This window comes from Agelaius phoeniceus, chromosome 3 (genome assembly GCF_051311805.1).
Source record: "Agelaius phoeniceus isolate bAgePho1 chromosome 3, bAgePho1.hap1, whole genome shotgun sequence".
Classification (NCBI taxonomy): domain Eukaryota; kingdom Metazoa; phylum Chordata; class Aves; order Passeriformes; family Icteridae; genus Agelaius; species Agelaius phoeniceus.
The window spans coordinates 37,956,753-38,028,841 of NC_135267.1; the positions used below are offsets into that span (position 1 = coordinate 37,956,753).

At 40.6% G+C, this 72,089-nt stretch overlaps 1 protein-coding gene across 1 annotated transcript; it reads left to right on the top strand.

Annotated features, from left to right (window-relative positions):
* The first annotated feature begins 25,226 nt into the window (after positions 1 to 25,226).
* On the top strand, positions 25,227 to 46,092 carry TRIB2 (tribbles pseudokinase 2). Its single transcript, XM_054629256.2, has 4 exons — positions 25,227 to 25,364; positions 26,201 to 26,621; positions 30,594 to 30,886; positions 43,745 to 46,092. The coding sequence occupies exons 2-4, from the start codon at positions 26,352 to 26,354 to the stop codon at positions 44,211 to 44,213; spliced, it is 1,032 nt and encodes a 343-aa protein (XP_054485231.1). The 5' UTR covers positions 25,227 to 25,364; positions 26,201 to 26,351; the 3' UTR covers positions 44,214 to 46,092.
* Positions 46,093 to 72,089: the final 25,997 nt, after the last annotated feature.

Here is a 72,089-nt window from a genome sequence, read left to right on the forward strand (position 1 = left end):
TTTCTAGTTTCACTTTATCCTTCTTTTCATGCTTAATGAGACATAAAAATACCTTCACAGAACATCTTTCATCCAAGCAGCTCAAAGAATACCACATTAAGGCTCACAACACCTCTGTGAGGAAGGCAAGAAGTACCCAGAGGTTTTTTTTTCATGTACTAGAAGATGTATGAATCTCTGAAGCAGAAGGTAGCAACTTCTGAGAAGCAATGCACCTCCAGATTATTCTGAAGCAGCATAACACATTGATCTGGAAAGGTGCTGCACAAAAGGTCAAGAAAAATACTCAATATTTGTGCTTAAATTAGATGTGTAAATTTATTGAAGTTACATGTTCTGAAAATGACAGGTGATTAAAAGTTTCACTTCTATACCTTGAAGAACCAAATATTTTAGGAAATCAGGATCAATGGATTCTTCACTTCCAGTGATATCTGAAGAAAATACCAGACAACATGGATGGGTTTTCAGCTCCAGACGAATTTTAAGAACACTTTGCAATTTTGCAATGAATTTCATCAGAGTCCAAAATGCATTATCAAAGTTATGAAGCACATTAGTTCTGTGTTACAAGGCAGAATGTTATGCAAAAACAGATGATGTGATTTCCAAAGGTTGACAAAAAAAAAAAAAAAAAGCCTGACACAAACAGAAACACATTGCTGGCTTCTGGCCCCCACTTCTACCACTGGGTTATACTTTCTTTCAGAAACATTTTAGAGAGAATTATGCACCCCCTTTTGAATCTAGGCAGACATGCATTAATCTTAATGCTGGACACTCTGATCTGGGATTTATTTTTTATTTTTTAAAAAGTCATCAGGCATGGGAAAAAGGATTTTGAAAATTGTAAACATGAAGATTGAAACATATTTTGGTTATTCAGGAGTGATTTTTTTGGAGTGTTTATGTTTCTGTGCTTTTGAAGTGGAAGACTTTCAGACAACCCACACCTTTGGTGGGAAGTTGGCAAACTTTTCCAGATCCTCCCAAAACATCCCTGTGCAAATGGAATGATGAAACTTTCCTATGATATGTTTGAGTGATATATCATACTATCTTTGGAGATTTATGTTATTTTAGAGCATGGAAAAAGAAGTGGTTTGACAATAAATGACATGCAGATATTCTAATACTAAAGCTACTTGTGCTGAGTGACATTCACTATCTGAATGTCAGATCAAATGCACTTTGTTCTGTATGTGGCATATATATACCCTTAGTCATGCAGTCATGGAACTTCACCCTTGCTATAACACCATATGAAAGAAAAACAGGCTGAGAAAGCAATTCCAACTTTTATAATGAGGCTAGGTTGGATTTAGTTTTACTGAATCAGAAGTGCACTGTGGTCACTGGGAGGAGAGATTGAGAACAGGCATTCTTGGAACCTGTGAAAAACAGCAAAACAAGTGTGGTTTGACTAAATGACAGATTTAGGGAAGGGGGCTTGATTTCCCCATACAGCCTTTCTGCTCTTCCTTGTACTTAAGCATTATGATTGAGTATTTAATTATATTGATCATGTACAATTTTTTTTTTTTAATTCTCAGAATTGCTGCCTCATTTAGTGGGTGGTACTCAGTAAACAAGGCAGCTGTTCAATATTCCTTTTTATCCACTTCATTCACTGTGTGTGGTCTCATGCCTTATTTACTTCACACAATCCCAAATCAGCCCTGGGTCTGGAATTATTCACCAAATAGTATGTGATTATGCAATTAAAGACTGTATCAAAACACACAAAAGGGTAGAATTAGGATTGCGCACAGTTGAATTTAAGTTACTTGAATTCACTAAATTTTGTGTGCTTGATTTTTTTTCCACCTTAGTAATCTTCTCTATGCAGTTTTTTTTTTTTTTACTTTTGCTAATCTTCTGAGAAAATATCTGTGGTGGACTTTTGTAAACTTCAGTTACTAGAACTGCAAAATTGTGGCTTAACTTGTGAATGGTTTCTGTGTGGAGCTAAAAAGTCTTAATTCTCAGCATATCCCCATAAGAGTCTCAGGATTTTCTCTGCTGGGTCATTGCTTGATGCAGCAGCATCATTCTTTCCTACGCCATTCTCCTAAAGGAGCCTTCTGAGAAACAGCCCCACCTTTGCTGAAGGAGTGAAAAAGGCTCATTGTAGATCTTACCTAATATAACACTGTGCCTTACACAAGGAAAGCCACACAGGTCTGGAGAGGGATGACACATCCTGTTCAACAGCCCCTGGCCAGATGGGGGTATCTCAGGAATGAGGGCAGCCCTGAGCACAAACCATGGCCTGTGCTCGTGGCTTACCAGGCTCACTCTTTCTTCCTCACTCAGCAAACAAAGGGTATAAACTGATCCTCTATAATACTGGAGATAAAAGAACTATTCTGTCACCTACTTAATTTCCACTGTGGTTTTCACACATTTTCACCCTATTTCCATGTAGAAGGGATTTTACTGTTAGCAAGGCTGTTTTTGCATGCTGCTTTTTTTTTCCCTTTTATTTAATCCAAGTCTAATTATACCCAAGTATGTCTAATTATATCTCCTAATAGCAGGCTAAATAATTTCCAACCCTTCTTGGCTTTTACCCTGTTCAAATATTTAAAACCAGGGCCAGAGTCTCCTCTCATTTCTAGTGAGCTATGTTAGTGAGTAAAATTTAGCTTACACCAATGGACCCACAGACTCACAGTAGGTGCAGTGTGGTGTGACAAGAGTGGAGCAGCTCATACTCTAGTATAATCCTAGGATACAATCACTTTGGTAATTGAGACCTAAATGGGTTCAATTTGGCAATTTTCCATAACCCAGATTTCTGAGGCTTTGTGGGGTCTGGGAGAGAGGATGTGAGAGGGAGCGGGAGGATTAACTTATCAAAGGGTAAACTGATTATTTTGAATTTCAAGTGCAGAGGCTTTGGTAAATGAATGCAGAGGGCTCCAAGCCCATACTTAAGAAGCACTGTGTTGTGGCTGCTACAAAGGGCTAACTGTTAATTAATTATTGTCACATATGTTGTGTGGATTGTTAAACCACAATTATTTTACATTAGGGTATTGCTGGAAATGTTACCCTTGCTCTTGCTTTACATGACCTGGTGCAAGACACAGATCAACATTCATCTAACTTGAGTAAAGTAGCCTGTGTGTTGGCTGCTGCTCACATTTTTTTCCTCTTTATGTTGGCTGTCTTCCTAAACCTATTGCAAAATTCAGTGTCCTGCACTTACCACCACTGCCTCCTCTTCCTCCACTTCCACCTCAAGCCATGAATAAAGAAAGGCAGCTGGATTTTCTGCCACTTTACATATTTAACAACTATGTAAATTTACTCTAAAACCACCCTCCCAAGGCCAGATCTCGTCAGTGGCCTGGAATTGATCACATAGAAGGAATCCTAAGTGATCTCATTGTCCAGTATCCAAAATCAAATATCCCATATCGAAATGGAAAAAATAAAGTAGCATCAGAAGTGCCTTTCTGTTTAATAGAAGCTGAAGTCCTCATTTTGAAGTAAACACAGCAGAATACTTGCAGTTCTTGTTTCTTACCATTGTGGGGAACAGTTATCACTTAGTCTTATTAGGAAATAGCATTTTGGAACAGGATGTTGAAGAAAAAAATCTATAAAAATAATTTTGGTCAACATTCAAAGATTTCTAGATCTATTATAGGAGCTCCTTCAGAGATTTCATAAAGATTGGTCTTAAAGCATGAATATAACAGATTTTTGAACAACACACTATGAAAATATATGGAAAGTACAGCATTTCCACTTTTGTCTTTGACTCAGACTGAAATGCCTGAGAATATATAGGCAAATCAGTATATGTGTAAGTTTAAATTAATTTTCAAACACAGCTTTTTAAGAACTTCAGACCTTATATCTTTCTTTTTTAAGTACTTTTGTAAGAGGGTTTGTGAGAGGAATATCAAACCCAAGCCTGAGAGTTGGGTCCAGTTTGCCAAAGCAATACACCAAACACATCCCATTCCCTGATTTTCCCTTTCCAATCTGTCCTTAGTCAGGGTCTTAACAAACACCAAACTGTCACCTTTAGCTGAAACTGAACCTGAAATAGAAATGCAGAAAACAGGACAAAATATCACAATATTTTTCTTCAGCTTCTCTCCTCTTTGCCTAGACCAATCTCTGGTGTCATGAGAAGAACTAGTATTCTTTTACATTAAATTCATTGACTGGCAAATTCATTTCTAGTCTCCAGATGTAGGCAGGTGGATTGCACCGACCAGAATTGTGGACATCCAAATGCTCTGAATCACTAAGACAGCCAAAACTCACTCTCAAATGCCAACAAGGGATTGCTGCAAACAAGGGATGTGGAAGAACTTGGAGCCAAATTACTTTTCCCTGAAATTAATAATTATTTTAGTCTTCATAATGTAATATAATATGATTACTATTACATTAATGTCTTTTATATATATATATATATATATATATATATATATATATATATACACAAATATATAGATAGATAGATAGATATATATTTACACATTTGTCTTCCTCAATAACACTTGGAGTTGATTGTGCTTTCACTGAGAATTCCACAAATTCTCTTCTTTTTTTCAATTATTTATTCAAAGCTCACTGTTTTCCAGGGGAATGAAGCTGCATATCTGCCATTAGCAAACATTATTTGAAACTGGTTCTTTTTCACCCTTCTATCCCAAATTTCTGAAAACAGTTCATCTGGAAAATATGGTAGCCCAATGTTTTGGGTTTGGGTGGCAAGTTTTTGTAGCAGTGAGGCTACAGGTTGACTTCTGAGAAGCTGCCAGAAGCCTCCCTTGTCTCCAATAGAGCCAATGCCAGATGGCTCCAGGACAGACCCACTACTGAGCAAGGTCAAGCTCACCAGTGGCAGTGGTAGCACCTCTGGGATAGCATAGATAGGAAAAGTAAGAAAAGCCAACCAGACATCAGCCACAGTGAGAAATGAGAATATGTGAAAGCAACAACCCTGCAGACCCCAAGGTCAATTCAGAAAGAGGGCAGGAGGTGCTCCAGGCACTGGGGCAGAGATTCTCCTGCAGCCCTGGTGCAGCCCATGGTGAGGCAGCTGTGCCCCTGCAGCCCACGGGGGTCCATGTGGGACCAGATATCCACCTGCAGCTCCTGGAGGACCCCAAGCTGGAGCAGGAAAAGGGCTTGAGGAGCCCTCCTCCTCCCAGGAAGGGAAGAAGTGGCAGAGACAACATGTGATGAGCTGTCTGCAGCCCTTGCTCTCTGTCCCATGGTGCCTTTTGAGGAAAGGAGGGAAATAAGATCAGGAGTAACATTGAAACTGTGAAAAAGGAAGGGGTAGGGGAAGGTGTTTTAAGGTTTGGTTTTATTTCTCATGATCCCTCTCTGATTTCACTGGCAATAAATTACATTAATTTCCTCAAGTGGAGTCTGTTTTGTCCATGAATGTAACTGGTGAATGACCTCCCCCTGTCCTTACAGCTTGCATTTGTGCTTCTCTGTGCATACTAACTCTCATCCAGCATAATGGAGATCTTATCTAGGAATTTCAATGGAACCCCGTGATTCCCATGCACTACTTAACATGCATCTAAACATACAGTTTTCAAGTTTGGAGTGATTCTTTGCTTGAAGGTTTGCTCATGCTTCTGCAGTAATTCCAAACTCTGCAAAGGCTAAAACAGATGTTTTATTCTTTGAGTGAAAGCTCTGCAGGTCTGCAGACTAAGTTAGCAACAGTTGATGAGCTCCTGATACAACCAGTGGGTTTATATATGGATCATGATAAATCTTCCAACAATATAATATCATGTTCCAAAACTTTGGGTTCTGCATTAACTTTGCACTATTTTATTTTCAAAAAGACTTCTTGTATTCATTCTGCTCATAATTTTTACGGTTGGCATGGAAACTGCCTAAAAATGTGCTAGAGGCATTACAGCTCCAAGCTTTTCTTGTAGCCTATGATGCTTAATCAAAAAGTTTGCAATACATCCCAGTACTGTAAGTGGTAAAGCTAAAAATATTGCTCTCTTCAGAGCATAAACAACTGCAACACGCCTTCAGAAGGAGTTTGTACTTACAATGAAATGGAAAAACACCACCACCCCTTTATCCACTTCCACACTTCAGCAGCATGCAGCAGTCCTGGAAGTCTTGTATTGAGTAACATTTTCCCTTGCAGCACTCTATTCTTGTAAAATCGAGGTAAGAAAAAAGGTTGAAAGGTGACAAAGATCCCATTTAAAGCCATGATAGTGCAAATGCTGCACACAGAGGGATTATTCACAAAAGTGAATAGTAGCACTGAACTCGGGAATTACTTACAACAGTGGTAACCTCCAAGTTCAGCTGGCTACAGAATTTATATATCATTCTTAACTCACTGAACTGAGTGGTATTGTAAATATTCAATATTTATTAGAAGACACAGATGCAAACTCAAAGGAAGATGGGGACAGTGAAACCATCACAACATGATGCAGGAACATGTAATGCCAGTGGCAAGCCTAGCTGCACACAGATATCCTGTTGCCTTGGAGAGGCTACCTAGAAGAGGGGATAGACTGAGTTAGAAAAAGACTAATAATATTCATAATATAATGATATTCAAAAATATTGAAAGGCCTTCAAAGGGTACACCTTGGGCAGTGCAAAAGCCTTGTAGAGACTACACCCAAAATGGACAATGGTGACAAGTTTTTCATACAGATATAAGTTTGTTCTATTTGCATATCAGAGGTTAATTGTCCAATTACAGCTTCAGGTAATGAAGTAATTTACTCCAAGTTTTCTCACAATCCACTGTTGTTTACATTTTTCAGAGCCTGAGACAGTAAGGTGTCCTTGAGTTTCAGGCCTGGAGGGAAATGGTTTTGTCTAAATAAAATAGGAGATCAGTAGCTAACAAGCTATGGAGTCTTAGAGTTATACACTAAAGCACTACTGATCTGAAAAATATAAAAGCTAAAACTTAAGGCATCAATCTTACAGCTAAATCTGCACCCATCTAAAGGATGGAACTGAAACTAGGGTTGTCATAATCACCACTTGTGTCAACATGGAATATTCCTTGCTCGAGTGAGATTCTTCTATTAACAAGATGCACAAAGCAGTTCTAGACTTTGCCTCAACACACAGGGCAAACATCTCCTTGTAGGGGCAGATGATGGCCCTCAGATGGCTTGTTTATGCTGGTGATGTGAGAATGTAGCCTATATGGAATAAGTCCTTTTTGGTACAATTATATCTGGGTCTGCAAAACCAGGGGTCGCACCACAGATTCTTTCTAGAATATTATGAATCAAGCCAATGGACCCTGAACTGGCACTCATGCACTCAGTGTGAGGCCAGATGGACTCTGACACTTAAACAAACATGGGCTTTTAGAAGGTGTGTGTGTGTGTGAATTTTAGGGCAGTGTCCCAGCTGTGCATCCTCCAGCACACAGCAAAGGGGTACAGCTATTTGCAGGGCCTATTATCTCTCACAAGATGCTGATCCTTTTGTTCTTGCTTCTTTTTCTGAAGATTTTCAAACAAAGATATTATGTGTACTCCGGTGTAAGAGGCTTGATTAGCAGTGCACTGATGACAGCAGTGGTAATGGTAGTGCAACTAATGCTGACTCTGAAATTGCTTAGATTTGCTGGAAAACCCTGTGCTGCAAAGCTCTACAATCTTAATATCTGGCAGTTTCAATGTTTTGATGAAAGTCAGAGGTGCTTAGAGCTTCTGAGGATCAGGTTTCTCAACGACTTGGGTAATTTGCATTTGAAAACCTTGCTTTGAAAGGTCTGGCCACAGCACTCTCTGTTGTACTCTAATGAGACTAGGAAAGGCTTGTTGACTGTCATGCACCACTCTAATGAGTGTATGTGTAAGCCAGTAATTTATTTTTTTTCTGGTCTCAAGCGACAAACTAATTGGAACATAGGAAGGTAATTTTTATGGCCCCAACTTTTTGGATGCAGTTACAATTTACTTCTCTGTACATCACCAACTTTTTTCAATCCCCTGGATAGGACAAGTGTAGAAGATCCATCTTCCACAAGCGGAATTAAAGGTACCTCCATAAGAGTGATGGTCTCATGGAATATAAACACATAAGCATTCAAATTCCCAAAGCATTCAAATCACAAAGAAATTTTGGATCTCTTGAAAAATTTCAGAGAAATAGAAATTTCACAGTTATCATATTGCTAGAAGTGTTTTGAAAATATGGAACTGCATAGGGCAGAGCTATGATGTTAGCTGTCCCCAGTAGGAGTAAGGATGAAATATGAACTCCCTCCTGATTACACAACAGAGCATCCACAAAACAAAACAGAAGTGTCACAATCATTGCAAAAATTTCACTAGGAGATTGTGTCTTAGTTGATGCTAGAAAATCTGTTTATCAGTTCACTGGTGTGGTTTCACTGAGCTCTAGCAAGGGCTGAAATTTTAGTGGAATTCATTTAAAAATTCTTCCTCTATTTCCTGGTTATTGTTAGAAAATATTTCCATAATTTTGTAAATATGCTAGTTTTAGGTCCATTTGGATTGTGTACAACTCTTTCTGTTGCAGATTTCTGTCCCATGAATGTGACAGACCATGTTTAAGGAATTTAGGGTCTCTTGCATCAGTGTGTGTTAGGAAAACCTCAACTTTTTTCAGTGCTCAGGTAGGTTGTCACCCAGTCCTAAGGAAACAGGCACCACTCCAGCTTTGAGCTCCATCCAGGCCAAAGGTATGGCTGAAGTGGCACTCTGGGATTTCTGTTGATGATCCTGTGATTACCAGGCCTTGTAACATCATTCAGCAGAAATTGTAAAAAAAAAAAAAACATTTAAAAACCCCTTTAAATGAGGTCTTCTGAGATACAAGACAATATCTGTGGAGACATTTTCATAATGTTGAGCTTCTGCTCCCATTGGGAGAGACAACCTTTCTCAGTTTGGAGAAAAGAGGGGACTAGATGGGAGTTCTGTTTTTTTGGATCTTGTCCAATTCACTTCAAAACCCCAAGTGTACAATTAGGTACTTTTAACTCTTAAGATAGAGGAAGTATCACCTTAATTACTGGTCAAATCTTGCCAGGAAACTATAACAATTATTTCAAGCCAATTTTAGAAATACTAATTAGAGAAAATGAAGGATAAACCTAGAGGAAGTGGCAATTTAGTGTTTTTATATATTAGAGTGTTTTTAAATATTTTACCATTCCTTACTCTGTGTGACTACCGTTTCACAAAAATGAGACATGCTTTACTGTTTAACTGGTCTTAAAGCAGAGAAATTTCCCAGAAGCTGCAAGTTCAACACAAAAGTTGAATTCAAATTGGTCATTCCTCTGACTCAAATGAAACCCAATGGTAGCTCCCATGACAAGAAGGAAGGTAGTGATCCTACTTCCCTAGGGGACTCTGAGTGACCACCTAATCCTGAATAATTACAGTCTTGGGATGACAGTGCTTTGAAATCACTGCCTTTCAGTTGCATACACTTACAGTAAAATAAAAAAGGCAGGTTTTTCTAAAGATTAAACTATTAGGATTTGAATACATATTTTCAATTTAAACTGTAACTTTACATATATAATATTTAGGATACTTCATCAAGGAGATTGCAGGGGTTATTGCAACTTCCTCTTTACTTTGTAACGCTTTGGGGCAATATTCAACTTAATTTGATTAAACAGTTAAGATTTTCTGTTAAAGGCTACCTGTGCTGCATTAGCCAAGAAAGTCTCTCTTCCTTCGATGGCTCTGATTCCCGCAAGAGAACCTGAGATACAAACAGCCTCAGACCTTGAAGACACATAACCATGTCTGTCCTTATCAACATTAATGTGAAGTTACATATGTTACCAAAATATGTGGATACAGGCCAGGGTAACATCGAGGGACGTTTGCCAGGTCCTGATTGAGCAATAAGGCAGGGTGTAGACTCTGATCCTATGCTTTGGTATGTTGCTAGGCAAAGGGCAAAAGCTCTGTACTATCACTCAAGAAGGTGTGCTGTCATTGCACAATAACTCCATCCTGTGTCCTGGGATGATTATAGATTGCTATTTTCAGTGTGTAGAAGATACTTTATTTATGTAAATTTTATTCTGCTGACAGGCAGAGGAAATAGCTGCTTTGTAAATGCTGTGTTATAGTAAGTGTATGGCCTATTTTTAGCTAGACAATAATGTGAAATGTGCTGTTCTTTACAGGCCACTGTGGGAGTGCATGGTCTTGCATACAAAGGCTGGATGGGAGACTTTAAAATGCCAATGCCTTGTTCCTGCTGTGAGCCATGGGCACGCAGAATTCTACCTGTGCTTGAGAGTGAGGAAAGAGGAGTGCCTTGCTACCTGAGACTGAAGGGTATACCTATAGCAAAAAATTCACAACACATTTTGTGAGGAAATCCAGATTATGTAAAAAAATAACACTGCTCCTTGGAAACAATTTCTCATAGGAAGTGGCACGAAATTGTTTTCAGCTTCACAGTTATCTTGTTTGTTTTGCTAATCCTCACAAAGATTAATAAAGGAATGATGAGACAACAGCAAACTGTAAGCACAGGAAGCGACAACTGCCTAAAGCATCTGGATATGATTATGTAAACATGATGTAATAAGAAAGCTGAGAGATTTAACTTTCAAAATCTCCTTTATTCCCTTCTAAAAAAAAAAGTCTGTTCAGAAGATTTGCCTTATTCCCCGAGTAGCCTTTCAGTTGTTAAAGCACTGCAATTTTCATTCAAGCTCCTTGCTACTCATGAGCAATCTACTCTAGATTTGATCTTTTATCCAAACTTTTCCTGGCATATAGTCTGCTATGTGACCCTTTCATTTGAGAGATGTGTGTCATTAAATTTGAGGGCGACATTTTGTGTCTAACCGCTATATGTACTATTTTCCTCCAACCCACTGGTAAATACAATAAATATTTCAAACTTTTAGTACATGGTATAGTTTCTCTGTCACTGACACAGTGACCTCTTCTTTAATGGCATGAAGCTGAACACTCTCCACAGTGAGACAGGCTAGTCACACCTACAGATAAATTTGCTACACACTAAAATTCCCAAGAGATAAATCTTTTAAGAATACTGTTATATCATATATAAGTGTTAGCAATTTTAACATTAATTCTACTACTTTTTAGCTTTTTTTTTCCCCTTGGTAATTCCTTTTTGTAACAGATGCTAGCTGTGCAGGTTTACTTTTTTAGCCCTTTTGTTCAAAGTAAGGACTTCAGTTTTATTAACAAATTACCTTAAATCTGTTCTTTGTATAGAATTTATACTAAATTCATTTTGACCTCTTTGTGATTATCTCTTCATAGATAATCATGCAAGAGACATTGAGAAAGATGCAGAGGAAGATCAATGCTTCAGTAACTTGAACACTTTATTAAAGCAAGAGAAATATGCACCTTTACTGTCATTTTATGCCTATCTGATAATATAGAATGACAGGAGAGTCCAGAAGGGAGAAATGGAAATGGTTCCTGTTTGACATTTCTAAAACATCCCATGTAATGTGCAGAAAATCCTGCTTAGCTTCAGTAGCTCTTGGCAGAACATGGCCACTGCAGAGGCCTCTTAAGTGAGTTTAGGTCTCATATTTTGGTAGTCCTAGGGTAGGCTAGGTGGGTTTGTTTCATGGGGCCACCAAAAATATTTCTCCAGTGGTAGAAAAAAAAAGATTTCTCTCCTTTGCTTCTTTTTTTTTTTTTTTTTTGCTGTTTAAGCACAGGGCCCAAAGAGCTATGAATGACACATGAGGCCAAACACAGACTCTGTTGTCTGTTTTTAATTTTTTTTCCTTTTTTCTTCCAAAGCACCATTTAAGGTGAATTTTTTCCAAAAGGAAACACATAAAATGAGTCCGAGACAGATGTCTGGCACGAGCATTTTCAATTCAGTTTGTTGGAGTCTGATAAGGTTATAAACAACAAAAACAGTGTTTCCCTTGACCAACAACATCTTAACATCAGAAAGTCAACTAACTTTGCTTATAATTGTTATAAGGAACTACTGACTGCCAGACTATTACATTTTTGCCCATAATATTAAGTTATAATAGATAATTACAAGTATCAAGGTGGGCAGCTGTTTCTTTGAATGAATATTACCCTTTCATTTTTTTAATTTAGGTAAGATACCAAAAATGTTAAAAATGAGTAGTCATTCATTATATAAAGCAGCAGCTGAGTGGTAGGTGGAGGAATCATTGCTTTTTCCTACTCCTAAGTAAACACATACAGCTTCATTTTTTAAATTCATTTTATTTTGATGGCAAAAAAGGGGATCTCTAATGACATAGAGTTTCAACTGGCAAATCTTCTTTGCAGTTTTTCTCTTTAATCTTGAAAGCTGATGTAGTTCATTCCAATTGCCCACAGCATCAGCTTTATTCTCTTGAAAGAACTTGCTCTCTTTTTAGTTTTCCTTTAATGTTTTGAGCCCTTACCAGAAATGGTAATCTTCTTAAGGTGTTGGCAGGAGCCACAGAATGCACCAAAACTAAAGCTCATATCTAATGAAGTATCCCATTATCAGGATCACCCAAATGACTCAGGTTTGTCACAGACACACTATACTCCTTTATATGATTTTGTAGAATTAGAAAGAAAACTTGGGGGGTTGATTAGTCAGGTTAGAAAAAGGTTATGAAGATCACTCTACCTAAATAACAACAGTCATTTAGTTGTTTGGAAATACATTCAGGTCTATTTATTATCACAGCTAGCCGGTATATCTGGGTTATTTGATTACATGCAGACATTCTGGTTCTGGTTCCCACACCTTATGTTGAGGAACCCATAATTTATAACCAACCTTTTTCCAAACTCCCCTCTTTCTGCAAGCTGGAACTGGATCCTATAGAGATAAATACCCTAGGGGAGTTATGAGATACTACTGCACATCTTGGTTATAAACTTTCCCTCTCACCATGGCTTTGCAAGCTGAAGCCTTCACATGGTGCAACACACCATCCAGGCTAACCCATGGAAACCTGCAGCTGTTACTCTACAATGGGATGGATGAAGCAGAGCATCCCCCAGGAACTGGTCTGGGGATGGCTACTCTGTCCTGCAGTAAGAGCCCAAAAATCAGGTGTGACTGTCAGCCTCCCTGCTGACTTCTCTCTGTGAAAGCCCAGAATGGGGATGCTCTGGAAACTCGGAAGCATTTTGATTGTTTCAGCACAGGCTGGGAGTTGCCACTGTAGCACCTATTGAAAAAACAGTGGTTTGCATCACAAGAGTGGGATGAGACATAGTGATACTTGAGCTAAGTCACCACCACTTCCCAGCACAGTTCAAGGTGTTGACTGGTCCTGGAGTAGCTGGCATCCCCCTTAGGGAAAGATCACTTCTTTCACCATCTTGTACAGTACTGATTATAATCTGCCAGATGAATCTTTCCTTTCCTGGAGCTGAAATCTCTGTGACTGACAGAAGATCGTATTTGGAGGCTCCACTCTTCTGAAATTGGCTTACTCTGGAAGTCTGCCAGTGTCACAGCCTGGCCAAGTAAAAGGGATCAGAATTACACTTGGCTATTCACTCAGTCTTGTGAACTGTTGCATCACCACCACAGGATGTTACAAGCTTTTGAATTTAGGGGACAGCTCTTTAGTCTTAGTATTGTTTTCAATAATTTCTACATACCTAAGATTGGGAAAAAATATTTACTTCTCAGGTCTACTGCACTTAGAAAATGTTAAACTTGTTGCTCAATGACCATTTGTCCATCTTAGCTGAAGAAGCCAGGGGAAAAAAAAACGAACATGAAATCCCAGGAAGTAACACACTGAAGACACACATTAAAGGTTAGATGGCAACAGTTATTCATTCATGTCTTGTGAGACAAAACAACTTTACATTCATTTCCTCCCCACACCTCCACCCTTTTCTAAGGGTTCTAAGGTTAACAGAAAGGATTCCTTTCATACATAAGTTATTTTAAGATCTTGAACAACTTAGAGATCTAACATCTTTTTCCATGTGTATAAATAACCCCACCTGTTGCAGTATCATATATATGCGATCATTAAAATAGATACAAGTAAAAAACAGTAGTATATATTTCAATCTAAAAGTGATTCTAGGAACAAAGCAGACATGACTAGCAGGCTTTTCTTCTCTCAAAAAGATAAAGGTGATTCTCCAGTCTGAGGTGGATTTTCCTGAGTCAAAAACCTATCATATGCTCATCAAGATTGTAAAAGCTACTGGAAATTGAAAAAAAAAAAAGAAATTTTCCTTGACCAAGCTGTTTAAACTCACAGACAATGTTGTGTCACTGCACATAGTAAGGGTTGCCAAAGTGGTGCCAGGGATGCATCAAATTTGTTTCAGCTTCACAAATTCATGTGTCCCCTTTTTACTGTTGCATCTGGAACAATCACAGTTCTCCAGGAGTTAACAAAGTGCTTCTCCCTCATTTTCCAATAGGGATCTGAGACACAAACTGAGAAAGCTTCAAGTTATTTTGCGATAAAGTCAGCACAAAACATGAGAAGACACAGCATCTGTGTCAAACTTTGCAGGCTGTTTCTAACTACAGATGAACAGCCATACTGCAGATAAGAAAGAGAAGTGAGACTGAGCTTCGGGCAAATTGTTCTCAGTGAACTACAAATCCATGGTGAAAAGGTGGTTATTTTTACAGTTATATTTTGGCTTCATTGTTTTGTGATCATATGACATTTTCAGCACCTAGAAATCCTTTGCTTATGACAGTGTCTGAATGAAATGTTGTTACTGACGTAACAATTATCTCCTCATCCCATAGCTTTCAAGCTATGACTTAATGTTGAGAAAACTGTGGGCTAAGTGAGTGAAATAACTTCAGTACCTTCAAAGGATGTGGTTAGAATAGTCTGCAGGGGTGGGAAGAGAGTTTTCCTTTGCAGTTGGTAGAGCAGCAACAACAGAGTGTCTTTCAATTGCTTCTGTATTGCAGCTCAGGGCTTTTAGCCCCTGTCGGCTGCACCCACACACGATCTGGTACAGACACTTAAAAAGCATATAGCAACCTCCCAGCTCAAGGAGCCCTTTCAAAGCAGGCTTCAGTCACCCAGGGGGCCAGCAATCTGTAGAGGCTGCTTTTTCTATCCCTGAGATGGAGTATCACATTGGCTCTGCTGCATTGGGACCACCCTATGCCCATGGTGGAGAAATAGGATTTGCTTTTCATTAATTCTGTTACTATAAAAAATTCCTGTAGGATATTCTGTAGTTAGAGCACTGAATCATTTCTGAAACTTCCTATTCAAATATTTGTTTTATATGGCAATGGTATTAGTAATGTGCAAGTTTTATGCACTGCTATTTCCTCCCACACCCATTGAAAACTAACAAGAGCCAGCCTGTCAAAATAAGCATGTGAATTATAGATCAGCTATAACATGCTTCAAATAGCCAGTGTTCCAGTCTAGGTGATACTATATAACTCTGCTTTCCCTCTGCTTGCAAAACTGCACAGTCTACAATTCACAAAAAAAAAAAGCCTACAAACCGAATTCTGGAATTATCTGATCTCATTGGAGATACTCAAAACAGGTGCTTAATAACAGAGAATTTTCACATACTGTTGATGCAGAGACAGAAAACTCCCTTTTAGCTCATCTAGTATTTAAGTTATCCATAAAGAGGGCCATTGTTGACTACTGACAGAGCCCAAGGTGACTGATTTCTGCTTAGGTTCTTCAGGTACATACTTAATTTTCAAGAAGAAAAGGTGACAAAGCTACTTCTGACCCCCCCAAAAGTTTGCAGGAAGGCTGAGTTCACTCTTTCTAGTCTGGCCTTTTTTCCATAGACTGCATCCCCTTGGAGGTGGGCTCTGGCATTAGTCTGTGGTGCCAGCTGCTTCCAATACTGAACACCTAATACATACATTGTCCTGTAGGTAATACTCAAAGTGATCAGGAACTGGGAGTAAATAATGTGCCTGCAATGTTTGCTCATGTGGGGTAATAAAAAGGAAAAAAAAAGTGAGGAGCTACACAGGGGCCTTATGCTACAGAGCAACTGTAATAAAACAGCAGTGGAAATCCAACACTGATAAATGCAAAACAGTTCACAACAGAGAAAATAACCTGAACTGCATGACCCGACAATGGACTCTGATCATGGAGGGTTTACAGAAACATTGGAGTCATTAATACAGCCATAGGCACAGACTGTCACATTCAGCATAGCAATTAGTAGTGATCAGAAATGCAATTCAGTATCAACAACTATTATAGAGAAATACCGAACAAACAGCGTGTCACTATAAATCCATATAGTTGCTATATCCTGAATATTGAGTAGGTTTCCAGTTTCCCATCCCAAAGGGTATAGCAGAAGCAGAAAAGTGAAATGAGATCTTTTATAAAAGGAATTATTAAATAGATGGAGATTTTTCAGCTGGGAAAAGTGATGGGATATAATGCAGAGCCTAAAAAATTACGAACAACAGGGAGAAAGAAAGTGCAGAATTACTGTTTGCTGCTTCTTCTAACACAGTAACAAGGGGGTATCAAATGAAATTAGGAGGTTTGAATGACACAAGTTGAAACAAAGAGTTACTTTTTCATGTGTACAATTAAGTTATGGAATGCCCGGCCACAGGATGCTGCAGTTGTTATGAGCACATGAGGGCTCAAAAGCAAATCAGAAGGATTTGCTGTAGAGAAATCCAGTGATGGCCAACAAATAGAAAGGAACTGCTACTGGTTCAGCAAGCAAATGGACTGCAAATCACTGGGAGAGGAGTCAGAGAGACCACTCTGAGGCTGTGCCATTAGGTGCTTGCACTGTTCTTGTCCTCTGCCATGGACATTCACTGTTGCCCTGTGTGTGAGAGAAGACACTGAGCAAGATGGACAACAGTTCTGACATTGTTAAGTCATTTTATGGTTTTAGTGTCCCTGCAAAACTCCTATGCTTGAAGAGAAGAAAAGCTCATTTTAAGTAAGATCATATACCTTTTTGTCTGGTCAATGTCATCACTTAAGTAAATGGAGGGTAAAAAAATGCTCATGGAAATCCAAACAGGAAGCACTTTGCAAACAAAGAGGTACAGGCTGGTGCCTGCAGAGCTGCTACTCTTCATGCTCCATGGGACCTGAAAGGGACCTCTGCTACATTCAGCCAGAAGGACAATGACATGATTTTTTTTTTCCCCCTCTCCAGATAGGGGCAGATCTGATGCTTATCATTTGAAGACTGTGACACACCTGGGCAGCAGCAGCACAGAACTGCCAGAATCATGACAGTAACTCTTTGTGGCTAATGTTCTGATGATAGCCAGGCCAGCACTCCAGGAAAACTCTCAGATTTTCGTGCTCTCACGAACTTCAGTCTTCAGTGCCAGCAGCATGGTTACACTGAAAGTGTAGCATGAAGCAAGGCTTTGTTCCAAACAGCACAGAACTGGCTCATCCAACCAGCCCTACCTCTGGGTGTAGGGTGACCTTCACGATTAGCCTTTTAAAAGCCTTTCACTATATATGGCACTTTCAGTCTTGGCAAGATAAATCTGAAGGGGGAGCAAAGGGATGTCTCATGATGCAAGTACTAAGGCATTCTTGGATTTTCAAGAAAAAATACACAAAACAACTTCCTGACTCAAAGAGAGCTGTATCTGGCATGGGAAACTTCTACATTAGACCTCATCCTGACAGGGAAGTATTAATCACAAAATTTAGAGTTTGTTTAGGTGGAAGTCATAATGACTTTGTTGCAACAACTTTGCTTTCTGTGTTTTTAAAATGCATTTTATGTTTGACATGCAAGCAGGATAGAGTCCTAACCAGTAAAATTTATATCATTGTCCCGAAAGATCCTGTTCTACAAAGCTCAAAAAAATTAAAAGATGTATCAGCCAGCCTGGAGGAGAAAATTTAAACCAACAAAAATGTGAATAATAATTTACAGCAGCTCAGAAAAATTTAATTAGATCTTCAAAAAGCCACAATTGAGAAAGATGCACACATTGGCTAAAACCAGTCATCTGAGGAAGGACTGGAAGAAAGTTAATATTTTGCCAATACTTCTGTAGACAAAATAGGGCAACCAGGTAATTATAGGCCTGTCAGTTTGACGTCTATTCCAGGCAGAGTGATGGAGTTGCTGATAGGAAAGTCAATTAATAAAGTATTAAAACATGCAATTTAATTAATGGCAATCAACACAGATTAATGGAAGAAAGATCTTATCAAATTAATGTGCTATTTTTATAAGACTACAAATTTGGTGGATAAAAGGAATTGTGGCAATATTTTATACTTTGACTTTGGATGCATTTTCCATACAGTACTATGAGCGATTCTGATGGGAATCAGAACTAACATGATGAACTCTCCAAAATAACTAACCTGTTTTAAAGCTGGCTAGCATGGGATCCAACACCTGACCCTAAAGTGGGGCTCAGAGAGAGGGTTCTGCAGGCACTGATTATCAGCCCTGTGTTAATGGTGACTCCAGCAGTACAGATGGAAGCAGTGACAGCAGTAGTAATAGCAGTAGTAGCCTTTGCTATTACTACTTTTCAAAGAAACAAAATTTGGAAGTAGGCAGAAGTGGATAATGACCTTTTGGCATTGTTTGAGGAGCAGGTGCAAAAGAAGTACCAGGTGTTTCTATGCTGTCCAGCATAAAGAACCTATTTAAGAACAAGTACCTCAGGCCTTACTTCACATAAGAATTCTTTGGGAAGCTGAGACTGAAGAATGAATTGTGGTCTTGATAGACTCCCAGCCCCAGAGCCCTCTGAAATCATGTTGCCAAGAAGGCCTGTGCAATCTTTTTTGGTGTGCAGAGATGCTATCCATCAAAGGGCAGTAAAGGGTTTCTGTTACTTCTGCATTTGACATTGTAGCACCTTAACCCTTGCATCGAGTATTGGAATAATGTTGGTCCTGATATCAGCAGCTCATGGGGGATGCTGCCAAACTGGAGGTAGTTCAGAGAAGGACCACAAGAATATGAATTAAAAAATTGGCAGTAAAATTGAATGACTCCACAGGGTAAGTCTATTTAGATTTAGTATATCAAAGCAAAGGCTAAGGAGTAACTTGATTATGGTTTGTAAGTGCTTTCATGTGGAACAGACACTGCCTAATAGGGGAGTTTTTGCTCTGGTATAAAAATATACAAGTAAGTCCAATGGAAAGTTGAAGACACATCATTTCTGTTACATTAAGGATAGGCAACTACTGCAAACATTTACCATTTTCTGTGCTAGAGCTGAATGTTTTTTCTATCTAGTCCTTCTCTTGTTCAACTGGAATCAATTCCAGGTAAGATAATTACTCATGCTGAAGAGTCAGAAACAGTCTTAAGGTGGTTTACACCTTTTACATCTGTGAATGCAGCTGCAACATACATTTTTAAGTAAAAAAAAAAAGAAGTTTCTGAGTGAAGAATGGGATACAAATTTAGCTGATGGGAATGTCTTGTGCACATCAAGAAGGACTTTGTGAATGATGGGGATGATGTTTCTTTCTAGCTCTGCTTTGGGTGCCTGCTTATTTTTCAGTGCTACCCAAAAAGCTGGCAAGACAAAGGATTAGAGTGAGGTTTTGGAGAACAGCTCCTAGAAGCACATCCAGTTGTCATGTTTCCATCTCACATTCGCCTCCACCAGCATCATGCTGATGGGTGCAACTGAGGAAGCAAAACCTGCTTAAGAGGGATTTGGTTCAGGTCATGCACTTGTCTGTAAAACAACTCCCCAAGGAAACCTCAAGTGAAAAATGCATGTTATACATCCCTAAAAGAAAAGAGACCTTAATGGCAACTGGTTGGATTGTGTTCAATCTTAAAAGGTTAGGAATAACTAGTCACAGCATTTCATATCTTCGCTCATCTGTAAGGGTTTCCCTGGGATGTGCAAGCACAGCACTTTTCTCCTGATCTTACACCCATGGCTTTGCTCTACTCACCTGGCCCATTACAAAAGAAATAAAAATAAATAAGCCCCACCCCCCCTTCTTCTTCTCTTAGCAATACCAGTGTAACTTCAAATGTGGAAAATAGAAAAGAAATGGTACTTATATCTGAGCAATGAGGGAGTGTTTTTCCTCAGGTTATTTCACAAAGCTAAAAGAGAGGGATGTTCAAAAGAGAATTCCACTATGTAAGATTGATTTAAATTAGCAAGGGATAGGATTGATATGGATATACATAACACAACCACTTTTTAATTTCTGGGAATGGTGCCATCTGTGAATAATGAGAGTTAGTGGTAACAGAGAAATGTAAGGTCTAGCTGTGGGAGCCAACATCCCACAGCCTTGACAGTCAGATTTGGAGGGCAGTGCTGTGATTTAGAAGGTCAATTTGCTTTTGCTAATGCTGAAACCCATCAGCATTGCATTCAACATATGGAGACTTTTAAACTACTGGGGATGATTAGGCTGGGAACAGGCTGTGGTCACAGCCATAGCTAGGACCTGGGGATGTAATACTACTGCTTGGAAATACCTAAGTGAATCCAGAACCAGAGAGAAATATCACTGACTCTTGAGCTGAGGACTTCTTTGCTTCCTGAGCAGACTAATCTTTCATACACTGAATTTTTTTTCCTGAGGACAACAAAGACACTTTTTGGGTCCCATATTAGCAAACATATAATGGCAAACCTCAAAGAACTTTCATTAATTGCTTTTTTTTCTTTGCAATTAATGTATAATACAACAAGAAGGCAGCTTGCAGAAATGTTGGACTCACTTCTCTCTACTTCATTTAACTGGCTTCTGTACATAAATTATATTTTAGAGGGGTTTTTTTATTTTTTTATTGCACTGTAGTTAGTTGTAAATCTTGCACTGAGTTATTCAACAACACCTTTTCTTTTTGTTGTCTGAGTGAAGAATGAAGCCTAAGGCTTGATTCTGATTGCAGATATGGCACACAGGTATTTATCCTTACATACTTTATTGTATCCTTATTTCACACACACGTAAGCCCCACACACGCCGTTCATGCAAATGGGTACATTTCTTGTCAAGTTACCTCTTGACAGAAGCTCATTAAAAAAAAAAAAAAGGATGCACATACCAAAAGTCAAAATCATAAGATTTTTTAAAGAAGAGATGCTTGTCTCCATGTCTTTGAATTGCTTTTGTATGTGAATGATATATGGTGAAAAGATTTGTCCCTTTGCTGTCCCGTGATTTATCACTTTCCTTAGCTTTCCTTACTAAGATACTAGAGTTATAGCATAAACGATAAGTAAAAATAATTACAAAAAATAGAAAAAACAAATTCAAATTGGCACAGGGATCTAGCCTTGACAACTGATGGGGAGGTACTTTCAAGCATATTTTGAGCTAGCTACTTGGATTAATTTTGCTGAAATAAAACTGTCTTCTCACTATGACAGTTCTCGGCACTTAATAGTTGTTTAATGTTCCCAGTAGGCTCAGCTCTGCACTTTGTAAATCAGCAAAAAAGTAAAATTAGGGTCTTTCTTTTACCACTTCAAAAATTATTATCCTTTTTGTTCTAGCTTGTGTTTGTACACTGATAATATATTTTCTGTAAAGGGACAAGGAGCAGATTGACCTGGAAAAGGAAGTCTTTTAAATGTAGGGCTGTCTTTGATCACTCACAAGACTTGTACTCTGATCTAAGCTCATTGACATCAATGGAAGAAAGACTGCTATTGGCTTGGAGGGGAGGGTTGGCTCCTGTCCACACAGAGTCCATATTTGCAAAAGCAGATGTTAAAAGATCAAATAGACTGAAAATCAGAGTTACAGAAAAAGATATTTTCTTTTAATATTAAAAAATTATTAAATTAAAAGTGTGACATAAATCTGACAAGGTCAGATTTGTGTCACACTTTTAATTTAATATTTTTTTCTCAGTCCCTGAAACAAGAAACTCCAATTTCTACACCTATTTTTGCTGTTTACCTGCTGATAAACCTTGGATACAGAATAGGGGAGAGTTTTGGTGGATGATTTCCATAGCATGAAATGTAAGGCCTTCTCCATAGACTCTTCTGGGATACTTAAGAATAGGAAAAATGCTCCAGGGAGAACATCACACACACACCCTCACCTCCCCCTTTCCCCCCTTTCCACTCCTGCAGCTGCACTTCCTGCAGAAAGAGCAATTCCAGAGCAAGAACTCAGCACTATACTACTGGACAATATCATCACAGAAGTAGATAATTGTAGGGTCTGTTTAAAAGATAAAGAAACTTCTAATTGCATTGTCTCTTTTGGTGACAGTTTCCAGGCAAGGTAGATCAGCACAATGAAGTCCAAAGAGCAAAAGTTAGTCAGTAAGCAGTCCTAAAAGGAATCCTTCCTAACTAACTTCATTCTATGTGTCTTCAGAAAGATCATGGGGAGATATGATAGCTTTCTCATATGCCAATCTGCTGGCTACTTCTTTGGTAGTACCACTGATTCACTAACTGTTTTAGTTATCATACATATGCAGAAAATTTCTCTCATTCAATTGGATGAGAAAATACAATGAAACAATATTTGCCACTACCAACACAGTTTACTTCAAACAGGAGTTTCTAAGTGTTGTGAACATGACATTTAAACTTGGACCAGCCAATGGCATCCCTTTAGCCCTGACATTCTGACTGATGTGTTCCAAGTCACATCTCTCCCATTTGGTTAAGCACGACAGCTACGGGAGATGCAGTTAGGCAAAGCTTCAATGCTGACTTAGTTTTCAGACTTTGATCTGACTTTTATGATCTCATTCATCTTCCCATCTCACATGTTATATGTTGATCTTCTTCTACAACTTCAGCTGACTGACACAGACTAAAACAATGGGCATAGAATTATGTACACCTCATGTCTCTATGAGGCAGATAAAGGGGTTTGCTCATTTACAGCTTATTACTTTAACATTGGACTGAAATGGCAGTATCTTCATTGACATAATTGAGAGCAAAAGCAAAATTTACAAAGTATGAGGTCTGGGGAGGGATTCCATAGCAAAGGGGGTGAAATAATTAAAATATTCTGAAAGATTAAAACTCATTTGATGGATAGGTAACTGTGTCATTACACACTGTATGTATCCTTCTGTGCTACAGTGTAGATTTAATTCAGAACTCAAAATTTATAATCTCTTCATTCCAAACTTGAATATGGAATCCCTTCTTCAGATGTAAATCCCAATTCTGATAAAAATCAGGAATTTCCAACCAGAGGCTTAGGATGAATTAGACTTTCCATCCCTTTTTCCTTTCACCCCTTTCTCCTGTTGGCCTTGGAGGCTCTGGATAGCCTTTCCAGAGTTGCTAGGGACTGTGGCTCCGGCTGATGCTGGGTAACTAAGAAAGTTAAACAGAAAACATTTATTTACAGAACAAAGGTTGATGAAAGAGCCTAGGTCTTTGTCACAGTCAGAAGGAGTATGCAGGGTGAGAGGAAGGGAGAAATTGTGTAAAAAGCCATCTACTAAGAAAAGAATGTTTGATTTGGATCACAGGATGTGATACTGGAGAATGTATTGCATAACTTTATGGCTTGTCCTTATTTGCAATGATTCAGTATCCGGCACTGCTCATCTCATTTCTAAAAATGGTACTGAAAAGTTACAAACTATTCAGAGGTGATGGGAATAAGTGAGGAAAGGCAGGAAAAGCACCTTTTCATTTCACAGCAAATAGCAAACACTGAGTCTGCAGGTCGTCCTAGGGGTTGCTGCAGATCACTGCATCTGTGCCCTTCCTCACTACCCAAGTGACATTCACCAGGTTAAATCTCTGCTGCCAGAAGCTCATCTTCTCCATGCCAAATTTAAAATCATGACAACCCTTTTCTCATGGTATTTATCTTATAACTGTAAAACAGGGCACTTACAGCTCCTAGTGACAAGACATGAGGCAGGTGCAATGCTCTGGAGAGGCATTTCCAAAGCCTCCCCTGTCAAGACTGGAGCCTGACTGCAGCATCCCTAGCCTCTTTGGAGCCCTATTCAGAGGTTGTTTCTCTGCCTCAAAGCAGGCACCTCTGGGACTGACTCCTCCATTGGTTATTTCATTATTGTCATACTCACTTCTTTCTACTCCTTGAAAACAGGTATCACCCAAATTCACAGGCGTTCAAAACAACCCTTCTCCCATTTCTGATCCTCCCCTGTGCTGATGGGGGGAAAGGACACACAAGACACAGACAGTCCCTTGGCATTGCCCTGCAAAGGCTGCAGCTCCAGGACAGAGCCGTGCTCTCCTCACAGACCTCTTCTCTTCTTACTGTTAGCTTGTATACTTTTTTCCCCCTTTTTTGGGGCAGGAGGGGATTGGGGGAAGAGGTTTGAGTATTTGGTTCGGTGTGGACTTTTTTTGGTCGTTGTTTCAAAGAAAATCACCACCAACATCCAGACAAAAACTACGTAGTACATATCAGGCTCATTAGGAGTTCAGAGAACTGCTCATCAAATTTCAATATATATATAAACTCCTGTTATTTAAACAAAGGGGAACGGATTTTAAAAAAAGACAAAAAACTGAAAAACCAAACCAAACCAAAACAACAACAAAAATCCAAACAAAAATAACAAAAGAAACCCCCAAAACAAAACAAAAAACACCAAACCGACAGCCCGCAGTGGTGCTGGGCGGAGACAGACCGACCTCATTCATGGCTTTCTCTGCGAAAAGGTTTACGTTTTCCCCCTGTCTTCCCTTCCCCCGCACTCCCTCCTCCCCTCCGTTTTAATTTTGGGACGGATTAAGACAAGTCTGGAGTCGGTAGAACTCCTCCCACCCGGCAGCACCAGGGTACAAGCGCCAGTGCTCCCCTAAGTATGCGGGGCCCCGAGCTGCCCGGAAAAAACCGATTGCTTCATTGAGAAAAAAATCGGCCAGCACATGAGATACTGCATCAGCCCCCGCGCCCGACAGAGGAGCGGACTCTGCTTTTAGGGCAGCTTAAGCCACTACCATTATTATTGTTATTATTTTTGATATTAAAATTAATACCAACATCTCGACCCCAGCCGCAAGGGCAATCCCCGGAAAGGCTGGACCTGCCGGAGCTCTGTCAGCGGGGGAGCCGCGGTCAGCATCCCACCGCTGCACAGCGCTGCTCACACTGGTGGACACACCGGGATACACCGGGATACACCGGCACAGCCCCGGGGCCCCGAGCCGGCGGGCCGCCCCCGAGCCCTCGGCAGGGCTGCGGAAGGACGTCTCACCTTGTTTACCCCGAGCGCGGCGGGCGCGGGGGGGCTGCGGGGCGGGCCGGGGCGGGGCGGCCGGGGCGGGGCGCGGCGGGGCCGGGCCGGGGCGGGGCGCGGCGGGGCCGGGCCGGGCCGGGCCGGGGCGGGCGGCGGCGGGGCAGTCGGGCTGCGCGCTGGGCACCGTGCGGGCGTGCGGCGGCCGGCAGCGAGCACGGAGGCAGCCAGCGTCCCCGCCACGTAAGTAGTTACTGATACGCCGGGGGGAGACGGTGCCTCGGTGGAGGGGAGCGGCGCGGCTACCCTCTCCTGCCTATGTTCTATCCCCAAGAGGAAAAAAAACCCATCAAACAAAATTTGCTCTTTGCATTTATTTTTTTTTAAGCGATTCTATTTAGTTATCCCTTATGGCCTTTCGCTTATCGCCCTCCCAGCCCCTGCAGTAAGAACTCGGGCCCTTCTCGCCGCGCCGGTTTTTCTTTTCTTTGTGCGTGAACTCCATTAAGCGCGGCGAAGGCAGCGAGCCCCCGCTCACAATTCCGCTGTGCAGGGGGAGCGTGGGAGCGCTCTCTATTCTCTGGTTGCACTTTTTGTTCTGTCGCGACAACGACAGCGCGTTCCTTTCCGCCAGCGCGGAGCGGTGCGCGCTGCCCCGCCGCGCTCCCGCGGTGCCGGTGCGGCTCCCCCGAGCCGCCCGCCGCGGTCCCGCTCCTTTGTCGGCCCAAGTTAAATGCTCCCTCGCTGTTTCGCGGGGCATTCTCGGAGCGCCCCGGGCGCTAGCGGCGAGGCTCCCGCGCCATCTACAGCCGAGCCGCGGCAGCGCGGCGCTGCCGGGCCGTAGGGGAGCGGAAGGACGGTCCCGCTGCGCACACCGCGTTACCGACCTTTTGTTGCCGCCCGCGCTGCGCGCCCCGCGGGAGCCGCGGCCGCCCAGCCCCGGCCGCGCCGCCGCCCGCCCCTCGGCTCCCCGGCCCCGGGCGCCGCTGCCCCGCCGCCGCGCTGCTCCGCGCCGCTGCGCGCCCGGCCGGCGGCGGGAACAAAGGGCCGCGGGCTGAGCGCTCTCTCCCTGTGCCCAGGACGCGGCGCTGAGGCTGGTCGCCCGCCGCCGCCGCGCTCCCGCTCCCGCCCCCCCTCCGCCACACAAAGGCAGCCGCAGCTGGACGGGCGAGGGACCGCGCTCCACGCCAGGGCTCCGGTGCCGCGTCTCGGCTGGTCTTCTCCATACTCATGAACATACAAAGGTCAACCCCTATCACGATAGCACGATATGGGAGACCGCGGAATAAAACCCAGGATTTTGAAGAGCTCTCGTCCATACGGTCCATCGAGCCAAGCCAGAGTTTTAGCCCGAATCTAGGCTCGCCGAGCCCGCCGGAGACCCCGAACTTGTCGCATTGCGTTTCTTGCATCGGGAAATACTTATTGTTGGAGCCTCTCGAGGGAGACCACGTTTTCCGAGCCGTACATCTGCACAGCGGCGAGGAGCTGGTTTGCAAGGTAATGCCTCTCCTTGTTCTCCCCCTCCCCCGGTTCTCCCCTGTCGCGCCCGGGTTTCCCGTGTCTTGCAGGAGGGCGAGCATGGCCGTGTACCTCGTTTATTGAATAGTGGAGAAACAAAAGGCAGGGAGACAGGATTATAGGCGAATCCTGTAACTTTTCCCTCTCTCCAGACAATGGCCACGTTATAGCGGTGGCCCGGAGCCAGGTCTGCCTTCTATTGGCAGGGGGATATTTTTCTGGAAAGAGCCGTTCTTGAAGTAGGTTTTAACGTGAGTTCAGACCAGGAGAAAGCCTCATCTTCCACACACTCACTTTTCAAAATGGAGTAGGGAATTCCCAGCTAATTTTAAGGTGTTGGGACCTGCTGACTTCCTCGATTTTTACTGCCCCCAATTCTGTGCTTTGGCTACGGAAGAGGATGGAGAAGCGGGGGGGGGCTGGGGGCAGATTGCCATCGGCTTTATCTTAAAAGTGATTTAAAAAAAAGAACCACATCTAATTAATCAGCCTGAGCTCCCTCACGGTGGAGGTTGTTTGCAAACAGCATCCTCCCCCACTGCCCAACTGAGTAAGAATAAAACCTGCACACCTACGGTTTTTAGAAGTGCAGACAGAATAGCTAGCCCACTCTTTGTAGCCTGCCGGCTTTTCTCTGCCTCCTCCCAATTTGCTCCTACTATTAAAAGGTGAGCTGTGGGAAAAAGAAATCCGCATGCGTGCACATCTGTGGAGGGGTGTTTTTTCTCTTTTTGAGCTGAGGGAATATTATCCTTTGTTCCCAAATTGTGATTCTTATTGTCTGTAGCGAGACAGACTTATGTCCAGCAAACTGAAGCACTACCCAGTAGCAGTTTTTATAACTACATAGCAAATTGCAACCTTGCAACACATGCTGCAGTGTTTGTATTATTCCCAAAACACGGAATTAATGCCATTTGGCAAATTTCTAGATGGAAAAGTAGATGTATTATAGCTTACTAGTATTCCAGGGATTAATAATAGTGTTGCTCACTGTTTCATACTTTCTCATACTTGATTCATAAAAAGTTATGGACTAGGCTGTAGCAGAGAAGTGAAAATAATTGCTCCTCCTTGCTATTTGTGAAGATTGGAGTTCAGAGGGCAATTTAAATATGCTAACTGATTGAGTTATAAAACCTGATGAAACCTAGGACTTCATGTGATTATTTAGGGGGAAAAAAGGCCCATGGCTTTGCTAAGAACTAATATTGCTTGCTGAACTGGATGCTTTGTTACCAAACTGAAATAGAACATGAGAATTTCGAGAATGAAAGCCCAGCTCGACGCAGTAGTACAGTGCTGCACTCTAGGACATTGGCATCTTTTCATGAAATAAACAGGTCTCACAAAGCTGCTGCTCTGCATGAAATTCTAGGTGAACTCGCATGGCAAGTAGTAAAGCGGGGGCTATGCGCTTCTTTGTTTCCTGTTTGGTTTGCAGGATTAAGGCACTGTTGATAACAGTATGAACAGTAAAACTGCAGCTCACAAAGACCGGGCCGTTATTTTTTTCTCCCTTCCATTTAAGCTGTATGTTTTTGAGCTGATCCTGACATTTGAATAGTATCAGTTTTTCCATATGTGCGAGGCACTACTAGCTGTGCTCCAAAAATACGATCTTAGCCTGGCTTGCTAGTTTCTGAGGATGCAGTTGTCAGTCCTGAACTCGGCTTAATTTAATGCGTGCTTTAAAATGCCTGCAGTATCATGACAACTATTTGTCAAGTAGCCTTCCGGCAAAGAGAGGTGGTCTCTGGTGTCTTACTGAAGATGCTCTTAGAGATTGCTTGCAGAAACGCTGGGTTTAACAGACACATACTGATGATTCTCAAGATTCATTTGGCTGCACCCACCGGCTGTACAGATGCCGTTATTTGCTTCAAGGCTCTGTGGCATCCAAACAATGGTAACTTCTCACTTCTAATTCCCAGCGAGACCTAAATCAAACTGCAGCTTATTGGACATTTGCTGAATTGAGGCCAGGGATCTTAAAAGCTGGGATACAAAGAAGCCCTTTATAGAAGGTATTTGACACTGTAGCAGTATGATAGTGCTTCCTATCTACCCCCCCGTTCAAACACAGTACTTGTACATAACCAGAGCTACTTATTTAACATAGTCTGAGAACCACAAAATGTAACTAATTTACATTATGATAATCTGGTTTAGGAGAGAATTCTGGAAAGTTGTCTTTTCACATGAGGGTTTGAGCCACATGAATATTCCTGCTTAAATTTTATTTTATAGCAGCTGCTTTGTAGAAGAGCCATTCACTTAGAATGTAGTAGTTACGACTTTTGAGATCCAAATGTCAATGAATTCTCCTCTGGAATGAATTGCACACCAGGGATTTTAGCAACACCCCCTCCCCGCCCTGGTTCTGCTTTCCTGGTGCACCATGTCACCAGAATGCCTCGGTGCTAATCCATCCCCCCGTAAAATGTGCTGGCTCTGTTTGGCAGTCTGCCTTTAAGGTTGTTTTTCCCTATGCTGGGGTAAGGCAGTACAGGTATGAGGTGACAGGTGAGAAGGGGGTGTCCCAGTTTCTTGGGATCTGGGTTCTCTTCTGTGGAAGGAGTTTATTAGGATTGTGCTCTGAAGCATTAAAGGATGCAGGTTTTGAAGCCTCAGGTAAATTTTGATTGAACTGTATCTTTCTCACTCAAGTTTTAAAGGTTTTTAAAGCTTTAGAGAGAACAGGAAGATATTTGCTTCTCAGAGAGGGTACAAATACCCACTATCAGAACACAAATGCTATAATACAGAAAGGTAAAAAATAATTGCAGTTTAAAACGGTGGTTAGAGAACTAGACCAGTTCTTCATTTTTATATTTTGTTCGAAGGACACATGACTACCTTAAATTCTTTTTACTAAAGTAACAAAACACTCACGAGTAAGTTATATATTAATTGAATTTTTATGCTGGTGGAAATGCTAATACTTGCTTTGCAGTCCTCTGCAGCAAGTATAATTAAAAATAAAAATCGCTCCTATCAATACTTTGCTCAGTCTCTTTTAGCACACTGACTTCTGTTATTCTCAATGAAGTCTTTCATTTTCTTGTAATGTGGTCTTTTCTCAATTGACTCAAATACTGATTCATTCGTCATCACTAGATTATAGTAACTTTTTATATTTGGGTTTCCCAGCAGCTTTTTTAGTTCTTACAGCTCATTCATAAGATCAGTGATAACATACTTAGTAGTAAAGGGACACTTCGCTTTTAATGGAGCACTTGATTGAAATGCAGAGAGTTCAGGGTGGTTTTGTCTTTGCCTTTTGAAGGGTGTTTGTCTGTGCTCCAACAGGCAGAGCTATTTCCCGGGTTGTCCTTCTGATCTTATAAACAGCTATTGTGGAACTGAGACTTGGAAAGTGAAAGTGACTTTGCTGTTTTTCAGAGATGAAAGAAAGGCAGGAAGTAAATAGGAATAGCAATAGATGATACTTTAAGCCTGAAAATCCTTAAGGCTTTAATGGGTTAATAAAATCAAAAGAGCCAGGCATGTGTATCAGGGTGGATTTAATGTGACAGCTTCTCTCAATACAAAGCTACTGGCTGTATTTTTTATGAGTTTATTTGGATGGAAAATAGAAAAGAAACATGCTTCCTTCTGAGTACTGCCCTTATACATCTCTGGTCTTCACAGCTTAATTTAGATTGCATTCTAGATTTGATCAGGTGTTAGCTAATGTAACTGTGCTTGCTACCAGTTTTGAAGACTAGCCTTTCCTGTCAAGGTTACGTGTCTTCTGTGTGGGGTTGTGCAGTCTGCTTCGTCTTGTCCTCACTGCTGTGAGTTTGTGACATCCTGTTTACATTGGTGCAGCTTTCAGCAGTGACATAAATTGTACTTAGGGATGGTTTTGTTAGTAGAATCAGATGTACCATGACTTCACTGTCCTTCATGTCACTAACCCTGGCTTTACTGTCATTGTTCCTGCAGGTGTTTGATATTGGCTGCTACCAGGAGTTATTAGCACCATGTTTTTGTCTGCCTGCGCATAAAAATATCAACCAAATTACTGAAATAATTCTCGGGGAGACAAAAGCGTATGTGTTCTTTGAAAGGAGCTATGGGGACATGCATTCGTTTGTTCGTACCTGCAAGAAGCTTAAAGAAGAGGAGGCAGCCAAACTCTTCTATCAAATAGCTTCTGCTGTTGCACACTGCCATGATGGTGGACTGGTACTGCGGGATCTCAAGCTGCGAAAGTTTATTTTTAAGGATGAAGAAAGGTAAGTCTCCCTCGTTATGGCTGGGGGTGCCTGAGGTCAGATAGTTGGAGGTGCAGGATATTGTAGCCTTTGTTTGTAGTACACTTTATTTTCCTCTGCAACCTGATCGTGGGATGGATGTGCCATTTTACCTTCTGGCTTAGGTTTTGGAGTAAAGTAAGTATAGAGAGCTGTTTGCATTCTGCATCTCCACCTAGAGGAGTTTCCTCATTCCTCTTGGGGAGACATCCATCTGAAAGGGTGTCTGGTGTAAGAGCTGCACTATTATAAAGGCTGCTGGTGTTAAAAGAGGATGTTAAAGAGGACTGGGGACTGAAATGGCTCATTCCAGTGAGGAGGTGTAAAGAGGAAGAGCAGTCAAGTGTTTTCTGTCGGACTGTTCTGAGGACATCTTGTTTTCCATGCTCAGAGGGTCTGGAGGCTGCTTGTAAGAGTATTGTGTGGTCACTAATCATACTAAGACTGAAACTGCCTTGCACTGGGGGTGCTTGTTTGTAGGACCACCTGTTGTAGTACTTGGGGAACTACTGGTTTGGTTTTTTTTAATGATATCTCCTCCCTAGACACCCTCCTGTGTAAATGATTTGGGGAAGGAGTATGGGAAGACAGGGAAAGAAATAGCACTGGATGCTCTGGGTATATTGTTGAAGTGCTCTTTCTGATGTGGAGCAATAGCTGTACTGTTGTACGTGTGGAAATTTCCTATCTCTTTCCTTCTGTTTACCAGTCTTCTTTGTCTTTAATGATGAATTTATTTGCAACTTCCACATAAGATATCAGAGCAATCAATACTGTCAGAATCATGTTAGGCTTTCACAGAGTCATTAAATTGGAAAATGACCATTAAAAAAAAAAATCCAAACATCTAAATAGGAGCAGAACCTGCCTTTGTACTTCTTCTGGTCTTGGTAGAGAATGGGGACATGGTTTACGTTTTTAATTGATTACTAAAAATTGTCTGAAAACTTGTTCAAACTGCTGCAGAGTGAAATGGATGTTTTGGAGAGCTTTGTTAAAAATTACCAGTGCATATCAGTTCTGTTGGGGGAATTACAAGAAACAGCCAAATTCTCTAAGTTCTCCACAGGAAGAACTTCTTTCTCAGGAAGTTAGTGATCTAAAAATTACAAAAAACTAATACACAATTCATTCAGGAAAGAAAAGTTCCTGGTCTTAAAATAAAAATGACATAATAAAGATGACAATCTATCCCATTTAAATATTCTCTACTTTTATTTTATTGCAAGCTGAGTTTTGCAAAATAGGCTTTTCCTTTTAACCTATTTACAGACTGAAAAATAATATATATTTTCACTTCTTAATTCAGTTCAGATGATTGTCTGCAAAGCCTTTTTCTACTGCAGCCCCAAGATCTGATTCCTCATCTTTTTCAAATAAAAAAAGCATAAAATTAAACGAGCTTAATGATCATTCATAGAGAAATGCAGAGCAGCTAGATATAAACTGCACTTCCACAACTTTTACTCCCAGTTTAATAACTAAGCACCATTCTAGAACCTCTGATGAAGATAAGAAGGAAACTTGTGCAAAATAGTTGAGGGGTTGTTCTCTGTTGTAGATGATAACGTCCGAATGTTTAAGTGGATTTTTTTTTTCCTGGGGATGTATGTAAACGTGTGGTTTTGCATGAAGAACAGAACTTGGAGGAGCTCCTCCAAGGGAAGGCAGCATGAGCTCAGAGCAGTGCAGTGGGAGCAGACACAGGCCTGTGCTGAATGCTCTTGAACTCCTACCCTGCTGCTTACTAGGAACGGAGTGCAGCATAGGAGGCACAGGGCCAAATCCTTCAGCCACCCAAGAAAAGTGGTGTGTACTGTAATAGCAGTGTTGGCTTTTATGAATGTTTTTAACTTAGCTGTTGTTTGCAAAATGACACTGTTGCTCAGTTCTGAGCATTGTCTTCTAATTATACAATAATTCACTATAAAGGTCAAATAGGACTTGCTGGTTATTTTTAAGATAATCATAATGCGGTTTTCTTCTGGATGTAATGTTGGTTTGTAAGTAGGAAGGTATTGTAATCCTTTCTCTACTAAATAAACAGAGATGAAATAATGTGAGATAGAAATAGAACCAAACAGCAGTGACTGCCTTTTTTCACATCCTCTGATCATCATACTGTAATCAGTCATCACTTTCAATCTCCTGCTATATTTAGAAATGAAAAATCTTCCTGGTCCTCCTGAGTTCACAGAGGTGTTGGTGTGTTGCTTGCATCCCTCCGAGCTCCCATGTGTCTGAGGCTGCTGCTGAGGATTCCTGTGTGCTGAGCAGTCCTCGAGGAGCTGCCGTCAGCAGCCGTGCCTGGCAGATGGGTGCTGCACCATCCCTTGCTCTCTAGAGCTCATAATGAACCAGAGAGGGAGAGAAGAGATAAAAATGATGTTTTGAGAAATGTGTGTGAACTCTGCTGCTGTGTGTCACCTGCTCTTCAGTGAAGCTCTTTCTTAGCAGTTCTTTTCCTATTTCTTCAAGGCTGTTTTTCTGCAGTTCATTTTAAGTACCTACCACTTTGGAACTTCCTCTTCCTGAAGACTCTCATGGCTTTAATTTTGGTAGTAGAAAAGATGTGAAATCCAGCAGGCAGGCAACACATGAATGGAAAACTTGGTGCTTTTATTTTTTTTTAAGTAAGATGCTTGTCTGTTGTTGGCTGAGAGCTGCCAGACTGGAGGAGCCAGAGGGAATGTGAAGGTTATGTGGAAGTAGTTCCATTTGTTTAAAAAAGAAAATCAATTTTAAAGCATTTCTTAGTACATCATCTTTCATTGATCCTAATGAGATCCTGGTAGTTCAATAGAAGAACAGAGCTCCTGAAGTTTTGCAGGTGGTGCATACAGTGTTAAAACTCTTCTACCCCATCCCCCTTATCTAAATTACAGCTGGCATTTGCAGAGATTTGGGCTCCTGATCTAGCAGCACCAAAAGTGCTCTTAGCTTCAACTTGATGTCCCCACTAAAAATGTGTGTTATTTGGATGCTGCAAATCACAGTGCCTTGGGATGTTTCTAATGAACGGGTAACTGGAATAAAGTATTGTTATAGGCTGGTAGCACTGAGCATTCTGTAGGGGTCCTAATTGTACTAGAGGTGTTCTCCTTAATGTGGTAAATCCATGAGAGACTCAGATCATGTCTTTCACTATTGCATGTGTGTAAGTACATTAGCACTTAAAATGAAACTCAGAATTCCACTGTGGAAACAAACAGAAAAAAATTGTCTGTGTTTCAAGGTAGTTTATAGTTTCTTTAAATCCTGAACTGTAGGAAGTTGGAAGATAGGGTGAATTGCATTCCATAAAAATGATGTGTGCTGTTGCTACATGGGTTTTTGTTTTGTATAAAAGGTAGTGCAGTTGTGTTTTTTAGGAGGAGGTGTCTGTAGATCCCTGGGTAAACTATAAGTGAAATAGCCAGTCTTGTAGTATTGAAATTTCAGAGTTAAACTCCATAAACCTGCAGCTGATTTTGATGAAGCAGAAGTTCTAAGACATTACAGCATGGCTGGAAATGTTTTGTAAGACTGGGTTAGCAAGCAGCAGCACATCTATTAAATGATTGTAGTGGCTTCCAGAACACTGAATATATGGAAAACAACACTGACTTGCCATGCTGAGTCTCAACAGACTTTCTAAAGTACCTCTAAGGCACTTCAAAAACTGTGTCCTTACCCTTCAGAATGAAACTTAAATCCAAAACAGTGAATGACCTATGATAAAACCTGTGTTCTTGTATATTTTCTCCTTCCATCCATGTTGTTAAAAATTTTTCTCCTGGGTATGAAGCCAGGTTGGTATTAATGTTGTGAGGCTCTTGCTTTTGAGTATTTTATCTGTGTTCATGTCATGGTATTTACCATTTTCCATGTACAGCCTGTCCTCATAGTAGGCCCTTGGGCAGAACTGTGCCCTTCTCCTAGCTGGTGTCCCATAATGATGTTGCAGAACAGGCAGGTTTTTTTGGGTTGTGCTAAAAATAGTGCCATACACAGTATATAGCTAATAAAGCAGTTCATCAGTCTGATACATAGCAGATGCTTTGAGAAAGAGCCATCTGAAAGATCTCAGAATTAAATGAAGCATTTCTGTGTTGGTTGTTTCAATGGTTTGCTTAATACAAGAACATTTCTGCTGTCAGGGAATTATTAATTTCTTTAGTGTGTTTTTAAGCCTTTAATTATATTAAAATATTAGCTGTCGTAATATTTGAAGCTTAAAGACCTTGTACATTCATCAGACTTGTTGAAGGGAAAATTAAAATAATTTTGGTATTTAGATATTGTAATTTTCCTCTATTCTTTGAGTAAATATGAGGCAGGTGGGATTCAATAAAAATAAACAGGATTTGACACTTTTTGCTCTATGCCAGGGGAATGCAGCCAGTACAATACACTAATTTAGAAAGCCTGTGCTAGCATAACATATTTACTTGGTGCTCTTAGAATAATTTTTCCTCTTTAATTTCTCAGCTTTGAGTGGATGATGCTTTAACATGACCTAGTTATGTTGTTTCCAATCCTCATGATACAAACCTGATCCCACAAAAAATACAAATGCATATACCAACCTTTTTGCATGTAGACCTTTCATTTTCTTATAGTAAGTAGTAAGCTTTTCTCCCCAGCATTTCTCAGAGTATAATGTGGTCAGCAGCTTTTTCATCAATGTGTTAAAATTTGCTGTTACCCTTACAATTCTATAGAGAATGTGTAAGTTAATGCTTTCCCTAAGTCCTAGAGAGTCCTAAAGTGGAAGAAAATCAAACAAAATGGGAGTGCTCTTAAAATACCTGAAGATTTAGAAATAGAAACAGTCTTCATCTGTTTTGTCATTTAAGCACTTTGCTCTACACTGAACGGGGCCGCAGGACCAAAGAGCACAAGTTCTTCAATAGTGGAGACTCATAGGTCAGATTTCAAACCAGAAATTATTATTCTTAAAGTATGGAGGAAGGCAGATTTCTTAATGGACAGCAAATCTGCTGTGAGGCTTAGGTAGAAGATGAAGTGGTTGCGCAACTGTTTTCCACAGAAGGGTTCATGTCCTCATTGCCTTTGTGCGGTTTGGTTACTAAGTCTCTCTTCTCACCCTGTTCCTGGGAGTGACAGTGATGTGTTTGGTGCCCTTCCCAGCAGGAGGGAAGAGGGAGGCTGTCTGCAGGTGGTGAACATCACAGCCACCCTGTGAAGTGCATAAATCTCCCCCTAAGGACATAGATAGTTATACAGGTTAATTGCTGTGCCAAAGGTTATAAATTAATGCAAAAGCCAGGGAAGATTTGGCTGCTGTCTGGCCCTGGGATGATGATGGGAACTCAGATGGACCTTGAGTCAGCTCAAGGCCTTTCAATGAGACCAGCTGTTGAAGCCAGCACTGGAGTTTGCAGGAGGTTTTACCCCTGGGGTGTCATTTAAGCACTTTGCACTATGTGGATCATAGTAGGGCCTTGTCTTCTTCACTCTCCCTGTTCAGGCAGGATGCTGTGGTATGTGTTGGCTGTCATGTCAGTCATGGGTGGTGCCTCTCCTGAGATGCCCATTGTGGGATTGATCTCTCTGACAAAAGGTGCTCTGTAGCCCCTGGAGTAGATGAGTAGATGTGTCTCAGGACATCTCAAATTCAGTTAAATAGCTGGTCCTTTTAAAGACTTGAAAACCTCCATCCTTAGACTTGCTGCAAAATGGTCCATTTTGAATTATGAGTGGAGACTGAGGGTATCTGGATGTCTGTGCTAGGGGTGAATGAGAAAGGGAGGCAGGAGCCCAACTAGTCACAGCTGCAGTGCATTGTCCGAGTGAAATTCTTCTGCTGCCTTCTCTTTTAATTGTTGTTATTATCACACTTGGGGATTACATCAGGCTTGGGAGGGAGAGGAAAGGTGGTGATTGTAAAGAGGAGCCAACCTGGGGCATATTTAGTCTTGAGCACCTGCTTTTTTGATAGATGTGTATTGCTTGGAGACAGGATTGCAGACGTCTAAGCAAAAGGTTTTCAGTAAGGTTGTGAAATAATGGCATGGCCTTAGAGATGTTGAGCACCCATTGTAGGCTGAGAAAGTACTGGGCTGTTTTCACAACATGACGTTATATTAAAAAAAAAATTGTGGTCTTCTTTCCCTGTGGAGCTTCATCATGCATTGTATCAAAAGACCTAGAAAAGATGGGAAACACAGCATATGGTTGACAGCATAGCCTTTTAAAACTCTGATCTTCAATGTGATCTAACAAGACAAAAGTGAGGTAGTGAAGTAGCTGTCCTGACTCAGATTCTTACAGAAGAATGGATTGCTCAGGGTATTGTAACCGAGCTCCTCTGTGGAAGAGTCTGCAGTGGATTTCACAGCCTGCACCTCAAGACAAGCATCACTACCTACCAACTCTCTGGGGAGTATGTTTTGTCTTTAGGCAATAAGGGCATGGAAGAAACAAAGTATATGGCATACAGGACAGGCTGTTCCCAGCAATCCTATTTGAGTGTTGTAAAACTGAGGTCTTTGGGGCACCAGTCCTTCCTGGACATGAGCCAGAGGATTTGTAAGTGGAATTCTGTAGGGAAAAAACCCAGACCAGCTTAAAACAAGTTAAAAGCTCTAAGTTGCTGGGTACTGCATGTCGGGGGATGCAGGCAAGGCTGTCTGTGCTGTTAGCATCCCTGCAGAGGAAGGGTGAGGGAGATGTAATTTTTAGAGGCTTCCTCATTGTGCGGAAGTACCCGTGAAGGAATCTTCCCTTAGGAACGAGGTTCATCCTGTAAACCTGTGCTGCCTGAAAGTCCCAGTTGTCTTTTGAAACATTTCCTTGAGCCTGTTTCATTATGCAAGAGACTGTCTAACAGCCTTTGTGCAGAGTTTGTTTATTTTTCTTCTCTGAAATTGTGTAGGACGTTGTGTGGTGAACACCCATGGTTTTTGCTGTTACAAATTGGAAAGGGATCTATTGGTGAAAGGAGCAGGATTTAAATGGATGGCATAACATTTCCCCCTGCTCCTGTGTGCCCCTCTGCCCCCAAGGAGATTGGGTAGTTGTGAGTTCAGAACCAGTCTTTTCACCAGAGCTGCAAATCATCTGCCGGGGCTTTCATTACCGCCTTCCCTGTCTCACTGGCTCCCTTATGAAGAATGCCTACTTCTGCATTATTTAGGAGAGATTCCCTTGGTTAAAAAAAAAAAATCGATTAGCAAAAGATAACTGCTTCCTATGTTGAGCTTCCCTTTTTTTTTTTTTTTTTGCCTCCTTGTGACTCTAATTGCATGCATGCTCTTCTCATCATTATGATGAGGTGTGGGCAACTGACCTCGATTAAATGACCTGTAAATTATTGGCCACCTAGGAGCAATCCCTGGTCCACTGGGCAGTCAATGGCTTCAATGCCTCTACCTAGGGAAAGGCTCTCCTGGTCTCAGTCAGAATACTATTGAAATATGAGAGAACATTTCTTGGGCGCTTTCAGCTTTTTACCCTTGGAGGAATATTGTGAAGCACCTTTAGAAATTGTCATTTTATATTTACCTGCAATTGTATTAAAAAAAATAGTAATTCAGATGGCAATGATGTTTGTTTCCTGATCTCCAGAGTCTGCTGCATAGAATCTGTAAATCTGGATCTTTTAATTTTACCCAGCCTAAGTAACAATTGGATGGTGTATCTGGAGTGTCCAGAGCAGGATGGCTCCTTCAGTCTCTTCCAAAAGCAGCTGATTTGGCTGTCATATGGGGAATGTTGCTGTGCAAAAATTGTGGGCCCAGTCTGCAGTTAGTGTTCCCAAAATGGGAAGGTTGGCTCAGCTGTTGCTCAGGTATTATTTCTCATACAGATGGCTTTGGGGACAGACTAGAGGCAACTGCTTTCATTGATTCAGGTGCAGGCTCCTTTACTAATGACTGCTTATTCACGGCAATGAAGGTATTTTCTTCTGAAACGCTCAGACTAACAGTTCTTGTCACTGCTTTAAATGTTAAAGATTTTTTTTCTCCTGCCTTATGAGTTGAGAGCCCTCTGAATAATTCAACTGATTTTGGTATGGAAATTGTTTGCTTTTGGAGAGCAAGTGTGAATGTTGGATTCTTATGCCCTGGTTTCAGTGTCAAAAGGCAGGATAGCAATTTGCTGATAGTCCCAAAGCTCTGCAGGGAAGAGTAATGTGAATCTGTTGGAAAAAAAGTGTGGGATGTGCAACAAAGGCAGAGGTGAGTGCGCCAAAGGTTGCATTGGAGAACCTTCGGGAAGCCACTTAATTGATTATGTTTTGTTACATTACTGAAGAGCAAAGTCTGAATGCAGTCAAGTAATGAATGGCATATTGATAAGAAACTCAGAGTGGTATTGTTTTTCATGGGTTTCCCTGACGGTTTCTATGGGGACAAAGACGCATTTCCCGTCCGAGTGCTGCTGCTGCCCTCTGATTGCACTTCTGTGGTTTCATTCACCAGTAATGGGAAAGCATTCATAGGCAGAATAGCTTCCCCTTTTTAAATAGCCATGATTCAGGGCTGTATTTTTTTTTAATGCATTAAACTAATGCAGTGTTTTATCAATGATCTGATAGATACATAATGCTCTTTTTCCAAGTGCTTATTCGGGGTCTGCATTAAAACTTGAAATTATGTATTGTAATTACGTAAGCCTTGGCAAAACTCTTTGTTGCCCTGCAGTATGTGTACAAAGTAATTCTCATCCGGCTGAGGCAGTAGCTTACATTTGAACTTTGGGGATTAATTTTGTTGCAACTGTTTGTCAAGCTCAAATGCTGGTGCTTTTGGAGAACTTTTTTCTCTTCTGGGGATCCTTTGTGAGAATCCTTTTTCTCTTGTGGGGACTGATGTGAGTTAATTACTTAGAGAATGAGAGGTTTTTAGGGAACTATTTTTATTTGTCCTTTTTCCTCTCTGCGATGGGAGGCACTTCAAAGTTGATTGTGATTTCACACCTTCATGTTTGTTTTTTTCTGTCCTTTGCCTTAACAAATGTCAAATTTTGGGTTGTCCAGTTAATCTGCAGTTGGATGCACTCCCCACCCTTTTCTGTGGAGGTTCTGTGTTCTCAGAATCGTCTTGTAGTTTTCAGGGTCTGTTTGTTGTTGTTGGCTTTTATTCCTGTTCATGGCTATTTGATTTCAGTGCTTTCTGAGAGAGGCATGTGGGGGAGAGAGATTGCTTCTCATTCAGCATTCTGTATTTCTCTGTATTTAGACTTTGACTCCCCTTTTTCTCATCCCCTTCCATACTCCCTGCCTGATTTCTCCTCCCAAAAACAACCTAAAAACCAAACCTTAAACATCACTGGATTGCAGAAAGCAGAGCTCTTTTAGCCAATGCTTGAAATGCAGTGTAAAGGAAGGCCAGCAAAACTGGAAGCTGTTTCTCACAGAGATGGGGTACTGTGCACTGGGAAATAGCACTTTCTGAGCCAGACTGCTGCTTTTTGATTGCCTGGAAAGATGTGGAACGACTGTCAAAAGGGGACTGAGAGTTGCTGTGTACACACACCTGTGCAGTACCCAGTGGTAGCACTGCACAGACTGTGTTCCATCTGTGAGGCTGAGGTGGGTGAAGTCATCTGTCACAGAAAATGGGCTGCAGTGGGTCTGCCCAGCCCCAGTCCTGCCTGGTGGTGCTGGGAGAACCACCCTGTGAGCTCTTTCTATTGCCAGCTATGTCAAGTCAGACAGCCCTTCCCATCCCTGTGCTCTCCTTGCTGTAGGGATGGAAAGTCTTTGTTATCATCGACTGTGAAGACACTGGACTTTACAAACTGGGAACACCTGGGCTGTGCCTGGGTGTAGCTGGGAGAGGAGAAAGCCATGCTGAGGCCATGCAGCTGGCAGTGTGTGCTCAGGGGATGCAGGCCCTGCAGTCTGCCAGGGAAATGTATGCCCAGTGCTGCAGGAGCACTGCCTGCTTGCAGGGGAGCCATTTCACCACTTGGCACCTTGCACCCAAGGGAGTCTCTGGCTCAGGGTTTGGGGCTGACCAGGAGGAAGAGGACTGAAGGTTGTGTTTTTGTTTAATTTGGGACCTTTTGTTTCCTCAAAGCCTGTCGGCTCAGCAGGATGAAAAACCTGGCTTGAGTGTTTTCATTTGCCCACAGCTTACAGAGGAGCAGGCAGATAAGGGCCAGCTGTTGTTCCATTTGCTTGCTTAAACAAAACCCGCTGTTTTGTGTGGAGGCTGCAGCACCTTGCAAGGAAAGCAAGATGAGGATATGGCTTTTGTGTGCTGCTTCTCTTTTATTATCAAGAAATTATTTCTTCTCTTGGAAAAAAAAAAATAAGAGTTTTTGACACACCTTGCAGTCTGTTCTCTGTGGTTTTGTACTGTGTCCGTTGTAGGAAATGAGAGATTTGGGAATGCCAATAATTATATGTAATATAAAAGCTTCTTATTGAACTGTTTTTCTAAAGTCTTTGGCAACTCCCAGAAATGTAAAATAGGATAGGAAAGTAAACAACATTTCCCTGTGTTGTTGACACTGGGATGGCAGGCGAGCGTGTGTGGGGGTGAATTCCCTCCTGGAAGTTGTTTATTAATAGCCTGCTCTGCCCCACTCCCTGTGTGTGTGTTCTGCTTCTGTTAGTTAGCAGGAGTGAGTCGATGTTTTCCTGTCTGGCAGTTCAGTGACTTAATGCATGTTTGAGTATCTGGCCCCACTGTTTTATTGCTAGACATGCTTTTCTATGGAAAAACTGAGGTGGGCAATGCAAATGGAACCACAACTCATGTCCCTGCCTTCCCTTTCATTTCCTCTTCTCTGTTCTCTGCCCTCTTTGGCATGTTTTTTTTCCTCCGGGCGTTTCTCCTTGCTTCTCTTCCTACGCTGCGCAGGTGCAGGAATGTGTCAAAGCTGAGCACTGTGACAGGACTCTCCTCAAGTCGCTCTCCTGTTGTGGACCCTCTGCTTTGTGTGCAGAGGGAAATTTCTGTGGTCTTGGTAATTGTAGTGAAGTTTTTCCTTGCAGCCCACTTCCTGTGTGGTGCATTGCTGCTGTAAAGTATTGTTTGAGTGCTAATGAGGGGGTTGTCCATGGCCAGAAGTACTGTTAGGATGGCAGTGGTAATTAATGAGGAAGCAGGTGTATTGAGCAATGCCCATCAGCATTGAACTGGAGGAGCAAACACTGGCCTGTTTCAGGAGAGAAGGAGCTGCCCTGACACACTGTGCTTGGGAGCCAGGTATTCGGAATTCTGTATTTATGACTTCCTCATTTGGGGCACGTTGCCAGAGGGGCTTTCACCTCTGCTAGTAAACTTATTTAGCTGTTGAAAAGGTCCAAGTGTCATGAAAGTTTATGGCACAGTTGCCTCTGGAGTACTCCATGGAGTAAAATGCTCTTCTGTTGGTTCAAAAAAGATAGGGCTGAGCTGCCCTGGAACTAAGTCTAAGCCAAAGCTGGCCCAGATGTCTTTCGCAGCTCAGGCTCAATCAGTGTTGTCTTCAGTAAACATTTAAGAAACAAGGCTCTCCTTGTCTATTTTAATGCCTGTTAAATTACGTGGTTTAGTCAAGAGACGCAGATTCTGCCTTCTGGGATGAAGTCCAGTCCCTGCCTGTGAATGTCTGTGGTACGAGAGCGGGGCCGTGTCACAGGGCTAAGAGTGATGGCAACAGACCTGTGGGGTTCAGGGATGAGGGCACTAAAACTCAAAGTTGAGTTATGACCCCAAATTATTGAAAGGAAAATCTGCACTACTGCTAGGTCACTCTGCAATCCCATGGCACTGGACAAGCCCTGTTGCATTGTAGTGACTGTTCTCTAAACCACCCTTTGCTGAGAAGTAGTCTGAAGGGTACTTGGTAATCCTTTGGATGCATCCAACAGGGACAGATTTTTAAATATAGATAAAAAGCCTAGCAGTGAGAAGGGAAAGAAAGGTTATGTTCAGCTAGTGCTATGACAAGCAGCTCTGCATCATTTTTTTTCTGCTCCTGTGTGATATCCATAAGGGAAGAAAATTCTCTTGCAGAGATAATTACTGCAGCACAATGACAAGTTCACAGTGCTTTGCAGGCAGCAGGAGTTTGCAGTCTAGATAAGGCTTTCCTGTCATCTCTGCAAGTCCTTTGCCAGCTTCTCTGTTCATTCCAGTGCAAGAAGCTCCTCTGGCTCAGCTGGGTAGATAAGCTTGCTGTTAATCTTGGCCTTCAGCTCACCTGATCTCCCTTTGCCCAAAATTCTATTTGGGAAGACTGAAATTTGTTAAAAGTGCTCTTTCTTAATTTCTCTGAAAATTGCTAGGGTAAAGGAAAGTGTTGGCTGGTGAGAGGGTTCATTTAGGGTCAGAGTGACCATTTTATTACTCTTAAACCTTGCTGAACTACAGGTGTACAGAGTGGCTTTGCCAGCATGACGGGTGTCAAAATAACCTTGTGTAGTTAGGGCTGGGTTTGTATTTGGGTGTGAATCCTACATAGGTAGGTTAGAGTGCATCCAGCTCAGAAAAGATCTTGAGGTTTATGTCCCCTTTTGGAAATCATGTCTATGTAAAATTAACCAAAAGCATGAATATGGCAGTTCCTATTCTCTTTTTAAGAGAACTTATTAATGAGTTATTAATTAAATTTATTAATGAGTTTACTGGACGTGACTGTATTTGAAATCCTCTAGCTGTATGTGTGGCAGTATTCCCTATATGGGCCTAATATCTCTAACCAGTATGGAAGAGACAATATCAATTTATCTGTAATGACTGCTGTGAGTGGGATTTTAAACTGATGCACTTCTGCAGTTGTCAAATTTTGTAGAGTATGACTATTATAACCATAGAATTGCAACAGTCAGAATTTGTGTTTGATGTTTGCTTACCTTGATAGTATTATGTTTTTTTTTTTCCCCTCCCCCCACAGGACTAGAGTGAAATTGGAAAGCCTAGAAGATGCTTATATTTTAAGAGGAAATGATGACTCTCTTTCTGATAAGCATGGATGCCCAGCCTATGTGAGTCCAGAGATCTTGAACACAAATGGCAGCTACTCTGGCAAAGCAGCGGACGTGTGGAGTCTAGGTGTCATGCTTTATACCATGCTGGTTGGACGCTATCCTTTCCATGACATTGAGCCTAGTTCCCTGTTCAGCAAGATCCGTCGTGGGCAGTTTAACATTCCAGAAACTCTATCCCCTAAGGCAAAATGCCTCATACGTAGCATACTGCGTCGAGAGCCATCAGAAAGGCTGACTTCACAGGAAATTCTGGACCATCCATGGTTTTCTACAGATTTTAATGTATCGAATTCAGGATATGGTGCTAAGGAAGTATCAGATCAGCTGGTGCCTGATGTCAACATGGAAGAAGACTTGGACCCATTCTTTAACTGAGCACAAAGACTGGTGTTCAGAAGGTACACAACCTGGAGATGGACACATGAAGGAGCCCTTCCTGACCGCGTTCAATCACATCCTGCATCAGCCTAGCTTGGTAGCAAAAGACACTCAGAGGTCCTCGGATTGAGAAGGAACCTCCACAAGGAGCTAATATAACAAATGTAGCATGGGGACAGATTGGGGGGGCGGGGGGAGCTTGCTATCAGGTTAGATTGATTTGGAGGAGAAAAGGCAGCATGGAGCAATTGTAGCTTCACCTTTTTGGAGCCAAGGAGACTGCACATGCCAATTCTGGTGCAGCTGTATCACTCCTGTTTCTGTTCTATTAAAAACAGTGGTAACTCACAACAAATAGAAACTTTTTTGCCTCAGCTCACATCTTGGCATCGCACTGTTAGATATTCAACTTCAGCCATTATTCAGGGAAAATACAATTGGCTAACTTTTTTAATCGGATGTCTAATAATTAATGGGATTAATACAAGAAAAAAATTAGGTGCACAAAGACGGACATGAAAAGTGGGTGCTAAAAAAAAGCAAAATTTCAGTTCATGTCTCTTGATAGCTATTTTCAAGTCATTTCTTCTAAATAAACTACTTAATATTCTTGTCAGGAAATGACATTTTAATGCGTTGTTCCCTTAAGGGGAAGTAACTGTCATTTAACAGGCTGTTCTGTTTTGTGTCAAATGGTTTGTTGCAGGAAGCTATTATAACTCGAACTTTCAACTGCATTACTGCTATAATAGGAGAAAAAAAGAATAAAACTGTATAATTTTTTTTTTAAAAGATATGAGATACTGGCTTCCATATCTGCCATGCTGCACGTATATGACTAGCAAGGGCAGAAAGCCCTTAATGGTGTCTTCATCTGAGAACCAATCTCTTCTTTACTGACTAGCCCATGTGTAAATAGAGGGCTCTTTATTATTGAGGAAGAGTATTGTGGGTTTTTTCTTTGAATTCCTTTAAACTTGGGAAAAGAATTGTTTGATTTTCATTTTTGTTAATGTCCAGACTAAGAAATAAGAGGGTATTAATAAGCTGAACATTTATATTACAGATATTCCTCTTGAAACATACACAGTAATATGCACCTTTTGTATTGTCAAGACTTATTCTATTTATTGAAGAAAATGTCACAGTAGTGATGTATTAAGCCAGTACTTCAATTACGGGTTGACTTGGGATGACATGTTACATGCTGTAGTTAACACACTTCTTTTCTGTTCAGGTATTTCTGTCCCTAAATAACTTTTTATTTAGCTTCTTTTTTTTTTTTTCTAGATAGCTTTATTTGATTTAGACTGGCAAATGTTTTTATTACTGCTTTTATATTGCTGTATGATATTGAAATCTCTTGGCATAAATATTTGTGTTTCCAGTACCTCAGTTGTTCTGATATTACTGCCTGTATACGTTTTGTGAAGTGGTCATGTTTTTTGGGTAGGTACATGTGGACTCTGTAGTATGTAAATGTTACTTGAATTTGTGCTTAATTATAGTATGTGGCATGTGCGTACAGCTACTTGGCATTTGACGTATGGATGCTATTTGCCTGCCTTGCAGGAAAGTTATGGTCCCACTCTCAAGAGGATGTTTCACAGTTCTTTATCAAGAGACAAAGCTAGCTGCAGCTGACCTGCCTTGGTTCTATTTTGGTAACTAAGAATATAAAGGAGTAATGTTTTTACACTCTGAAGATGGTGCTGTGTCAAGAAGGACTTTTTTTTATTTTATAAGTACCTTATAGGAGGAAAGATTGGTGATGTGCATGGTGGGGTTTTACTGCCTCTGGTGCTTTGTCATGTATTTGGTTTAATGTTTTTGTCCTAATCTCTTCAATAAATAAAATTGTGCATATTTAACTAAAGTTCAGTGGTGAACAGTGTTCTTACTGAATGTCTGAGGTGCTGCAAGAGTTTGCTCTGTTAGGATCATTCAGCTGATATTTTTTGTGTTGCTGACAGGCTCTTGCCTAGTCCCGTGAGCTGAGAAAACAGCACTTATATTTATTTACAAGGTAACGCTGTAAGCCTTTTCATCAAAAATTTTACCGTTTGCTATGAATAAAACTGGCTTCTATTTTCTCTTCTTTTGGCTTGTCCCTGCATCTTACCAAACCCATTTACCTTTTTCAAGAAGGATATTGAAATGTGGTGAGAACTTTGGTGCTGGGAGACCCTTTGATGAGGAGAGATACCAAAATGGAGTGAGCTGGTATTTGCACTTTCCAAAATCCTGGGGCAATGTGCATCTTGCATTTGCACCTCGATTCCAGAAAGGATGGTTCTGAATTAGCATCTCCTAATTTAATGTCTTCTATTTAAGGCCAGATTCTGTTTGTCATTCACCTTAAAAATTAACAGATGCGGGTAGTGACATATATAAGAGCATGTAGGGTAGTAAGATGCTTTGAGAACGTGAGGCAGAATAGATGAATCCTGGTCTCTTAAGAAAAGACAGTTTGAACTGGGCTTTGGTTTAACAGCCACACTGCAGGCTGTTTTCAGCACCTCTGTAGTTTCAAAAAGCTATAGGTGGTTGACAGTCACCCCTAAAGAAACCCCCCAGCCTCAAAACTCCCCATTGCAAAATAAAGATTATTGCACTAAAACTGCTAGCCCAGGGTTTATTGTCAGCCTAGCTAACTTGGAACTACATGATTTTTTCCTAGGTAATTCTTGGCATGTGTTTCAGTTGGTAGATTGAGAACTAGAACTTGATTATAGCACTCACCAGAAATGTTATTAACATGTAGAAACACTTGAAGATCAGTTTTTTAAATTATCTGTATGCCTGCAGCAAAGTTTAATTTCTTGAAATTCTTTCAAATCAAACTCCCACAATAAATGTGCTTTATAGAAAAAAAACAGATTGTAATCAGTCATAGAGAGAAGGGGAGCACTGAGGATTTCCCTCTCCCCCACTAAAACTTATGTGAACAGCTTCTGTTCTGTTTGGGTGGAAGTAGTTAGACCTTATTTTCCAGCAACCTGCACGCTTGCTTTTTCACTGCCAGTAATTATACGAAAAATGCAGCTGACTAATGATTGCTCGTTTGCAGTGAATTTTTTATTTGAGGATAAAGCTGCAGAGGCATCCTTTGGCAGCTGAAGTCTGTTTTATAAAATGCTGAAGGGGTGTCTTTTTTTGGAGCTTCCTTGTTCCTAAAGCTAAACCCAAGAGGGGAATTTGTGATTCTGATTTCCAGCTCTTTTTGTTATTTCTGCTTCATGGGCACTGCTAGTTGAGTACACAGGTATAGCACTGCTTGCTGCAGAAATGCTTGAGACAGCTTTCTTAAGAAGTGCTGCTCCACCCTCAATTTGGGTAGCAACTGCAGTGGGATTTGGGATTTTGCTGAGCAGACTGTCACACAGTCTTAGCTGCCTCTCAGTCCTGGGGAAAAGGATGATCATCTCACAAATGTGTGGGGTGAAAAGCCATGTCTACAAACAAAACCATTTCATAGAATATGACCCCATGGCAGACTTAGGAATCCCTCCAGCCCTTCCTTCTCTACCCTTCCCAAATGTAAAAAAAAAGAAAAAAGTTGTACTTCTCTTTTACTACAATACATGTATTCTGTCAGTGCAGCACTCTGTGATTCCAAGCTACAGGCTTTTCTTCAGGACTGCACAAACAAGAGACAATTATTCCTTTGGCACCATGATGTCATATAACCTGATCCCTTAGTCTTGCTGAGGTGTGCATGTGCTATGGAGATAAACAAGTCAATTAAAAATGCATTCTCTTGTAGCTGAAATAACCTTAGTAAACTTGTGTTTCTGGAAAGAAAAAAATAAACTGAAAAAAGCCCAGCCCAAGACTATTGAATCCCAAACTCTGCTTTCCTGGCAATTGGAGAGGAAGGGCATGAAACTTGATGCCAAGGAAAAATTAAGAAGGGAAAAAAATAATACTCTTCATCCTGAAATGATTGTGTTGAAATTTGGAAATGTATGAGTGAGCTCTGTGACTAATAGCATAATGAATACCAAAAGAATTAGTAATAATCAGTTCTTTATTCTTTAAGTCTTGGCTAAGATTTCTATGAAAAACTTGCTAATTTAATAAGTGACAGTCCAGCTAACAACTTAACTAGCTTGTAACTTTCCTATTCTTTCAGTAGAAGCAAATGTTGAAAATTGGTAACACGATGAGACAAGTTGAAATCAAAGTGTAAGTAAAGTGGGGTATAAATGACCTCTAATATGGTAAAATTCCCCTGGAACAGGAGAAACTGCTAAGGAAAATTTCTAAAGAAAACCAAAACAAGAAACCAAAAAACCCCTTAAATCAGGGCAGTTCTGCAACTGATTTTTGTATTTCCCAATGTTCTTGACAGTTACGTTCTTGGTACCCGTTTCTGTGCCTCCATTTTGGCTTTTTTGACATGTGAATTCAATTGCTATTAGCGTGAAATTTCGATCCTCTAGAAATGCCTTGCCAGAGGCCTCTATACAAGCTTGAAACTCTAGACTGTATTTAACTTGTTAATTTTTATGTATATTGGTGAGTGTATGCAAATAAGTGGAGAAATACATTTACAGTGATGGCAGTGTAAATTCTGAGAAATTAATTTGATATTATTTGCACTGATGTAAATGAGTGGAACCCATTTCTTAAGGGCCTCACTACTATGCTGAGAGGTGTCATTTATTCTTTATATAACTCAATTTAAATTTGTTTAGACTCCTCTTAAAAACTGGCTGGGTACAGGAGTGGATCCCATTGTTCTGATTCTCCTGCCTCCTTCACCCAGCATCTGTAGCCAGCAGGGCAAAAGGAAATAATCTTGTCATGGCAGCTTGTGCAAAGCAGTAGGTTAGTTGCTGCTCTGCTTCTTTCTGCTCAGGAGGTTAAAGCATTGCAAAGCTGGTGCTGACATCATTCCAAGCACACAAAAAGCTGACGTCAGTTGCACAGTCTATGGCAAGGTGTTTATCTCCATCTGATTAGGCTGGCAAAATGTGTACTGGGAAAGCAGCACACAAAGAAAGAAACTATTTGTCCCTGCTTCCCACTTGCCCTGACATCAGAATCAGTCCTGGAAAGACTGAAACATGTTGATAAGGCTTCTGAGAAAATTTGTAGTGCTGCCATTGGTCTGGACTTTTTCCCATCACTAAATCACTAAGAATGAGGGTTGCACACACAATTTATTGCAGGTGTGTGTTGGGCAGCCCCTCCTTGCAGGGGAGTCCAGGTCTGAACTTCTGGCCTTCTCAAAGTGACAAGACAAGAAGGGTTGCTATGACACAAACACTCCTCTTCGGCCTGCTCACCCAAACGTGGGTCATTGTCAGCAGGAATTGCTGCAGGCTGGCTGGTGGGAGGCTGCTGGCTCTGCCCACTGCCCTGCCTGCAGCCCCTGCCCCAGCAGCCTCATCTGCTGGCCCTGCAGACCACGCTGACAGTGCCAGCTGCTGCCATGGCAGGCCAAGCCACATGGCCTCTGCTTCCCCCATCTGCAGGAATGTGCTGGAGATGTGGAGTAAAGCAGCAGAACAGAACTACCTTCCTTCATCTGTGACAAAATGTGCCCTTAGAAACAGAGACTTCCACCTGTAACTGCAAATCACAGACTAAACTGAGTTGGAAGGGGCCCACAAGGATCACTGAGTCCAATGCCTGACCCTGCACAGCACTGTCCTCACTGTCTCAAGCACACCATGTGCTTGAGAGTATTGTCCAAACGCTTCTTGAGCTCTGTCAGGTTGGTGCTGTGACCACTTCCCTGGGGAACCTGTTCCAGTGCCCAACCACCCTCTGAGTGAAAGACCTTTTCCTAATAGCCAACCCAAATTTACCCTGATACAGCTTCAGGCCATTCCCTCAGATCCTGTCACTGTCACCAGAGAGCAGAGATCAGTGCCTGCCCCTCCTCTTCCCCTCACAAGGAAGCTGTAACTGCAGTGAGGCCTCCCCTCAGCCTCCTCCAAGCTGAACAGACCAAGAGGAACACCTAGCAATAGTGTGGTCTATGGATCAGCCAAATTCTTCAAGGTATGGGGCAGAGCAGGCTAAGTGTCTGATTTCTGCTCATGCTGAAACCTGACTCTTTTTTAAATTCCACATGGATTCATTGTTTCTCTCATAACAGGGTATGGATAAAATTTGGTCTAATTCAGTCCCTGGAAATAAGGAAAAAATATAGACAGAATTAGAATTAGTCAGAATTAGAATATCATAGGTTGAAAAAGGTGTCAAATTCCATGCACCTGAGGTTTAATTTTAAAAGCTCTGTATCAGCTTCCAGGAAGAGTAGAATTCTGGCTTACGGGTCATCAATGGGCATTTTATTCCTTCATATTGTGTTGATTCCTACTTCCTCCTATGTGTGATCATGACAGCAGATTATTGGTAATTTCTAAGTGGTTTTAATTGCTAATTTTAGTTTTCACATTAGCAAGAAGCATGTCTGATCCATGCAAACAGCCCTCAGAGCTGCTGTAAGATGGACTGTATCTGTGGGTAAAAATTGAAGCTCTTCTGGGTACTGAGTTTCTGACAGGGCTCCAGCTGCATTAGCGTAAAAGGATTTTACTACATACAAACTTTTTATTAGAGTAAACGTTGCTTAAAAAATTATATAACATGCCTACTCTCCTTGGTAGCTCAAATCAAGGCCAATCAAATCAAGATGCTCAAGATGAGTAAGTACATGCATATTTTACCAGTTGCTACTTTTTAGAAACTCTCTAATTCAGTCAAAGGAACATATCTTGGAAGAGCAATAGCTTGATTACAACAGGGAATTCATAGCAGAGAACAAAAAAAAAATCTTTTTTTTCTTTTTTTTTTTCCTATTCAACTTGATGAGAAATGTTGACAAATCCATTTTCTTGGTACTGTGTAGATTATCGAGTCTTTGCCTTGTCTGAGGAGCTGCTAACATGAATAACCAGTGATCTCATGTAACCTCAGGACAGCAGTGAGATTTGTCAGAAAGTTCGCAATGTGCTGTCTGTAACTTAAAAAAGGAACATCAGCAACATGAAATGTATGATTCAGAGAAATCCAGTGACATTGTTGCTATTGTCTGCGGCTGATAAAACTGGAGTAGTCAACGTTGCTTGATTTGATGCCTGCTGATTGATCAGGCCATGAGGATAACCCACATTTTACTGCAGGATGACATTTTTCCTGGATAAATTTAGCTTTGTGTAGAAAGCAAGGACAAGGTCAAGGTTGCATTTATATCCTCAGAGCGCAGGAGATGCAGAGTGATTGTGCCCTTCCTCCTTTTTTATTCCCCCCTTATGAGTGGTCTTTCTGCATAGGTAAAGGTAGGGAAGATAATGCCCTTTGGCCCTTTTGTAGTAGCAGCATTAATGATCTGTTCCAGAATAATACTCACACCAACCTGTCAAGGGCCAAGTGGTATTTTGAGCTCTACTTATTTGCCATTTGAGCAAGGGGGAGGGGTGTATCTTATTTTTTCCATCAAGCATGCTGGGATTGTACAAGTAATTTCAAAAAATGCCATGCGATTTAACAAGTTCTGCTCCTTCTTGCACAGTACTTTTTCAACAGCATCATCACCATTTTCTGTAGTTAGTAATTTTTGGGGAAATTAAGTTTTTAGGTTTCAGATAGTCTTGCCTATAAATAAGTCTGAAAGATAAAAACCATAACAAATACAGGGTATTTTATGTAAGCAATCATAGACTTTTGGAAATCTGTTTTCTAAAATTACAGAACAAAAATTAAAATCCTGTGGTGATTCCGTTTAAACAGTTTTATCTTCTGACTCTTTCCACCCTGCCAATACACTTTGCTTTTATCTAGGACAACTGCAATTGTAAGTGACACTTGCTACCATGGGGTTTGTGCTGCCAGGTCACTCAGAGTGCATTTGGAGGCCACCATGGTGAGCACACCATACCAGTAAGGGAGAAATGCATGTGTTGTGTGTTATATCCAAAGGCTATCTATCTCAGAAACACCAGACTTTTCTGAAGGGTAGAAGGCTTCTCATCTTATTTCTAATAGTAGATGGGGTTAAGAGATTCTGAATGTTGCTGCTCCCATCCATAAGTAATGTTTCCAACATTGTAGCTGTTGGATGCCAATTGTTCAGAGAAGTGGAAAGAACTGCATTTTTCTATACTTGGCAAATTTTTGACACCATCAATTCACTGTGTGCTCCAGTCAGCTGAATCAATAACAGATATAATCCCCAGAGAGCTGGGAAAGACCTGCTTTCAGGAGGTTAGTAGATAGGCTATAGGCTTCATTGTCTGGGATGGAATCATCATGCTCTTGCTGCAGAACTAGACCAAAGACTCTGATATTTAGGGCAGTTTTAATGCTTGTTCCAAGATTGTTTTCAGAAGAAAAGGTTACCCTGTCAGAGCACAGCAGGGGAGATTGACCGCCCTTCTGAAGTCAGTATCGTCAAGCCCGAGCTTTGTTCTGCCTCAGCTCTTAAATCAAGCTCCTCACAGAGGGGCAGAGAAACCCACTGCCGGCTTTACATGTAACAGGGAGGACAAAGACAAGACTCAGACTATCTAATGCTATTGAAGCTGCAAGTAATGGGCTTACACAACTGGAATTTGGGGGTAGGATTAGTCCAGCTAAATGTTGACAACTATATTTCTCTCTGCTGACTATAAAAGGAGCTCAGCATGACTAGCTCAGGCATAGATGTCTCAAGTTAAATGGGAGTAATCCTCCCTGCTTGCCAGAACGCAATTTGTTTGCATACACAAAAAAGTCTTGTTCCCTTTGAGATACACCAGGTATCCAAGACACCTACACAAGACTTGCAGATGAGAGACAGAGGCTATGGAAGAGGAACCTCTTGTGAAGAGAGAGATGGAGATGTGGTGGGGTACCCTCAGGCATCTCAAATGGCAGTCAGTAGACACATCTATATGGACATCTATGTAGGGTGGTCAAGAAGAATTTAAAAACCTAACCTTTTTGTAAACCCAAGTCTCAGAACAGGGTTGTCTTGTTAGCTTGAGAGTTTTCTAGGTGTTAGCCCTTGGGTATTTTAAAAAATGTAAATACATGTATAATTTATGTGGGAAAATGCTTTCCTTCCCTCTTTGGAAGTGGTCACTTGTGAAAACAAGCTTGCAAATGTTGTTGGCCCAGAAGGGTTTCAGGCCAAAGGAGCCTGACCCTTATATAACACGTGAGAAAACGCTCAGCCATGGATACGCATGGCTGCTTTAAGCTTTCTACATCTAGCAGTCATTGGACAAAATACAGAAATAAGCCCAAATGCAGAGAGAGCATAAATCAACATCATAAAAAATAGTAATTGTGAATGTTGATACATCAAGATGTACTGGGAGACTGAATAAAAGATCAAGAGCAAATGCATTTATTTACTTTTTATAGCATGTCACTATTTTATTTTCCTCTTGTTACCCCTCCATGTAGGATGTGCTACATAGAGCAGACTTAACCACCTGTTCAGTAGAGAAATTAAATGCTTTAGAAAAGCATTTTCCATTTCTTCCCTTTAGTGTCCACCAGTGGATGTTCTTTCTGGCCCCAGAAGCAGCTGGTGTAACTCAAATAGCTCATTAAAAGTGCCTTGTGATCCTTTCTGTTGTGTACATGGCACTTTAACCTGTTTGCTCTTGGACTTTCTCCTCTAACAACTTCCCTCAAAAACAAGTTGCTTTTTACTTGGGATGGAGATTTGTGTGTTGTCAGAGAAGAAGATTTAAATTGGGCACAGCATCATAAACACAACACTTACAAATCTCTCCGGTTTTAGGCAGTAGGAAAATGAGTTCCTAGCATTTGCTAGTACTTCTCCAGACAAGGGTGTTCATTAAACAATGTTAATGTTTTTCTTCTCTTAAAAGCCAAGCTATGGTATGAGGCAGCCTTGTGTTTAGCAGTTGCTCACTGGCTAAAAATCCTATGGCAACCAATAAATGGAAGCCAAAAAATGTTGCAATATTATTTTAGAGGACTCGTCTGCTTATTTTTACAGTTAGCCTTGCATAACCTTCTACATTTTTGGACTCTGCCTTATGTAGAATATTTCTTAAAGTTTCCATTTATTTCAATTGTGCGCTGCACATTAGGAAAACTCCTAAAAGAATTAGAAAAAATGAGTCACAAATACTTTCCCTTTATGATGTTATCCTGCCCTTCTAGAACCCATTTATGTACTGCCCTTACATAACACTTATTTGGTGTTACAATTTTGCTAAGCATCTTACACTAATTTCTTTGATATGCAAAGCAAAAATAAAAAGTGTCATGATGGTAGCTTGAAATGTGTTTGCTTCCTGGGATTTTAAACATATGGACACAATAAATGATATCTGGCTTCCAGCTGAAGACCAGAACTGGATTTCCAGCTTGAGCAATCACATACCTATCTCAAGAGTGTGTGGGGTGTGAGATGGTCTTTTTTTTTTTTTCAGGGTGGTTGTGGAGATGCATCTTTATAAGCAATGAAAAGCAGTGTAATGTTAGGTTTAAAATGATACATGAAAAAAATCCATTCAGTATCAGTGCAGCTCAAGTGTTTGGTGCATGCACACCTCTGTGTTGCCCTGGTACAGCTAATCATTACCAGCAGAATATCAAAGACTACATCTGTAAGATTCAGTCTTGATACATATAGTGCCCTAGAAATTGTATATTTCACTCTCTCCTCCCACAAAAACAGCCTCAAAATCCCTGCAGCCTGTTCCTCTGTGGCAGCAGTGTAGCAGTACATGAATTCCTTCAAGCTGGCTCTCTGTAGGTTGACTGGTTCATGCCTGATGTTGCAACCCCATCACCCATGACAAATTACACATGCAAGTCTTGCAAAATTGTATTCTGAATAAATAAAGGCTTGGAACTTTATCCCTGTCTTTCTTCAGCAAACAGGATCTTAGGTAGGATGGAAACGAAGAGGTTTGTGTGCTGCCGTGTGAGCATGAGGCTGTGTGTGCACCTGCATAAATGAACAGTCCCGAATGGGAGGGGGTGGGCATGCACCATTCTGCTTCTGTGCACCAAGCTGAGTAAGAAGCTGAAACAGGAAATTATGACATGTTCCTCAGCTGCTTCAGAGCAACCTAGCTTATCTCTCCAGTAAGAGGACCTGGGAAAGGTTTGGTGCTTGTGTAGGGTGGAGATTTCCAACAAGCAGCGCTGGCAGCTGGAAAGGGAGAGAGCTGATGGGATGGCAGTATCCTGGCTGTCATCTTTTCAGGGGATCCTTGTCCATACAGATACACAGGTTTTGTAATTGAAAATTTGTGTTACCTTGTGCATATATAGAAGAATAACAGGGAAAGAAACCAGTTCAGTTCTTAGATTCTTTAAATACCCTCAGGTGGGTTTCAGCACACAGAACTTCAGGTTTCTGCAGGAAGGATGTCTCAGTTTCTGACATTTCATGGAGACCCAATCTGCCCAGCCTGTGGAGCCCAGAGAGTGATTTATGTCATCCCAAAGCAGACACTGATATTTTATCAAATTAGTGGTGTCCTACACCCTTTGTCTGAGACCTATTTAGTTTTTAAAGCAGTGACCAAAACATGTAGCTCAAATATAGAAAGCAAAGTTGTCATCACCAGAAATCAAGAGAGCTGTATCCTACTTTTAGCCTGACACAAAGGCTAAGAAAATAAATGTAATAATTTACATTCCCATAGGTTTCCATGGGCCTTGAACAAGGACATTAAAAGTAAGAAATAAAAGAAGCATATGTGCAAACAGATATTTTTTTACATTAAAAAGTATGCGTTTAAAGATAATAAGGTTTTTAAAGAATATATCTATTCATATGCTAATCCTATTAAAATGTAAACTTGGGTTGCAAGTTCTTTGGGATGAGGACAGGAGGTTTCTTCCCTATATTTGTATATAGCAGCATAATAAAGGATATGCCTAGGTTCTTCTGACTACTGAAGTAAAATTAATATCTTAGAATGGTTGAATAGTTTTAGGATCAAGTACAATATGTCCTATCTTATGAGATCAGCAGCCTCCTGGTATTCTTCAGACAAGGCCTCTGCTCTTTTCTAATTGAATTCTCTGTGGATTTTTTGTACAAATTTTATCTATGAACTTTAGCTGCAACTGACCTAATATTGCAAAACCCATTTCTCACAGAACCTAAGCAGGTTTTAACCCAGCTTTTGAAAGGAAAGCAAAATATAATAATTTACTTCAGCAACTGGACTCAGAAAGCAATCTATTAAGGGCAATTTTCCTTCCATTGTCTTTCTCTGATGAAAGGTCACATAAAAATCTTGTAAACTGAGGTATTGTTTGTCATTTTAGATGCTCCCTGTGTACCTTGGAAGATCAGTTCAAGAAAAACATACAGTATGTTTTCTGAAGGCTTTCTTTAAAGCAAATAGATTTTTAGTTACATCAGACAGTTCATTACATGCTGTATAACTACACTTCAGAGTAAGCAATCATAACAGATTTATGAGATAAAGAAGAGATAGAAGTTTTTAAAGTTTAAATTTACAGGTTTGATAAGCATGGTTTACTGGTTTATAAAACCAAACTGAGTGAGACAGTGTCAACAATGATCCTTTCTGATCTGCACTGATGTTTTGTACAGTCCTGTTTGGTTTATTGCTATTGTTAATTTTATGAATATATTTATTCATTTATTTATTTATGCTCAGTCCTGACAAGTACTGAAAATATTGCCAGGAACAAGGCTTTTATGTTGATAGTCATAACCTTGAACTTCTGTTAGGAAGGTTCCTGTGCCACTCTAGTGAGCTGCCCACATTGATCCATCTCCAATACCTGGACCTGATTTCAAGCACACCAGAAAAAGAATTCTCTTCAAGGGTCCTCAGGCTGCAGTCAGTCTGCAAAGCCTCTGTTTGGGGTTCCAAAGCATCTTCTTACCTGAAGCCAGCCAGCACTGGCAGACCCAGGTGGGCACCACTGTGTGAAGGGCTGTGGAGTTTAGGAGAGTCCTAAGAGGAGGTGCTGCAGTTTGGTTTTGCTACACACCCCCAGCCCAGCCTTCAGATGGTTTCACACAAAAAGAAGTGTGGCAAGGGCAAGCTCAGTACCTTTGTGAGGTGGAGGTATGTCCTCTTGTTTATAACCCAGCATGGTGTTTCTTGCAACAGGAAATGATGCTGTAAAGGAATATTGTTGAAAATTATGTGTACTTAGTCCTTGCTGGAGGTTATTGCAACACAGATTTACTGATCTATTAATTATGGTAGGTTAATTATAACAAATCCCTCTTCCTTACTCAGAATGAACAGCCTTCATGAAGGGGAGGTTGTGAAACAGGAAGAGAAAGGTTAATTTATTTTTTAAAAAAGAGAGAATTAGACAAAGAGAGAGGAATGCAGAGCACTCTCTCATCCCTTCTCACAATTTGATACATTCCAGGTTCCTTTTTTTGTCGCTACTGTCACTTATCCGACCTCCCATTGCAATGCATAATTCCCAGTCAATGCATTCAAGTATTTCATACATTAACACAAATGTCTTTCCAGCTTGTTCTGTAGTGCTTTCTCCTCTCATATTTTAACAGAGGTTTTGTAGTTTAGGGTTTTTTTTAAGACCTCATCTTCTGGAGTGTTTTCTTCTGCCCCTGATTTAAACTCTGTATTCATGTCTCATGATTGTACAGTGAAACTAAAATGACAGAAATGTAATAAAGTATTTTCAGATGTAGTTTCTTTTTTAAAGTTCAGAGTTTTTAAACAACCTGTGTGTGTTTTGAAGGCCTGACTTGTTTATTATTTTTGGTGCTGAAGTTGAACTGAACTACAAAAGCCAAGAAATGTTGTAAGCACAGTTCTAACTACTGTGTTGTAATTTTATTTCATTCAGCTGCTGTGGGCTTATATGGCCACTGAAAGGAATGTAATCCTGGCCGAGTACTTTTCCAGTGAAAAAATGTTAATTTGTTCCATGCCAGCACCATTTTTTCGTGTACCTATGTTCAAAGTCAACTTTCACTGATCACCCCAGGTAAGATACAGAAGGAAAGAGAAGAAAACTGAAGTTCTGTGTAATTTCTAGACTTCTCAGAGATTATATTCTTTAGGAGCAGTGAATTTTAAAAGTTTTGTAGTTTAGTGGTTTTTATAATAAACATAATTGTTTTACAAATCAGTATTCCTCTGCAAAATATCTCAAATGTCAGAAATAAAAGATAATAAAAATAATGCACATTATCAGTGAAACAGATAAAATAGAAAATTCCTTAGATGGCCATTTCACACCAGGAACCTTCAGAAGTAATGCTGTTTTGATCCCATTTCTGGCCCATGAGGTGTTGGAGGTAGCTTAGAAGTTCCAGACCTGTGTTCAGAAATAACTGTCTGAAGCTGAGTTTCAATATATAAAAAGTATTTTGTATCATTATTTCTTTCTATTAATTAGTTATTTTAAAAATATATAACATCTATCTAAATATTGCCTATAATTAATACCATATGATACATATTATATATTAAAATGATGTAGTGTAATAAAATATATTTCTGTGTGAGTGTAATTTGAAAATACTTACATCTTTAAAGCTATGCATTTATATGTAGACAAAAACACAGGCCATTCTGTGGTCTCTTCTGTTCAGCTAGGTAAGGAACAAGTTCTCATGCTGCATGGCAAACACCTGTTTCATCAGGCTGCTCTGTCATTCCTTTCATATAAACAGGGCTAAGCAGAACCATAGTGACAAAGGAGCAGGTTGCAGATGCCTCATTGCACAGATTTTCCTTTCATTCTGAGGAGCTTCTAGGGCAGAATGACTCAGGTGGCTGATGGTACCAATGCTTACAGGAAATAGGAAAAGGTTAGGTGGAAAGAATGCAGCAAACTGATTGAAAGAACTCAAATCTCCATAGTCATCCAGCGTCTTCCTGATCTGAATCGATTAATTTGCTTCCCTTCCCTTCCCTTCCCTTCCCTTCCCTTCCCTTCCCTTCCCTTCCCTTCCCTTCCCTTCCCTTCCCTTCCCTTCCCTTCCCTTCCCTTCCCTTCCCTTCCCTTCCCTTCCCTTCCCTTCCCTTCCCTTCCCTTCCCTTCCCTTCCCTTCCCTTCCCTTCCCTTCCCTTCCCTTCCCTTCCCTTCCCTTCCCACATTTGCTCCCTTTGGACTTCCCCCTGTCCTGTGAATGGTGCTGAGGCTCCTGAATCATGAATTGAAGAGTGCAGTGATCTGATGAAATCAATTTTTGTTAAAAAAAAAAAACACCTCTCTATTGTACAGTTTCTCCCCTTCAAAATCCACAGTCTGAAAGGGAAATATCCTCTCTTCCATTCCCCACATGTTTGGAGAGTCACACAGAAACTGAAAAGAGTGGGCAATTTTGGATTTTTGTAATTGCCGCAAGCCAGTTGAGGCTTTAAGCTGTAGCACAACCACTATCCCCTATCCACTATTCAATCACACTTGAATGCACTGTAGCAGAATTTCATTTAGATTTTGTAAGATTTGGCCTTTTGAAATCAGCATAAATTATAATGTTCCAGTCAATAGTTTGTCCAACAGACAGCAAGTCACTTGATTTTGCTTTAGCATGTCTCAGTCTGTTAAACAATAGGGCCTTTTCTTTGCTGAAGTGGGACTGGTGTGCATTCAGTAAGAATAAGCTCATTCTAACAGCTTTTCTTTGCTTTTCTGTTTTAGAGAGAGAGAATTTGTAAATACACTGCATTAAATCATGTTTGGTAGCAACCTGTGAACCATGCTGATAAAAGAAGAATTGACCCAAACTACTCAACCTCAATCTAATGAGATCAAAAAACATCAGGTAATTTTAGCTTATTTGTTTGGGGTGGGTTTTTTGTATCTTATTTTTTCACAGCTATTTAATGGTTTGTTTTGGGCTTTTTTTCCCCCAAGAACATCTGAAAACAGGACTGTGAAATGCTGTGGGATAGGGAATTCTTACATCATTTTTCTAGCTAAGAATGAACAAGAAATCCCACAAGAAGGATTCTTTTGATCTTTTCTGGACAATATAATTATGTGCTAACTTCTCTGTGGGGTTAACTGAATAGGATGTTGCTAATTACTAATCACCATCAGGAAAGGGATTAAATATGAAACCATACATATCCAAGATACTTTGGTGGAGGAAGATACAGGTGGAGGAAGAGGTTTGCATTCCAAGATACAGGTGGAGGAAGAGGTTTGCTGACTTTAACCTTTTGCATATTGATTTTCTCAATCTTGTTTCTCTTCACTATACTGCAGACCAGACACTGTAAGAAGCTGAAGGAGAAACTGTCTTTGGCACAAAGCTCCTTCTTAAACCAGCATCAAAATATCCCAGCTATTCCAGATTAAAATAAGACTGATTCCTCTCTTTTTGGGACTATTGCCCATTGCTTACTATTTTGGGGTTTCACATACCGTGCTGTTGCAATCAGAAAAATTAATTTGCTACCACAAGCTAGAGGTATATGTTCTGGTTCTTACTCCTCGTCATTTCTAACCAGTTAGTTATTTTTGGAGAACTGTTTTGGTTGAATATCACAAGCAAATTATTCAAACTATTCATCAGTATTGAGAAAAACTAAGCCTAGGTTCTACATGGATTTCTTAAAAGCTCTGTGGTAGAAATATTGGACCAGCTAAAGAGAATCAAAACCCAGCATTGACCTTGCTGGGACCAGATTTTCATTTTAGATGTTCTATAGGGCCACTGAATTATTTTTCTTTCTAATTTCTAAATGAAAATCTAAAGATTTTTTAAAAACTTTAAAAATGCTTACACAGTGATGTACATCAGTAATGTACTCAGTAAGTTCTAAAGTAATGATCATCTGCTCTCTCAGGATTTGGCTCCTTATTGAGTAAGAAGATAGGAATTAACTTTTTAGGTACTTTTTCAGGGGAAAAAAGGCTTTTTTTTTTTTTTGTTTCCTTGCTCTCTTTCTACCTGGATGCTGTATGTAATTCCCTTTGAATCCTGGGGTATGTGTGTAGGTGGGGAGGTTTTTCTGTCTTCAGGATACCATTCTCTTTAGTGGATATTGGGATATTTCATGTTCAGCTTCATTTCATATTCTGCTTTCAGTTGGAGTCATCCCACACTGTTAATTGCACCCATTTGGCAAAAGCTGAATCTCTGCAAACCAGAGCCCTGGGTCTGGAGTTTCTGTGGTCTGTAACAGTGGGGTTTTTTTGTTTGTTTTCTTTTGGTGGGCTTTTCTTTTGTGTTTTTTTTTTGTTTGTTTGTTTGTTTTGTTTTTTTTTTGTTTTTATTTTTGTTGTTTGTTTGCTTGATTTTGTTTGTTTGGGTTATTGTTGTTGTTGTTGTTTTGGTTTTCTTTTTTTTTTTAGAGTAGAAGAATGGATAAAAGAATGATCCTGTTTTTTCCTCTCATTTCTGAAGGGAAATTAAATAACAGCCATGGCTCCACATTATAGCCTTCCTTTCTGCTTAACTTTAATTTTAGTCATCTTTTGCTGGTTCCTGTTATACCCAGTTCCTGAACTCTCAATACAATAAATGTTATTGTTCATGGGGAGAATGAGTTGCATAAATGTCAAGTCATCAACAATCAGCTGGCCAGTTGCCTGAAGCCTTTTTTGTTTTCTTCATGGGACATAACTGCAAGCACTTGTTCATACAAATGAGTCTTACACACCTAAGTAGGCCTATTGACAGTAGTGGTGAATTGAAGGTGGGAAAAAATCAAGGTTGTGCAACATCTTTTAAATCTAGACTGAAGTTCTAGTTGTCACAAATCTTTAGCTGATGGTGTATATTTACTTGCTTTTGGCAATGCATGCTCCCCTATACAATTTTTTTTTTTTTAAAGACAGATAGAAGAAATCAAATTCAGAAGTAGCAAATTGTTTTGCAAGTAATTTCAAAAGCAAGGGATGATGTGTTTAGGGCAAAGATAGAGGCTCTAGATATGCTTACCAAAAATATAAAATTGGTTCTGTCTCATGCTATTAGAATCTCATTGAGTATTGATTTCACTGAAAGAACATACTAATACAGAGAGATTTTTTGTCCTACTTGATATACCAGACTCTTAAATTCAAGGCTGTGGAAGACAGACATGACAAATTTGACAATGACACCATCTAAAGAGGAGGAAGGAAGCTGAAAAGTAAAAACTAGTTATTAGAGAGCAATATAATGAAAGGGAACATTATACTTCTTGCAGTAGCAGGAACAGGAATTAATATTAGTTTTTTCAATAATAAAAGATGAAACCTGTAGAAATTTACAATACGTTTCAAGCAAATATTCAGATAGTCTCAAAATCAAGCTCAAAAGGGAAAAACACACTTTGAACTTGCTTAAAGTAGAAGTTTCAGGCAATAATATTGTAATTTAACAGGATCATATCAGGGGAACCATCAGCTTGAAATGACTGGTATCTGAGGAAGGGTCATGTGCAGACTTTACCATCATGAAGGTCTTCTGCCACTCCCACAGCAGTCACTACATGGCATGCTTCCCCACCTTGTTCAACATGCAGCATGTTTCCTTTCTCCTTACCTAATATGAATTATTCCGGGCTGCAGGGTCCCTTTCTGGGACCACCAAGCAAAACCTGTGCCCCTCACCTAAGGTGGGGTTCAGTTACTTAAACACAGGTGTCTAGCACTGCTTGAGACACCTTGGGCTGGCCTGCCCAGCCTTCAGCTGCTGGTTGAGACAATGCAGGTGCTCTCTAAGACCTCTCATAGCAGCATGTCTTACGCATCTCAGGTGTTATTCAGATACTTGCATAGGTCTCTGACAGTTTTACATGTGAGCTTGGTATCTGGGCTACCAGTGAAGTTCAATGAGCTTCATCTTGTTCTGGTCACCTCCATGTGGCTCCTGACATGCCTCACAAACCCTGACATCTTCAGCTTTATTTCTCACCAGTTTATAGACCCTCAGATCGGCCCCACAGCCGTGCCCCCAGGTTACCTACTCCTTAGCTCAGCAGCAAGCACCCATCCATCATCCCCCCAGCACCCTGCAGGGTCTCTGTGTTCCAGCCCAATGCAACTAGGGTGCTGCTGTTGGCTAATAGCTTGGCAAGTGCCAGTGACAGTCCATTGGGGAAGGATGAGGATCTGCTGCTGAAAGGAAGCTGATTGTTCTTTCTGTTAGAGTCCATCAAAATCTGTACAGAGGACACCACAGCAGATGGACAAAGAAATAACTCATGCAGGAATTCTGAAATGCCATGAGATTTCTTTCTCTTCTCTAATACCTGTTCAATAATTCTGCCTTTCTGTTGTAAGGTCGGAATCCCTCATCTGCAATTTTGAGTCAATGATACTGGTGAAAACATGAGTGTCTGAGTGTCTGGAACTATGTGAATTTTGAACAGAGGACTTGTTTCCCAAAAGTTAATTTGACATTTCCTCTTCTTGTCTGGTTGTGTTGCTTTGGTGTCTTAAAAAATCATATTTCTTCTTTTTTCTTCTCCTTGCAGCTGGAGCTGGTAGTTACTTCTCACAGAGAGATTCTTTTCTCCTTTACATCCTCTTTCAAGGTGAATTTTAATAATATCTCATGTGCTACAAACAATCTTAGTAATTTTAGTATTTTGTAAAGTGTCCATTTTTTTTAATTAAAAAAATCTCCACAACAACCTATCATGAAATCCATATTCAGTTTTTTTCCACAGTGGAAACTGTGAATTATTTATAAGAGTAGTTTGATTATATTAAAAAGCACAATCCCAAGTCTGCAGTACATTACTGGCTCCATTCCTTGCCTAAAACAGGCGTGTTTATATTTTTCCTCAGTAAATATGTGATAATTAAATGCAAATAGACCATATTTTTCAAATGAATTCCCAACCCTGGAAACTTGGATGATGATAATCTTGCCTAATAAATGCACAACTGCAAGTGAAATCAAAGTTTACTGAAGCAGAACATTCTTAGCAGTCAGTAGCAGCCATCATTTAGTGAAAAAAAACCATACAGGATTAATATAGACACATCATTGAAAAATGGATAGCCCAAAGGTATTTTATAATTATGGAGTATACCTAAGTATTAATTGAAAACACTGTGCACTCTTTATGGGATGTTCTCAGCTAATCCATTCCTTTAAATTATTAGGCTATATTGAAGTCATGCCTAAGGCTGTCATCAGCTCTCTTGCATGTTCCCCATTGTGTGTGTTATCCCCTGTTTCTAGGTCAGCTTTTCAGCCTTTTCCTTTCCCCTTGTGAAAGAAAGCAATTTCTCTCCCATGCATCTCATTTATGAAGAGACATATGCTTGTGTCCTGGCTGCCAACACCTGGTCTGCTCCCTCTCCCTTACAGCCTGAGGTCCTGGGTCTCCCTTGGAGCTAATGGAAGAACTTTTGTATTGCTCTGGTGGTTCTCTCATCCCATGAGCAGCTCTGTTTCCTCTCTTTTTGATGAACCGTGTCTCTCTGATGTCTTTCCAAATCTGGGCTAAAGACAGAGGAATGTAGAATCTCAGAGAAGAGATTATCAAAGAAAGGACTATTGCCTGTCAGCCTGCAATGAGAAACTGACACATCATCTGCAGCCATCCTTGTTCCCTCCTCCTTTTCTCACTCTTCCCAGAATGCTCCACTTTTACACAGCTGTTTTTTAACATCTGGAAATATATCATTGTATGCCCTTAAGAAGAGCCTCTCAGTGTGGGACTTTGTCTCAGTGGCAGGATGCTGGCAAGAAGCCAATCATTGTCTTTGTACTACCTGCCTGGTTGTTCTCCTTGTCCCAGATAACTCAGTTTTCCTTTCTGGGATTCCTGTAGCTGCACCCCCAAGACCATATTCAAGGGGTATTTGGAGAGATTCCTATGAATATATCCCTTTCTTTCCTTATGACTTCCTGACATTAAAACTGCTTTCCCCCTTTAACTAATTCTCCTTAACAGTTAAAGACAAAGGCTGCATTTTGTTCACTCTTTATTACCTTATGAATGGGGAAGAATATTATCCAGCCCATAGGAAGCGTGAATTTAAAGTCTGATGGCTATTCCTTCTGTAGCTCTCACTTTCACACAGTACTGTTTTCTTGCCTGAACCTGGAGCAAGAGAGCAGTGTCAGGGGAGGGAAAGGCAGGTTCCTGGAAGAAGGAGTAGCTGACAGGATGTTGCTTTTGTTGGAAAAGATCCGTCCTGTTGACAACAGGGAGGACCCAGTAAGGCTGAGTGTTAGCTACCAACCAAGCAGCATGCTGCCAATCAGTGTGGAGGCCAAACTTTCCTTCTTCCTGCCAAGAAAAGGCATTTAAATAAGGACTGATGCATGATTTCAATTTCAGTCCAGTTTAATGCAGACAGCAGAAAAACACAGTGACTCACTCAATACGTTCTTGCCTGTTCAATACATAAATTTTTTTCTCAGAAGCCTGCAATTTGGAATCAGTAGAGAGGCATAGTGAACACTTGGTCCTAGGATGTACACAGCACAGCAGCTGAGATTTCATGCTCAGAAAGGCCAAGAAATGAACATGTTGGAAAGGTCTCAGGAAAGGCCACAACTTACATTAATTTTCTGTTTCCTTCAGAGATATAGAAATAACTGCTTAAAAAATATGAAAGGATAATAGCTGATCCTATTCCAACAGCTTTAAACCTTAAAATAAACAACCTGCCTCAAAGCATCCACCTCTTTACCCTTGTGTCCTGTAGCTCTCTCCATGATGTATGGTGGAGAGAGTGAGCCAAAGGGGATGGCTGAAGGATGTATTGCCACAGACAAGGCTGTAAAGTTACTGTGTAAACTACAAATTTACTCCCTAGCATTGCTACACCAAACAGTGATGGGTAGGGGAGTTTTTTTTCCTAAGTCTTCCCTTGCTTGTGTTCCTAATGCCTGAGCAGTTTCTCAGTCACATAGCCAGATGACCCCCAAAAGTTGGCAAATGTATTGGCCAGTGGCATCGTTTGTTCTTTATCTGAAGGTGACCAGGAGATATGAATAACAGCTTAATTTTGGATTTTAGATGCAAGCCTGAGGTTTTCACTTTATGTAATGCTTTCTGAAATGTCCTGAAAAGAACTGAAGAGTTAGGCTGAAGTCCAGGAAAGGAAATGAATGGTAGAAATGATACATAATCTCCCCTGACATCCTGTTAACATAGCCTCGTGCTTAGCCCAAGAACTCTGCCTTGCAGTGCTGGCAGGGTGAACAAGACCCTGCCTACAAATGTGTTTTTGCAGCCCTGTCGTGGTTTGCTGCGTACCACAGCCTTCAGTGTGTGCCAAGATCTCTGTGTTTGCTGCTGGAGCACTGTGCTGAGAAAGCCACACTTCGTGTGCCACATCCCACCCCTCGGTGCTCCTCCTGCACTGCAGCCCGGTGCCCAGACTGCCATTGTGCAGGTCATACAGGCTCATGTCTCTTCTCAGGCATACAGAGCCTGGCTCAAAGTCTGCTAAATGCAAAAGAAAGATTTTAACTGACTACAGGAAGTTGTGTTCAAGTCCTTTGGGAAGAGCTGGGGTGAAGGACAAGAAGTAAAATGTAATGTGAGGTGGGTTTTTCCCAAATAATTTTTTATTTATGAATGTATTTATTGACTTCTTTGATGTTTTAATCACTGTGGAAGCACAGCAACCTGATGGATCTCTATTAACATACATTTAAATACAAAAGGGGCAGTTTACTTTTCAGCAGTTTGAGCACCTACAATTCACATTAGCTTCAGCTGGAATTCTGTGTGTTCAGCGAATTAAACATTCAGTAAACAATGTTATAACAGCGTTGACTTTAAGATGAAATCATAAAGGCATGAAAACAGGACAAAGCCTATAGCTATTTGTAGCTGTATTCAAGCTGTTATGCCTCTTGGTCCTGGAATAGAAGGCTGGAAAAGATCTCAGTGGCTGTGGATTAGCTCAGCTCTGTAATTATAGCACCTGAGATAAGAGCTGTTACTTTGCTTATATTAGATAACCAACACAAAATTGTCATATAAAAGGAGGATTAATTTTTTATTACAATACTAAAACCAAATTCATCTTTGAGCTGCATTAGTCTGATTTGCTAAGTCCTGCAGGCCACCACCTTTCTTGTTAAATATGCTGAGACTACTAATTCTCCACTTCTGGTGGGAAGAATTGGCAGGGTGTAATTTTTTGCAACCTTATTTTGCTTCTGCAATACGCTCTTCCCCACAGAATCCCATTTGTGCTGTTTGCCATCTAATACCCATGCATTTCTGGCAAAATCATGGTGCAAAAAAGAGTATCTTAATAAACATACTAAACCCAAGCATTTGTGCATAGTGAGTAACTTGACCTACTAAATTTGATCCATTAAGAGACACTTAAAGGACCACTCAGGCCCTGTTTTCAGGTCAGTCCCAAAGTGTATTAACCTGTTTTGAAATGCCTGGAAGCTGTGGGAAATGCCCACTAAATATGCTAACAAAGTGAAACTAGAGAGCTTAAATGTAGCCAGAAAAGAAATAAAACCAATTTTCTATCTGCTTTGGTAAGATGTTACTGACTCAAGAGATTATACACACCAGAAATGAGATTTTGAGTCCTGCTGTTGGAAATCACCCCAACAGGAAAAGGCTACATCCTTCCTTGGATTTAAAAAATATTGTGAGAAAATCCCGTCATTGTGCTTGCCTTCCCCACCTCGTGCAGAGAGTACCATGGAGTCATCAGAAATTCTTCAGTGTACTGACACAGTCTCTGACCTTTTGGAGGATTATGGAAGTGTATAATAAGAGAAGTGAGCAGTTTGGAGCACTCTTTCTTGGTTTCTTACACAGGTACACCAGCATTTTTCTCTATTTTTGATGTCACTTCACACAGCAGTGAACTTTGAGAAAAAGAGGAGCTGATGATGTTAAAAAGTGACCCATTATCTACTTCAGAGGAGTAAGAAAGCTAGAGAATGGAGAGATATGAAGTCCCTGTGTGGAAAAATAAAAATAAAAATGCACACAGTAAAGAGAAATAAGATCCCAAACTGACACCCTGTAAGTGTACAGAAATTAAGAACATACATGTTACTTAGAGATGGGGACCAGAGCAGGTAAAACATTGACTGTGTTGCCACAGAATGTCCTGTCTAAAGTGGTCAGGTCCCCGTGAATCTCTTCCCTTTCAGCTGAGACCAAGGGTTCATCATGTCTCTCACTGAACAAAGGGCAGTCCCTTCTACCTTTGGAGCAATCAGATTATTTATCCAGGACCAGAAGCAGCTGTTATCCCATCTCTTTCAAAGGGATTTTTTTCTGATCCATGAGAATTAGGGAAGTGCCCTGATGAAATGCTACCATTTATTATGAAAGCCTCCCTCAGATCCCTGTACTTCAGGGACTGTGTTATGAGCCTGTTTCTCTTTTGCAATCCCATTTCTAATACTTCTTGCAGTAAACAACAGCTGACCCTTATAAGTATGTGGAACTGACTGGCCCCAGGCTTTCTCATCTCTAAAAGAGTGAGCTGTGCTCTTGCATGTTCTTTAGCATGGCTGGAGGGTGGGAGGGGAAGGTTGGGTTTTTTTGGTAGGCTGAGGAGTGTGGATGAACAGTTAGTTTGGGATGGAGGGGACCATCATAAAACTCAGGCAGGTCTTGGGATTCTGCAGCTGGTAGTTCTGCTGTTGTTTCCCCACATGAAGCAGTTGTGATGGGATTGTGGAGGAACTAGGAGAGACAGGGAGATTGCAGTTTTATGACAGAAAACAGGAGAGAGGAAATCTCTAAAGCTATATCTGCTTGTGGTTTCACCTTTACTGTATGAGAGTTAGTATTCCTGGGACCTGAGACTCTTTAGCCTGATTTACTGCTCTAGACAACTTGGTGTGATTGTTTACTTGGGACAGGGAAAAAGAAATGATGCAGAGTTGGATTGATCTTCCTCCAAAAAGAGGAAGACGATGCCCACACATGCTGCTGGATAAATAAGGTCCCAACATGCCATTAGACATCTAGCTGGCTCTGAGACCATAAAGATGTGTTTATTGTTAGCAAATTTTGCTATTTGCACAGTGCTTGCCCAAGGCCTTTGTGGCCAGGTTCAAATCCTTTTTTATTCCTCCCACTGAGTAGTGGTTTATTTCGTTATAAATAATTTCCATACCTCATGTGAGACAGATGCCATTGTTTGCTTCTTTTCCATTTGAGATTTGGATGGTGATCATGAGGGATTCTTGTAAAATTCCTACAGAACAGATCCAACACAAAGTGGGGACATTCTGTCAGCACCTTGGCAGGTCCTTACTGACTTCCACATGCTTTCAAGGAAATTTTCTGGTGTGTTGGTCAGCACTGGTGGGCTAATGGAGGTCTCAGCCAAAAGTAAAATTTTCTTCAGTATGGTGTTTACATCTGTAAATTCTACCTTAGATGTTAAAAATTCGAATGCCATCAGTTTCATGCATGGTAAATGAGAAGACATAAATAAGGTACAAGATGAACATAGTTTATATACATATCTGTTTCTAATATATAGCTCTAAAGTTGTAAATGTATTTTAAATACACTCCTAATTGAACCTTTTTCTTTATTTTATAGGCAAGAACTAAGCCCCTCTTTCCCTGCTTTTAGCTTTTGATTGTTTTCTATTAACTGAACTCTCCTTTATTATTTGGTGATGAGGAACTAGGGAGAAATGAATAAGTTATCAAAATAAATCAAATATGTAAAGATGTGGGTGATGCCAATCCTCTAAGTCTGTATGGAAAAAGCATGTGTGGGTATGGAGAGCAATTGTATCTTTAATGTGCCTGGATATGGGAATACATTTTAAAATAAGTGTTTTATCTCTCAGCTTGAGTAATAAAGGAATTTACACCAGAGTGGAGAGAGTTTGCTCTTGGAGGGATAGAGCTATAGCTACAGAAACATGCACATGACAGAGGTTAGGTATTTTGGCCTTGACTTTTAGTAGCTACTAAATCAGTCTGAGAAGATTCTTTCATTCCTCTCATTTTAGAGGCCAGCAAGTTTCCTACCTGTGGCCAAGGACTGCCTCTGAATTAAAATGTGGATCTCTAACACTTATGCAGAACTTTGTTCTGATTACTGACAACTGAAATTGCTATAACACAAAAACCTGTCATCTAGGAGTGATGCTGGATCAATATGACTCAAGAGAATAAACTGGACCACTTCACAGATAGTTCAGCCATGACATATTATCTCAAATTGAAATCAAGATCAGAAACACAGCTAGCTAATTCTTTTGTACAATCCAAATGGAGATCACTAATGTACTCTTCTATAAATCAGAAATGTCTTCATCTGTAATTTATGTGAAATAAAATTATGGTCTTCTGAAGAAAGTATTCTGAGGAGCTATTCAAAACAAATTGAAAGTGCTCAAGAGACTTTGAAACAGACCACTCATAGCAGGAGATTGATGTGAAAAAAATGTGCAAAGCAACAACAGAGATAGAGATAGGAGGAAATGCTTTTTCAGCCAACCTGTAATTAGCTTGTGGAAGTCACAGCTACAGAGAGTCAAGGGTAAGAATATAATTAGATTCCAAAAGGGACTGGAAATATATATTGATGTAATTAATTATAGCTCTGAATATATTTCCTAAAGTGGTTTTTTTTTCAGCAATATTAAACCTCACTCTTCTCCCTGGAGGGATTGTGTTTTTGCAGAAGGCCAAAGAACACATGGGCAGGAAACAGCTCTTAGGTAGTCTGCAGTGCACAAATGACACTCCTGAGGGAGAAACAAAGGTGCTGTTATGGCATGAGCAGAAGGGCCAGTAAGGGGCTGGGTGGTCTGTGTGTGTGAGACTGACACAATAATGACTTAGACTAATACTCAAACATACAGTCATGGATGCCAGATGGTCACCAGCTGGGAGACAAGTCTCATTTTTGAAATTGTACATCCCTTGTAAAATATCTCTGTCGCTATCAGCCTCTGTAAACTTTAACAGTCTGCTCAGTTGGCTGAATTTTACAGTACGCTGTAAGTATGGTAATTATAGATGCTGAGGTAAATATAAGTTACAACTGGAAAGTTTTTCAAAGGCAACTATTATCATTAGTTTACATAAATTAAGAGGCTACCGTCATGTGCAAAGACCACATGGAGCTTTCCAATATTGCACATTCATTTTTCAGTGATATGCAATGCTAGGCAGTGCCCTGGAGATGACAATGTTTTTACTGGGGGCTTATTTTGCCTTTTCTTATCACAGAGGATAGGAGCTAATATTTTCCTCAGGACTTAAACACATAGCTTAGCAGCTAACACGTTAGGAAAAACAAAGTAATCAGAAATAGGGTGGTGCAATCCCAAAAGTAAAATAAAACCTACACTGGAATACTAATAAACCATGTGATAAAAATACTGAAGGTTAGAAGTTCTTTTGCAAATGAGGAATAACAACTTTCTGGAACTTCTGTTCTTGGCAGAAGAGACTTGTGATTGCATTTGCCATGGGAGGTCAGAAGCGGTCAGGTGACACCATCTGACCAGGTTACTTGATGCTTATAACCAAACAGGCTCAGCTCCCTTGGGATCTGCTCTGCTTGGTTCCAAGGGTAGTTTTGACCCAGAGGACCATATGCAGAGTTATAAAAAGTATTTGTGAAAAGGAGACTGTGTAACTGAGGTAATAGACACGGGCACATGATCCCTTGACGTGCTCACTGAAATTTAGGGGTGCTTCAGGGCATTTGCATAGTTATTTTCTTCTTGGCCAAGGTAACAATTTCCTTTGGGTTTTTTTGTGGTTGGAATACATTGGAAAGATATTTATAGGTGATCTCTGACTATTTCTGTTTCTTCCTTTGGATTTTCCATGTATGATGAAGCAATTCAAACTAAAAGAAAATAAAGAATCAAAATAGAAATCTTTTGCACTGGCTTGATATGGTCACGTCTAGATTGAATTGTGAATGAAACAAATCTGGCTGTAGTTGTTTGTCCAAGTTGCAGAACAGTCCCATTTCACAAAAAGACTGCTAGAAGCACAGAAAGGGTATTGTA

Coding starts and splice junctions, on each gene's coding strand:
- TRIB2 (XM_054629256.2), top strand. CDS start 26,352: ATGAACATACAAAGGTCAACCCCTATCACGATAGCACGATATGGGAGA. Junction 26,622..30,593: donor GCGAGGAGCTGGTTTGCAAG/GTAATGCCTCTC, acceptor TTGTTCCTGCAG/GTGTTTGATATTGGCTGCTA. Junction 30,887..43,744: donor ATTTTTAAGGATGAAGAAAG/GTAAGTCTCCCT, acceptor CTCCCCCCACAG/GACTAGAGTGAAATTGGAAA.